This window comes from Corylus avellana, chromosome 8, assembly GCF_965113065.1.
Source record: "Corylus avellana chromosome 8, dhCorAvel1.hap1.2, whole genome shotgun sequence".
Classification (NCBI taxonomy): domain Eukaryota; kingdom Viridiplantae; phylum Streptophyta; class Magnoliopsida; order Fagales; family Betulaceae; genus Corylus; species Corylus avellana.
The window spans coordinates 12,310,523-12,382,611 of record NC_142497.1 but is presented as its reverse complement, the minus strand read 5'-3'; the positions used below and the strand labels follow the sequence as shown (position 1 = coordinate 12,382,611).

Genomic DNA, 72,089 nt, shown 5'->3' with positions numbered 1-72,089 from the left:
CTAGAACTTGAAAATCCTTACGGTCATGTAAAGAAATTCAAGGACATGTGCGCCACTTTTAAGTTTCAAAACTTTTCTGAAGAATCTGTCCACCTTAGACTATTTCCTTTCTCTCTGCACAATAAGGCATTGGACAAGTTGTCCGACAGCTCACAGCAGTGGGATTTTTTGAGTTGTTGGGATAAATCTTCCCGTATCCCCAAGAAAGGAGGCATCTACGAGGTTAAGGAGGGCACTAATTTGAGGTTAAAAATAGATGCCCTCACCAAGAAGGTTGAAGCTCACGTTGTGGGTCAGTCCATCAATGCTGCAAACACTTTCAATGTTGATAGCTGTTCCATCTGTGCTAGTCCTATGCAATTAGCACTGAATTGTACATCTATGCCAGCTTTTGCTGAGTATCCTATGGAACAAGTGCACACTTTCAACGACTATCGGAAGCAGTCAAATGAACCATACTCATAGACCTACAATCCAGGGTGGTGGAACCACCCAAATTTCTCATGGAAGCAGAACCAACTGGTAAATCAGGGAGGAGCTCCTCATCATGCTCACAATCAATACCCTCCTGGATTTCTTCCGCTTGCTCAAAATCATGCCTTCGAAGCCCCCACTCAAGTGCCAGTTCTTCTTCCCAGTCATCCTTGAAAGACAATATCAAGGATCTCCACTCTCAGACTACACAGACCCTCCTGAACTTCATGAAGATGTCTGGCCAATCCATAAGTGAAGTGAGGAGTGCGACCATGGTAAACACCCAAGCGATTGCCAAGCTGGAGAGTCAGATGGGTCAAATTGAAAATCACTTGGGTGAGAGAGAAAAGGGGAAGTCACCAAGTCAGCCCGTGCCTAATCCCAAGCTGTGTGCGATTGGAAATTCTTCAAATTCTGCGCATGGGCGTGAACAAGTGCAGTCTATTGTCACACTTGGGTTAGGAAGACAAGTGGACAATAAAGTAGATCAAGAAGATGAGGACCTTGCTAAGCCACAAGGGCAAAAGAGTGGCAAAGATGAGAGGAGAGAAGTTGAGCCGACCACAGTCTAGCCCATTGTTAATGATCCCCCTAGGAGTTTTATCCCAAAAGCTCCTTACCTAGAAAGATTGAAGGCTCCAAAGAAGAACGCGCAGTATGCCGAAATCCTGGAGGTATTCAAATCAAGTTCAGATAAACATTCCATTGGATGCCATCCAGCAAGTGCCTTCTTATGCTAAGTTCCTAAAGGATTTGGTCACTATCAAGAGAAAGACCAAATTCCTAAAAAAAACATTTTTAACCGAGCAAGTCAGCTCCATCCTTCAATGCAAGTTTCTCATAAAGTATAAGGACCTTGGGTGTCCTACCATTTCTTGCATGATTGGAGTCAGCCATATTGAAAGGGCCGTATTGGATCTTGGAGCAAGTGTGAATCTCTTGCCCTATTCAGTCTATGTACAATTGGGATTGGGAGAATTGAAGCCCACATCGATGACACTCCAATTGGCTGACAGGTCAGTGAAGAGACCGTGGGGAATAATTGAGGATGTATTGATCAAGGTGGACAAGTTTTATTTCCCTGTGGACTTTATAGTGATAGACACGGAGCCGGTGCATAATGATGGGAGCCAGATTTCGGTGATTTTAGGGCGACCTTTCTTAGCCACAGCTAACACCCTAATCAACTGCAGAACTGGGGTGATGAAAATTTCTTTTGGGAATATGACCGTGGAGCTCAACATATTTGACACCCATAAGCAGCCACTAGACTATGATGAAGTCCGCAATGTGTGCCTAATTGAAGAGATAACAGATGAGGCGGTAAGTGAGTTAGGCTTGGAGGACCCTGAGGTGGAGAGCTTTACTCAAGATGGAGATGATCTGGGCATGGGTGAGTTGGTTGAGCAGGCTAAGTCAGTTTTGGATCCCATTCCTGAGATGAGCCGGAGTGTGGGGAAACCACTAAGATATCATTCCCCACACCATATTAATCAACAGTTGAGCCGTTCGAGTTGATTTCTGAGAGCAAATGGGTTAAACCCATTCATGTGTGGCCTAAGTGGCCAAGTGTGACTGTGGGGAGGAATAAGGATAACGAGTTGTTCCCAACTTGTTTTCAGAGAAGATGGCCAGGGTGCATTGATTACAGCAAGTTGAAGGCCATCACAACGAAAGATCACTTTCCTCCCCCATTCATTGATCTGTTGATGGCATGGTCAGCTGGACATTCTTACTACTGTGTGCTTGACGGTTATTCCAGCTACAACCATGTTACTTTTGACCCCGAAAATCAAGAGAACACCACTCTCACATCTATTTTTGGTGTGGTTGCCTACGCTCGCATCCTATTTGGATCATGCAACGCACCTGCTGTAGAAAGTCTAGCTGAAGATTATAAACTTAACGCTTATGGGAGGCAACCTGTTGTTACTTTTAGTTTTTGTTGTTATTTGATGTGGTTTTGCTTGTTTTGTTTTTGTTTTTGTTGTGGTTTCTAGGAAATTTGTCTGTTATTCAAGTTTGGGGGAGCGTTCTGCTACGTTACACCAGACTTGCACCACCCATTCGGTATTGTATTTCTGGCCACATTGGGGACAATGTGTCGTTTTAGTTTGGGGGTGGGGTATATATTTCTGTCTTTTCTTTTACTTTTCATCTTTTCTTTTACTTGTTTCTTGTTATTTTTGTGTAAAAAAAAAATTGTGCTATGTTATTGATTGAGCATAATTACATCATAACTGTGATTTGCATGTCATTGGTTGATTTAACATCTTGAACACTGCACATCATTAGAAATCCGAGTCTTTGACTCATTTGTTGGATTAAAGAGACTTCACTTGTTTGAGTTATTTATCACATGCACATTAGCATAGGGTCTGTGAGGTATGAGATTTGAATTGAGGTGTCTTGAGATTTGTAGGATGATTTGTTGATGAAACCTTGGCTAAAAAAAATTTTAAAAAAAATAAAAAATTAATAATAATCATCATTAGTTTGAGTTTCTCATTGAGTAACCGGACCTCTTGCCTCACTAAGCATTGGGGCCCCTTTTGGTTTGCGGAATAGACCCTTGGATTGAACTAGCTAACATTAGGTATAGCTAGTCCTTTGTTTGATAACACTCAATTCTTGGGAATAGACTCCTGGGAATAGTCTATTTGCATGGGACTACTAATCCCATACACACAAAGTTAACTAAGCCACTCAAAAATGAGTGGCTTAGCTAATCATTTCCTGTGGGATTAAATTAATGATATAAAATGCCACAAAAAACCCCACTTGTGGGATTAAATTTCGGTCTCTCTCTCTCTCTCTCTCTCATTCTTCTATATTTCGTTCTCTCTCTCTCTTGTTAAGTGCCAAAATATTCATATTTTAACCCTTAAATCTATATGTGTTAATTCCTTAGTACTGTTAGTTTATGCCATTTTATTCATTTTCTGTATTTTCTGTGTTTTTGTAAGCTTTTGGAAGAAAAGCAAGAAAACCTGGAAGTATTGAGCTTAAAGAGAAAATTTGGGAAAAGCTGAAGGCTCTAGTAGTGTGATCGATCGCAGGAGACCTGTGATCAAGCGCACTGCAATCGAGATCACGTGGTCTGTGATCGAGACCACACAGGCTACAATCAATCGAACCCATGCGCTGGAGAACAAAGAGCTGCAGCCAGAATGTCCTTTCCTTCCATATTAGGGTTTTCCAAGTCCCACTTGTAATAGGATTAAACCCTACAAATTTTCTAGGATTACTAGTGCAACAAGGACTTCTAAAGCCCTATAAATAGACATCTAAACCTTGAGAATGAGGAGGCAGGAAGAGACACATCTTTGGGGAGAGGAATTGGAGGCTACTTCTAGGAGCGGTTTTCGGTTCTTTCTTTCCCTTTTCCTTTCTTTTATTTTAATTATGTATAACTAACTCTTAAGGAGGGCTAGATTGAAGCCCTAGTTATGTTTATTTAATATTTCAATATTGGCTTCTTTGTGATAATTATATTGTGTTGCTTAACTTGATTAATTCTTGTTTTCTTGAAGTCCTCATATGTATGTGATTGGCCATTATATGCATGTGGTATGGATTAGTTAATTAAATCAATTTGGATGATCGAGTCTTGGGTTTAATAAGAGTAACAAAAGAAATCCACATTGGGTTCTTGGGTTGATCAATATGGGGAACCGGGAGTAGAGACCCATGCCCTAAGCCTCATGTGTTTGTCGATTTTCACAGTTTTATGCTTTCTTAAAGAACAACTTAGTAGACACCCATGCTAAATCCTTTAAGAAAGAAAAGAATTAGATTAGACACCTATGCCTAATTCGTTGCTTAAGGAAATCAATAGCTTAAGGAGTAGACACCCATACCCTTAGGTTCGCAAACATTCAGTATTCATAATATGATTGGATCATTGGCATATTGTTATATTATCTAAGTATGATTAGTGGTGGATATCAAAGCCCTACTTTTTTCATTTGTCTTTATATCTTTTTATTTCTTTTTCACAATATCAATTTCGTGACAATTTGATATTTTTATCAATTCTACAACAAAATCAACAATCCTCGTGAGATCGATCTTGTACTTGCTGCACTATACTATCGTTTGATCTTGTGCACTTGCAAGTAAAACGTACTAAATATTATCTATTAATTTAGGTAGTATTTGGCACAACATCTCTCTGTTTCTCTCTCCCTTTCTCTATCTCTCTGTTTCTCTTTTCTCCGTCTCTATATTTCGTTCTCTCTCTTTCTCTATCTCTTTTTTTTTTTTTTTTTTTTTTTCTCTCTGATTCTTCTGGTACAATTTTTCTGCAACTGCAAACGATTTTTTTTTTCTCTATGCCATCTCCCTTCTCTGTACCGTTTCTCAGTTTTTTTTTTTTTTCTTTGACAGAGAAACAAAATCTGCAAGGTTTTTATAAAATACAAATATATAATCTATTTTTTGATTTCTTTTGATTCTCTATACATTCTCCAACTATACTTTTTTGATTTCCAGATTGAGTTTGATTCTATTTTCTCCAACTATATATATATATATATATATATATTATAAATTTTGTAGCATAATTGCAAAAACAAAAACAAAAAAAAAAAAAAAAAAAGACCACATACTTGACATAATTGAAAACAAGGAAAAAAAAAAATTTATAGTAAAGTTGTTTCTGTTTCAAAAAAAAAAAAAAAAAAAAAAAAAAGGAATGAAAGTCCTTAATAATATAAATTGTATTTGTATTATAAGGTTATTTTAGGAAATTTGATCAAAATATGATTCCATTCACTAACATATTGCATTGTACCAAACGAAGGAATAGGATTAGCTAGTCTATTCCATCGTTACAACCAAACAAAGGAATAGGAATAGCTAATCTATTTCACACTTTTCTATTCTCAGTAGTGGCTAATCCTTTTCCAATGGACTAGACATTCCGTAAATCAAACGAGGCCTGAGTGTTCGCATAAAAAGATGAGAAATTCGAGTTGATTGATTGTATGGCTAGTTAGGCTTCGTAGCTCTTTTTGACTTGAGTCATTAAGCCCTTAAGGATATTTTTACATCTAGTGCCCTAAAGCCATTTGGTTTGGGGGTTACTGGCCCAATACTCGTTACATAGGTCAATTAGAAGCTTAAGGGAGTCAAGCATTGCACAGCCTACACAAAAAATTGCACCTTTTGAGTCAAACCATGGTTGTTTTCATTTGATGGAATTCCTATGAATTTTGGGGTACACAAGCTTTGATAAAAATTGAAACTTCATGAGGCTATGCTAATCTCACTTTGCAGTTTTCGGAGCATGTGTTGTCTCAAATTTCTATCTATGAGTTGAGTGATTGATGAATGTCCTGATGAGGTGATTGTTGTGTTCATCTTGTTAAACCTGCTCATAATGTATGTATCATGTGTTTGAGCGAAAATCCTTTTTTGTCAATAACATAGTGCCAAATTGTTTATGGGTATCATTGCTGTTAAACCCTCACGAGACTTCACTCATCCTCTAGGGATGCTTAAAAGTTTAAAAGGCTTGTTGCATATGCTAAATGCAATCGTTTCTTCCACGACAGCGGACTTATGTTTATTGTTTTGATGTTGTTTTTCATTTAGTTTTGCTAAGGGACTAGCAAAATGTAAGTTTGGGGGTATTTGAGTTGTGCCAAATATCATATATTTGGGCCCCTTAATTTGTATTTGTTAAACCCTTAGTTTTGTTGTTTTATGATGTTTTTGGTAAGTTTTGTTGTTTTAGTGTTTTGCAGGTCATTGAGAGAAAATTGCGGTTTGAAGGTGGAATTTGCAAAGATTGAAGTCCTCTGGAAGAGCGATCGAGCGCACGAGCCCATGCAAGGCACACTTAAGCGCACACCTGCACTGCGGAAGAGCTAACACATGCCCAAGTGCGCTTGAGCGCACCTAGTGTGCGATCGAGCACACTCGCGCTAACCTGGCAGCACTGAAGCCCTAGTTTTTAGTTTAAATATCACATTTTCTTTTGAAAAGACTCGTAGGGAGGCGTCGTTTAGAGCCTATTTTCGACCTAGAGTTGTTCTTGAGCTTTCAAGACGTTTTCCTTTGTAAGTTTTATGTTTGTTATGATTTCAATTAATTTGATATTGTCTTTTGTTGTCATGAGAGGCTAAAACCTTCAACTAAGGTTGAAGATGAAACCTCATCATTGATTAGTTTCATATTCCTCATGTTTTTGTTCGTACAATTCCGACCTTAATATAAAGTATTTTCGTTTCAATCCAATTATGTGACAAAATTGTATTGATTGTTGTTTATAAAACTGTTAAAACGTTGGATATTCGATGTGTTTCGTCCAATGGATACATCGAATCTTTTGATTGAAATTTGATATCTATTGTCTTTCGTTGTTTAAATGGATACATTGAATCTTTTGATCTCAATTGGATATTCGTTGTCTTTCGTAATAGAGATGGATTCATCGAATCTTTCAATAGAATTTTATACAAACAATAGGACATGCTTAGAGTTTAATTACTTGATGAATGTATGAACAAAACATAAGAGTATAAACTTTGATTTGGTGAGGTGGATTCTGAAAACCTTAATGCCTTTTTATCATTCCATTTAATCAATTTTAATTTTAGTTTATTTTTATTTTGCATGACAAAATTACTTGAACTTCGGAACTAGGTTAAAATAGGATTAGTTTAAATAGAAATTGATTTACACAACACAATTTCTTGTGGATCGACCTCGCACTTGAACACACGCTATATTGCACACGAGTTGTGCGCTTGCGAGTACAATTAAATTTGTACAACAGATGTTTTGGCATAACAAAAAAATAAATAAAAAATAAATAAAAATTTTGATCATTGATCAGCTTTTCACTAAGTAACTGAACCTCTTGCCTCATTAAGCAATGAGTGTTCACATCGAAAAGTAAAGAATTTTGATTTGGTTATTGTCGTGGTTAGTTTGGTTTCGTAGCCTTTTTTACTCAAGTTAGTAAGTCCTTAGGGGTGCCTTTACACCTAATGCCCTAAAACCATATGGTTTGGGAGTCATTAACTTAACACTCGTGACATGTGTCAGTTAGAAAGCTTAAGGAAACCAAACATTGCACAACTTGACCAAAAAAAAAAAAAAAAGTTATGCCATAGTTATTAATTCTGATGAGTATTTCAGTGAACTTTGATATATTGAGACATTGCACATTGGAAATAATTGAAAGCTTCATATTTATATCTTGTTCACTTTACACTATTTCGAACTTCGAATGCCTTAACCTGTCTTTTGTAAGTAATTAGATTTTAAAATTTCAATTCAATGAGAAGATGGAGTTTATCTTTTTAAGCTTGCTAAAGAATGAAAATCTTGATTTTGAGTGATACTTAAATTTTTGGATAACATAAACTTTGCATAATTTTTGTGGGTAACATTTTTGAAAAACCCTCATAAGACTTCACTCGTACTCTAAAGGAATGCCTAGGGGTTTAAAAAGCTTGTTGTACACGCTAAATGCAATCGTACATCCCATGAAAGAAGGATTTATCTTTTTGTTTTCTATTTTTCATTTTGTTTTTAGTTTTGTATTCCTAAGGGACTAGCAATATGTAAGTTTGGAGCTATGATAAGTGCTAAAATATTCACCCTTAATTTACACTTGCTAATTTCTTAGTCTTGTTATTTTGTTCTATTTTATTTCCTTTTTGTGTTTTCTTTCAGTTTTGAGGATATTGAAGAAAAGGAAGCGTTTCTGGAAAGTTTCGGGCTTAAAGCACACTTTGAGAAGACCTAGAAGATATCGCTAAGCTTAACCAATCATAATAGAAGACCTATATGATATGGTTAAGTTTAATCAAATCAAGGAAAGGATTAAATTGGAATTTCTCTAATTGGAGTCAAAATCGGATTGGATTCAAATTTGGATTCTGCACATGTCTCAGTATTTTGACGATACCTTTCTGCTCAAGTATTGGATTGAGGTGATTCTAGTAGCATTGGAAACCTAACTCAAAATACTACAAATCGTTGTGAAATAGGAGTCTTAATTCGGACGTTTGCTATGCCAAAATTGTCTCGCAATACAAGAACGTAAATCTGGACGCACTACAAAAATATGCAGTATTAATGACGTGGCAACTATTCACTAATTATTGCCTCGTCACCATGTTGTGACGTGGCAGCTTTCTAAAACGTTACTAAAATTTTTAGTAACGTGTCAATTTAAACATGTCATCATTTGGTGTCATGTTAAATCTGCCACATTACCAAATGATGACATGCTTTGACACGTCATCATTTGATAATGTGTTATCATGACAAATTACAAAATGGTAATGTGTCATTTTAACATGTTACCATTTTTCTAACGTGTTATTATGACACGTTGCCATTTCGTAACACGTTACAATTTGGTAACGTGTCAAGTGAACACGTTTCCAAATCATGTTAAGATAATATATATTATAATAGATTATAATATAGTATATATATTATATTAATCTCATAATATATATTGTATAATATAATATAATATATATTATAGTATATAGTATATATAAGTAATATCATAATATATACTACAATAAACAAGGAAAAATTAGAAAGATTTCTAAATAATTTTTTATACGTATATAGTAGTTTTAAGTAGAAATTATACTTCTTAATTTCAAAAGGGCTTCTGCTTTCTCAATGAATGTCGTGGTGGAAGATATAATTTCTTCGAACTGAGTACGTACGTGGCTCACATAAAAATTTATTTACCTGTCCAATTTATAATGAATCAAGAAACCCATTCGTTCCAATTTAAATAGTCATTATCTGTTCTTTCACCGTGAGAGGATTTGCTTGATCAAATTGTTTGATCATGCACAACTTGCATAGTCATATATCGAAGATGTTAATTATGACGGTGTAGCAGATCGATTTCATTACACATTGCACATACATATAATTATAACATATATAGTAATTACATAGTAACTTAATATATATATATATAGGTTGTTAATACTAAGTTAGTAATTTAATATATATTAACTTAGTTTTTTTCATCTAAGAAAAAAAACCCACGAGTTCTCTCTCTCTAGCCCCCTCCCCTCTCCGCTAGGGTTTCATCTCTAGCAGCCGTCGGAGGGGGAGAACAAAGGTTCTCCCCCTCTGGCCCTCCTCCCTTCTCCCTCTTCAGCCTCCCCCCTCTCCTCCCATCACCCTCTTTCGCTTAACGAGCTAGCCTATTTACTTGATGCCCCTAGCTCTTTGGACGATTTTTTTCCTTTCCCTTCATCTCTGCCTCTTCCCCCTCCTTTGGTCCCTAGTTGTTTTTGTTTTCTTTCTGTATTTGCTTTTATTGTTTTTTCTGCTTGTTTAGGTACACTTTGTGGGTGATGCTCTTGGGGTTTCACTCAAACTTCCCCCACCTTTTGAGTGCGCCACCGATCTCCTCCGCATGCTCTGCCGCCCACCTTCCTCTACTGGGCCTTTTCTCGCGCCCCCACTGTGATGAGCTTCCAATGCCCCTTCCGTTTTGGTTTCCGGCGAGCGCGCAATCGGCTCTTCTTTCCGGCTGCTGTCATCCTCTTGATGTGCTTTTTTATGTTGTTTAATTCCCTGTAATTTTGTCTGGCTTTCCATTTTTTGTTCTTTCTGTCTTATTTTGTTTCCCTGTAATCGTTTTTGTTTTTGCTTGTAATAATGCTCGGTCCTCTCTCTCTCAATCTGGCCGCTTGATGCCCTTCGGGTTTGTTGCTTTGGTGGTCCAGACCTTTGGGTTGTGGATGTGAATGTTATCTTGGCTTTTAGGTTGTGGAGGATAAGCTTTGGCTTGGGGATTTCTATCCTCAGTGCCAAGGAATAAGAGCTACCTATGCATTGATTTGAGTCTGTTTGGCGCAGATATGCTGTTTAATTGGAAAATTAGTCATAAGTTAGCGAATTTTGTTTATGTCTGGAATGTAATACGTCAACTTTGACACTTGTAACCTCATAGCTTCGGCTATGGTTGCTTCTGAGCTTTTGCTCTGTGTTATTTGAGCTTTATGCTCGTTTACCAATGAATGAGACTGAACTGATTCTTTTCACAAAAAAAATATATATTAATTTAGTTAATTATTAGTTAATAAACTAATAGCATTAATTAATAGAAATTAGGTTACTATATATGCTATATATCTGCTGCAGATAGCATATATAGCATTTATTTACTAATTAATGCTATATATGATATAGCATTAATTAATAGAAATTAGGTTACTCTATATATAGAGTAACCTAATTAATTATAACATGTATATAGTAATCATATACATGATATTAAATGATTTGTTTATATATATGATATAACATGTATATAGTGATTACAAATATATATATATATATATATATATATATATGTGTGTGTGTGTGTGTGTGTGTGTGTGTGTGTGTGGCTTTCGTTTGACTACATATCAGGCAACTATGGTAGTTAGGTCTCACCCTATATATATTGTTACTTTGAAATTGCAAACATACCTTAAATAAACAATTAAAAGTATAAGTATATATAATTTGTACGTAATTTAACTTAAAAGGAAAAAATATAAAAAAGTCCTCCCAAACTACCAGTCGTTTCTAATATAGCCCTTCAATGTTCGAAAGGTACTAAAGTAGCCCCCAAACTATCATAATGTATCAAAAAGGCCACCTTTTATATATATATATTCCCATAATACCCATATTCTTTTAACAAATACAATTATTGTAAAAAAAAACCAAACAATTTTTTAAAAAAAAAAAAACAATGGGCGAATAAAAAAAAATCATTTTTTGGAATAAATAATAAATAATTAGTCATTGTAGTTAGCCTAAATTACAAATTGCTTCATATCATATTAAAGTAAAATCAAAGGTACGGCTCTTGACATATTCCCAAAAAAAAAAAGGTACTAAAGTAGTCCATCAAACTACGAAATTGATTTTACTTTAATATGACATGAAGCAATTTGTAATTTAGGCCAACTACAGTGACTAATTATTTATATATTCCAATTTTTTTTTTTTTAATATTGGTTTTTTTTGTTTACAATTATTTTATTATTTTATTTGTTAAAAGAATAGTATTATAGGAATATAAAAAATAAGGTCTTTTTAGATATATTTTGGTAGTTTGGGGGGCTTTTTTATATTTTTTCCTAACTTAAATTTGTGACATACATGTCACATGTATTGAGTACACGCCGTATTAAACGAGCTAGAGTCGCATAACTTTATAATGTACTTAATAATTTGGTATTGGTTTAACATGACTGTTAATTATTTTGACCTAGTTATTTGAATCGTACCAAATAAAAACTTGAGGACTTTATTGTCAAAATTGATACCTTACAAATTAAAATCGCATGAAAAGTGAAGAACTAAAGTTGCTTTTCCGGAAAATGAATTTAGTTTTAGTTTCTTATTAATAACAATAGTAATGTGGTTTAAAAAGGTGGAAAATCCACGTCTTTATTATAACATAATATATAAGTTAATATCTATATTAAGTTATCTATAGTAACTTAATATGTAACAGCGGATAACATATATAGTAATTAACTTAATATATTTTTTAGATGGATATAATCAAATTATACTAAGTTAGTCATTTAATTAATAAATATAATTATGTCTATATATATATATAGTCACTTCAAAAAAAAAAAAAAAAAAAAAAAATTATGTCTATATGGTAGGGGTGGGAAATATTTTACAAAATACTTTGTTTTTTATTATTTTAATTATTTATTTGTTTTTTGAATTAAACCCTTAGTGACTTGGCATCAGTGCCACATCACTAAAAGGTGACGTGCCATGTGGTAACACATCACCACTGGGAGTCTTGTGATCAGACCCCACAACGCCTGCATCTCTTCTCTCTTTTCCCTCTTTTTTTTTTTCCCCTCCCCCCGCACATTGCACCTTCTTCCCCGGCCGCTTCCTCTTTTTTCTCCCGCCAGGCAACACCTCCTCTTCCTCTCTCTTCCTATCCCACCGGCCAGCCACCTTCTCTCTTTTGGCAAACTCAACTCCGGTTTTGTAGCTGATTCGACACAACCCAGCTCATTTCTTCTTCCCCGACCGTCTTCTCTCTCCGCCGGCGAACTCAACTCCGGCCGGCCACACACCATCTCTCTAGCTTAGGCCTCTCACATTTTCCGGCCATCTAGTGGAGCCAGGTTCGAACCATTCTCAGATGCCCCCGGTAGGCATCCTTCCCTTGTTTGCTGGGTTGGTTCACACACGCACGAGCACCAGCCATAAACAGCAGAGAACTATGACCAATAGAGTAAGACACAAGTGGCTACATCATGCAAAAGGAATGTGGTTCTGGTTGAATATTTTGGGGGAAGGGGTCGCGCCTATCACCTACATAGTAGATTCATGCATATGCTTCCCTACACAAATTCTCAGATTCCATGGTCAACATACTGCTCAACCATACCATACAGTAACTAACACTTAATAAAAATAAAAAAATAAAAAAATAAAAAGCCCTCTTAGCAAGTCTAGCCTCATGAGACTATCAATAACTCAAGTCTACAGAGAACTTTAATAAAACACATGTTAAGCGCATCAGCTGCTGTGCCGCAATAAACATCCTTGGCGGCTAATTTCGTATTTGGGACTACCACGACTAATTCCATCATTACAAGGTCAAATAAACCACCCTAATTATTTCTTCTATACGCCTGTTAAGTACTGCTACTGCCCCTTCTATGAACTGGTCTGTAAACTACAACTGTAACATATTTTTGACGGAATCGATGCGTGAACCCGAGCGCCACGACAGATCGCGGGGGCTCCCTGTTCTCAATGTAAAGATGGTTGAGAATCACATTTTGTGGCAATGGAAGAGTTCCAGCAGTGTCTCTGCTTGCTGGGTAGCTAATTAAGGTGTTTTGGAGATGTGGGGGGACAAGAGGCGGATCCCGTGCCTCGTCTTCATTACCAGGGTAAATGTTGTTGTAACTTGAGTCGGGTGATTTTGGAACTTCAAACCCCACAACTGTTGCTTCGTCCTGCACAAGGATTGTTTGTTTAATATCCATATGATTTTAAGAAATCAATATAATCAACAAGGGTCCATGGCTTACATGCTCTTCACCATACTGGTTGTTCATCTTGTAAATGAGAACGCAACTGACTAATGCCACAAAATCATCAACAACAGAAGATTATTGGGACTCTGGTATCGATGAGCCTGAAAAGATGGCATTTTCATTCAGCAGCATAGTGAGATAGATATACTGGCAGGGCATTGAACAGATGCTTACATAAAAATACATATATTTTGTACCACAAGGCATTGTAGTCCATTTGATTCAGGAAACTTTCAAATGAGCTAAACATATACAATTCCATTCTTGTTAGCATTCACACTCATAAAGGTTAACACAGGGTTTTATGCTAGCTGTTCATCAACCTTTTTCTTTAGGTCTGCAGATAAAGCTTTAAAATTTTACATGTGATGTATGTGGAGTTGATGACATCCCATAAGATAAAGGGAAATGCAATTCCGTTACGCCTAATGACTGCTTCCACACCCTCCCACACAACCATTATGAGGGTGAAAATAATTCCCTAATTTTATGCTTGGATGGGGGATTTTATTTGAAGTTGTAATTTGGTAATTCTCAATGTGGACAGTTACTTCAAAATATCATAGAAATTTGAACAGATTGAACTTGAGATTTTTAAGCATCCAATTATCAACTTCACATCTCATGAGGGAAGATGTAATTGTACGAATTCTACCAACATTACCATTCTCATTCTACCACTATTATTCTTGACCCTGTCACTGCCATCATTATTGTCACCACCATCATTGTTGTCATTGATGCTAGTACCATCACCAATGCCACCAACACCTTCAGCACAACCACTCTTTCACCACCACCCACAACTAGGAACACCATGATACCATACAGTCAGCATCAATAAGTAATTGCCACTAGACCTACAATCATAACTATACCCACTACGATACTCTAATTTCTTAATTTTAGACATACTAATCCAAGCAAAGAAAATTTAAACTGATGGGATCTAAATCCCATCCTTTTGATAATTTATGGGATCTAAATCCCATCCTTTTGATAATTTATTAACATCTCAAATTCTTTATTTTAACACAAGTTTAACATGGTTCCCCATCAATTTGAATTGGCCTAAAAGCAACCCAGAAAAATTCACATCACCCACTAGAATATGTAGAAATTCAACACAAGGGCAATTAATACTGTTAAATCCCAAACACCCAGCAAATTATATGCTTCTTCCCCTTTATTGGTGATTAAATTCTTTTCAAACTTTTCTAGTTCTATAATTAAATTGCTAAATATAATAATACCAGCTTAATTCAGTAATGGGTCTGATTAGATAATCAGTATATTTTCCACCATAATTGGATTGGTTTCATTCCTATAAATGATTTGTTTACATCTTGATGATAACTGGATCATCTCATTCATATAAATGATTTGTTCGCATCCATATCTTAAGACATATGACATCGATTGACTTTATTCTCCTTTCTATATGTTTTCTATTTTGGTACTAATGAGGATGCTCCGATCTCAGATAATCACATTGATTCTGAATGGTAGCTTTAACACTCTTTTCACTCCTACATTCCAAAATTAGAGTATTTTAATTTTCAATTAAGGATGAAGTATTCCTAGAGTTCCAACATGGTTATTCCATAGTACAAAGAGACTAATTGCTAAACCCACTGAAAAACCCAGCTTATGTAGTATAACATGCCTAACTACTGTTCAGTTTCATTATGAATAAGAAACAGCAGACACTGCAGGTTCCAACAGGTGCATCTTTTGAAAACCAGGAAGAAAAGACAATTCCTTTGAGGGCACAACCACACTCGTGAATATTTAATGCCAGATATTTGGATTGGGCTTACATTTTTCAACTGCATCGAACCATAGCATGGAAGGTGTCCGTACTTGACGTTCTTGTGATCCTGTGACTGGGTGAAAGATGAGAAATGCTAATAGATGAAAGATGGCATGATGTGACATGCACTTTTTTGGTGTTGTTTTTGAGAAAAGAAATTGTAGTGGAATAAAGAAATGGAGAGGAAATTGCAGGAGAGATAGAAGGCTATGGATTGGATTGACTGAAGTAAGGAAATTACAAAGATAAATGATAATGGATAATGGCTATATTCGAGGTTAGCTAGGCCTCGCAATTTTTGCAAAGCAAAACAACTAACAAGTTTCTCATGAAAACCCAAATCCCCTCTTTCCCTTATTTAAAATCTGTAATCCCTCTCTTTTCTCTAACTTGAAATTCAAACACCTTCAAATTAAATTCCATCCCAACCAAAAAACAGGCTTCAAATTCAAGCCCAAAACAATCCAATTAGCTGGCCCATGTTACTGGGTTTCCACGCGCTTTCCCCATGTTTGCGCCACGTGGCATGTCTGGATTTTCTCCCCTCTCCAAACACACGCTTCACACGTTCCTTCACACTGCCTCCACATGCCCACCCTTCTGGCCAATTCTCATCTGTTTGATCCTTCCCCTTACATCTGAGCTGTTCATCCCTTATCCCTTGCATTAAATACAACTCAACCACCCAGGCCACTTGTTACCCGGGCAGTGATTTTACTTTCCTCTTTCAGCCCTCCGATTCATCCCCTTTGATCTCAGCCATTTATTCCTCATCTCTCTCTTTTCCCCAAGCATCTCGCGCTGGCCCCGAATCCCCATTCTTCCAAAATTCCTCTCAAACCCTAACTTCCCTTTCTCTCACCTATTTCTCCCATTTGAAACCCTCGGTCAATCATTGCTTATTTTGCCTCTTCCCTTTCCCCTTTTGCCCATGATGTGTTGCTCCCAACAGTCCCCTATGTTTTCCCCCTTTTGCCCATGATGTGTTGCTCCCAACAGTCCCCTATGTTTTCCCCCTTTTTTCCCCTTTGCCTCTTCTTCATTATTCCATTACCTGAAGTCTAATTCTTTCAATCTAAATAAAGATGAGAAGAACACGAGTAACGTGACAATAGCTTTGAGCTGCATACTGGCATTATAAATTGTACCGAGCATTCACCTAGTGAACTGCATCAAACAAAGGAACAGCTGACCAACTTTTAAGTGGGTAATGTGTCCCTGCTGCCTATCACAATCTATCAATGTAATTTACCTAAGGAATAACCCATGTATTACTGGACCTTGAAGCAAGCCTTTGAGGTTAAAAGCATGGATCCTAGTTCTCCACTCTCTTGTTTTGTTAAAGAATTCCATGACCTAACTGGATGAAATACTTGCACAATTCTTAAATCTAAGCTACATTTGGTTGATTCCAGCTCAATAAATTAAGTACTGATGAGAAACTTGATTTCTCAGATTATTTCAATAAATGGGACTAGTCCTTGTTCCAAAAGATTCACTGGGTATAGCATCCACTATTAGCTGTAGTGAAAACAGCAAAACATAGAAAAATGAAGTCAAAATTGAATGGATAATATCAGGAGGGGACATGCACATTTATGCATAAGTTTAATAGCATCAAGAGCATCACTCATCCTGAATACCACAGAGAGAGAGGGAGAGAGAGAGACAGCAAGATAAAATTTCATTTCAACAGCTCACAAATGCAAGATTCAGATTAATTATCGGGGGAAATTACATTGACCTCCTTCAAGGTTTAACAAATTACATTACACACCAGGCTTATTCCAAATTAGACACTAACCTCTCTGAAATTGAAAACTATTAGACACTACTACTAGTCACCCTTAAGGCACTAAAACCGATGTTTTCAAGTTATTCTACTAATTTACTCACAAAAATCAAGGAAAGTAATAGATATCAACTATTATTTCCGAATGTTAAAATTTATGTTCTCCCTCACATGAAGCAAAGTGCTCAGAAAATGTTGAGTCTAATTTTAATAATAAAAATAAATAAAAAAACAATAACCCAAAATTTGTACTTTGAATATTTTAAGCAATTGCTCTAATCAAAATTTTTATGTTAGCAAAAGATTTTGTTAATTTGATTAATGGGCATTTGTTCTTCCCAACGTTAAAATTTATGCTCTCCCTCACATGAAGCAAAATGCTCAGAAAATGTTGAGTCTAATTTTAATAATAAGAAAAAATAAAAAATAAACAATAACCCAAAATTTGTACTCTGAATATTTTAAGCAATTGCTCTGATCAAAATTTTTATGTTAGCAAAAGATTTTGTTAATTTGATTAATGGGCATTTGTTCTTCCCAACGTTAAAATTTATGTTCTCCCTCACATGAAGCAAAATGCTCAGAAAATGCTGAGTCTAATTTTAATAATAATAAAAAATAAAAAATAAACAATAACCCAAAATTTGTACTTTGAATATTTTAAGCAATTGCTCTAATCAAAATTTTTATGTTAGCAAAAGATTTTGTTAATTTGTTTAATGGGCATTTGTTCCATGGAGGTGATCAGCATATAATATTTTTCAATTTGAAGGACGTTAGTGTCTAATTCAAAACAAGGAAGAATGCAGTGTAATTTTGCAAAACCTCAAGATTCAATGTAATTCTCCCTATATATTACCTAAAGCATAGGGGTTGGTGATGCCTCAATCTTTTTTTATTTTTTTGATAAGTATTATTGTATATATTAAAAAAAGGCGCAAAGCGCCTCTAAGTACACAAAAAGTATACATAGGTAGCCCAACTTAAAACCCAGAGACAAAACCCAAAAGACCCAACCCAAAAAGCTCAAATAAGTAGCCACAACCAAACGGTAAAACCAAAGAAACAGACCCAAAGACTAAAGCCCACACTAGCCCAACACCAGCCCTAAAACCCAAATCCCTAATGCACCTCTGGAGGAAAAGAGAATGCATTTTTGGTCCCGACACAATCCCGCCATCGCTGGCACCTCTCTGGGGAAAGTCTCCCCCTAGCCTCATAATTGATAGAGCATTCTAAATTCTTGAGTTCCCTTGTCCCTTTTACCTTTGGGGTATAGGGCTTCCGCTCCTCTTCAATATTCAAAAAACGATTCAAAAGACTTTTCTCGTCGCCACCTTCACCACAAGACAATCCCATAATGGAGGCGAATTTCACCGCATCTTGTACCACCTCCGAATAGTTCTCCACCCCCTTCTCCACAGTTTCCACCACAACCTCGGAAAACAATTCCTTGTTCTTATGCAACTACTGAGCAATCTTCTCCTTCACTCTCCGGGTATACCCTATTTGAGACTTGGAAACAGAGGAGTAGATTGGAGCACCACCCTCCGACATGCGAGGAAAAGGTTCACTGAGTCTCAAACCCAATTCAGCCGCATGCTTCTTCGAAGAAGAACAAACCTGTGATTCTTCGACGACAAACTTAGAACCTTTAACAGACGATGAAGCCTCCTTCATCGCAGGTAGAGAAGGAGAAGCATTTCTAGATCCTAAAAACCCCCGACGAAGCAACCCTTTTTCCAATGCAGGGATACGATCATCCCTGACAGGAGCTACCTCCGAAGGGACACAGACCACTGCCAGAGACGCATGAGAGCTATCGACCTTAAGACTGCACAGCTTTGCCGCTCCTTTAGAACTATCAACCTTATAACCTTGAGAAGACGAGGACGCCTCTTTCACCACAATCGGAGAAGGAGAAACTACTCTCGGGCCTAACAACCCCCGTTTGATCAAACCATTCACCGAGGAAGAGATCCAATCAGTCTTAGCTTGAGCTTCCTCTGTTGCCGAGGAAAAGAATGACAGAGGATTCGCCACCGAGGGAGAAAAAGCCTCGGCAACCATCTCCAGGGAGGCATAAACCCTCATTGGGGAAACAGGAGTACCCACCATAGCGAGCTGCCGAACCTGAGAAGATTCCGAGAACAAAACAGTCTCCGATGGGGAACCTAGATCAACCCCAACTTTGGCACAACCTGAATAAACAAGGACGCCTCCTTCACCACACCGAGAAGGGTTTCGCACAGTCTTATCCTAAGCTTCCATGAACGCCAGAGAAAGGACAGGATCTGTCACCACAGGAAAGGCAATCTCCCTTTCCTTGCACAGAGGGCTCGCTGGACAAGTAACCACCTCAGATGAGACAAAGTTGATCGCTTGAGATGTGGGAACCTCCACCTAATAGCCCACCGGAGAAACAAGAATACTCACCGGAGAGAGTTGCCGGACCGCTGACGAAAACCCATACCCAACATCGGCAGCCCCAAAGCTAACGCCGAAACCCAGCTCAACGTCCGTGATCTTAGCCACACCTTGCCAAACCATAGACACTGGCAAAACATCACTAAGCACCAACGCAAGCTCCGGAGTCAACGAAGGAACCCACTTCGTGGTCACTTTGGATGATCCCACCGAGAGAGAAGCCATGGACGGAAGCACCTGAGCCTTATGAGAAGGCTTAAGACACCCAGTGGTTTTGGGCTTTAGGGAAGACCCAACACCGAAGCCCTTAATGCCTATCTGCCCAGACTTAAGACGCCTAACGGACTTGGGCTTTAGAGAAGGCCCAAACTAGAAACCCTTTAAACCTTCCATACTTTTTAAGGCAGGCCTAATCTGTCTTCTTAAAGGAATTCCTTTAAATCCTGCTAGAAAGCCTTCCAACAGCCCAGTAAGAACCCGGCCCATCTCATAATGAAAAAACCCTAAGAAATGTTTGACCCATCGCTTGACAGAAATGCCCCTCATCTTCTTCGAAGAGCCAGTCGCCATTGAAGAATGCTTCTCCAGATCAAAACAATCCACCGCGGGCCGCTGATCAAACCCACCATTCCCCTCCTCAGAACGTGTCGTCACCTGGAGAAGATCCATACAAAACGAAGACCGCCCATTCAACTCGAAGCAAGGCTTCGATTGTAACACCTCTGCAAAAGAACGACCCTCAGAAACTCCAGCAGTAGCATCAACCCATGCGGGGTCTTGGACTGCTTAGTCTGCATCCTCGGCAAAGGGAGGGGCTCGATCTCCACAGACCCATTCTTACCTTCAGGGGAAACCAACATAAGACGCAGCTCACCCGCAAATCGACGCCAACCCCGCCCATAACGGCCCTTTGGGAGCCGTAAGACTCCTTTATGACCACCCTCCACATAGACGGACACCTCCAGGAACCTTCCTGCTTTATTAAAACCCCCATGAACCATCAAAGCCTTATCTCCCTCACGGTAAGACTTGGCGATATCCTCCTTCACCTTACTCGCCGCTTCCACCGCGTCTACCAACCAAGAACATTGGATGCTTGCAAATATAAACCCTCCGAAACATTTTCTCCTTTCCTCCAAACGAAGGTTAGGAGACCCTTCCTTTGCCGAAAAGCAAAAGGATTTAGCTTCAATGGAGAAGCAACGTTCCATCACGAGTCGCCGGACCCTAGCACGCAGCATCTATACGCGCCACTGCTAGGGCATAGAGAGGAAAGAAAAATACGAGGACAAAAGTTTCGTTCTTAGTCTCACCATCACAGGCATCAGGACCTCTCCTCGAACCGACATTGGACAGTCACTTGGAGAAGGTAAACGTTGAAGGGTGCGGTAAAGCCGTGGTGATGCCTCAATCTATTTATCAACATTTCTAGATTAAAAAATCACAACTAGAAGCCTCTACATGATGTAGATTTTGACGTTGTCTTCAGAGAAAGAGGATATTCAATAAAGAAACCAAGAAGAGTATTCCTGAAGCCCAAGTTAATTGGAATGAAATAAAGCCCCAGTCATAGACTCACCATAGCCTTTTTCTTTTTTTCTTTTTCTGATTAAGACATAATGAACAAAAAATTCAGGATTGAATAACTTCACCATTTGGCGAGTTTGAATAATTCTCAAAATTGCCCGGGAGGGGTTTGAACTTATTGCACTAATCCCAATTAACCAAGGTGTGGTTCACATTAAAAACTCTTGCACCTTTAGGTTACCAAAAAACAAGAAATGCATAAAATTCTAATTCAAATTCTTGCCATTTCACACAAGGTCAAAGTATTTATAAGTCTTGTCTATATGATAAAATATCTTTTGTCCCTAGTAGGAAAGTCCTTGCTTGTGCATCAATGATAGCCATCCATAGTGTCTTAATGTAAAAATCAAGACAAGAAGGCTTTAGAAAGGGGAAGAAGATCTACACTTCTTACAATTAATAACTTTTTGGATGTGACACAAAGGATCATTTTCGGTGTCAGATGGCAGATCCCAAGAAGCAATCGTTTTCAAAAACTTTAATGGTAAGCACTAAAAATATATTTTGTGTTATTTGCAGTGCACTCTGTTGTTAAATGGAGATGTTGACAAGATTTTCGTTGATCTAGCAATGGGAGATACAGAAAAGGAAATTGATCACCTTAATCAAAAGACTATTGAGGTTGTCATAATTGTTAATATGATGCGAAGATTTCAAGAGAGATGTGTACAAAGTGATCACAGAGACCTATGTTTACCATTTGGCAAAGTCATGACATTTAGAAGAGTTTGTTAGAGTTTGATGTACATAGGTATTTTGGTTATTGGAATATTTCTCACACTTAATAATAAAATATGTGAGGGTAGACTACATATCATGTCCTACCTGCCCGAGTATGGTCCTCGACGATCTGCCCGATTATCACGTCCTCCTAATCGGTATGATTTTTCCCACACTTCTTTTAATACTACTTTGTCTTCTATTTCCATCCCTACATGCTTTTCTGAGGCTGTTGAATATGAATATTGGTGGAAAGTGATGGACGAAGAACTTCGGGCTCTCCAGGACAATCATACATGGGATGTGGTTCCTTGCCCCTCTAATGTTAAAGCTATCGGTTGTAAATGAGTTTACTCGATTAGGCTCCGCTCTGATGGGATTCTGGATCAGTATAAGGCAGGATTAGTTGCTCTTGGGAATAGGCAAGAATATGGGGTGGACTATAAGGAGACATTTGCTCCGGTGGCAAAGATGACCACAATGCGTACGGTTATTTCTATTGTTACCTCCCAAGGCTGGCCACTTCACCAGATGGACTTTAAAAATGCTTTTCTTCATGGTTATCTCAAAAAGGATATTTACATAACTCCTCCGGGTTTGTTTTCTTCTCCATCTGCCGCTGTGTGTAAGTTAAAGCGGTCTCTTATGGCTTAAAACAGGCTCCCCAGGCATGATTTGAAAAATTCAAGTCTACTTTGCTTCACTTCTCCTTTGGCCAAAGCCAATATGACTCATCTTTGTTCCTTTGCAAGACTCAGACTGGTCTTGTTCTTTTACTTGTGTATGTGGATGACATAGTCATTACTGGCATTGACTCCAATTTGATCGATCATCTCAAGTAGAATCTTCAGGCTTCTTTTCATATGAAAGACCCTGGTCCTCTTATGTATCTTTTTGGGGTTGGAGGTGCACACTGATTCTTCAGGTATATTCTTGAATCAACACAAATATACCCAGGACTTGATTAGCCTTGCTGGTCTTCAGGATTCTTCTTCGGTGGATACTCCTATGGAGGTTAATGTGAAATATCAAAGTGAGGAGGGTGATCTTTCTGATCCTACTGTGTTCCGACAGTTGGTAGGCAGCTTGAACTATTTGACTATTACTCGGCTTGATATTTCCTTCGCTGTCCAGTAGATTAGCCAATTTATGCAAACTCCACGCCATCTTCATTTACCTGTTGTTCGCCGTATCATTCGATATCTTCGAGGGTCACCTAGCCATGGGTTGTTCTTTCCAACCAGCTCTCCTCTTCGCCTTTTTGCTTATAGTGATGCGGATTGGGCTGGATGTCCTGATACTCGGCAGTCTGTCACAGGCTGGTGCATGTTTCTTGGTAATACTTCAATTGCTTGGAAGAGTAAGAAACAAGCTCGCGTTTCTAAATCATCTACTGAATCCGAATACCGGGCAATGTCTACTACTTGTTCTGAGATTGTCTAGCTTCGTGGGCTTCTAGCTGAGCTTGGTTTTTTTCAATCTGATTCTACTCCTCTTCATGCTAATAATACTAGTGCCATTCAAATAGCTACTAATCATGTTTACCATGAACGTATGAAGCATATTGAGATAGACTGTCATTCTATTCGGGAAGCCTTGGACACTCGTGTTTTATATCTTCCTCATGTTTCCACTAATCTCCAAATAGCTGACGTATTCACTAAGGCCATGACACGATAGCGTCATTAGTTCCTTGTGGGCAAATTGATGCTTCTTGATCGACCAGCATCAATTTGAGGGGGGATGTCAATCAGATACGACAGATATATCATGTAATTTAGCCATAATTAATCTATCTAGTTATGGCATGTTTTTGTATTATAGCTGTAGTATCTTATAATTAATAGGTAGATTTTAGTTGCTTTATTTGTACTCCTAGATTGCTGTAATCGCTGAGATACAGCCTGGTAATTAGCTATACAATTCTTATATAATACGAGGAACCCTCACATTAAGAGGTATTCCATACAATTGACACCCAACATCCTATTAGTTAGTTCGTATTCACTAATTCTTTGTCTCCTTTGCTTTATTGCTTTATTACCCATCTCTTTAGTGTTTCTATCCCAAAAACAGTGAAGCATGCTTTATATGACTCTAGTTGGAGGCGAGCTTTATCTCCCATCTCTCTAGTGTTTCTATCCCAAAAACAGTGAAGGGAAGCCATGGAAATGGAGGTCTTGCATCAAAATGGGACTTGGGAGCATGTTGCCTTACTGCCTAGTAAAAGGACTATTGGTTGCAAATGGGTATATACTGTTAAGTTTAGCCTCGATGGATCCGTTGAAAGATTGAAAGGCCATTCGGTTGCAAAGGGTTATACCCAGACATATGGTATTGATTATGATGAGATGTTTTCTCCAGTTGCCAAAATTTCTTATGTTCGGGTGCTTATTTCATAGGCTACTAATCTAGATTGGCACTTGATTCAATTGGATGTCAACAAAAATGTTTTTTTATATGGAGATTTACACAAGGAGGTTTATATGGTGCAACCACTTGGGTTTGTTGCTCAAGGGGAGTATCAAGACCTCCATTTACATGGTGAGCCATGGAAATGGAGGTCTTGCATCAAAATGGGACTTGAAAGCATGATGCCTTACTACCTGGTAAAAAGATTGTTGGTCGCAAATGGGTATATACTATTAACCTTGATGGATCCATTGAAAGATTGAAAGCCCAATTGGTTCCTAAAGGTACTAGATGTACGGTTTTGATTACAATAAGATGTTTTCTCCAGTTGCCAAAATTTATTTTGTTCGTGTGCTTATTTCATTGGCTGCTAATATAGATTGACCCTTGTTCCAATTGGATGTCAAAATGTTTTCTCACATGGGGTCTACACGATGAGGTTTATACGGAGCAACCCACCTGAGTTTGTTGCTTCTAAGAGTATCAAGTCTATGTCTGTAAGATAAAAAAGGCTATGTATGGTCTCAAGCGATCACCAAGGGCATGGTTTGGTAAATTCACTAAGGCAACATTGGTGTTTGGTATCCATAGATATTCAAACAGATTACTCAATATTTCACTCACATACTAGTGCAAGCCATATTCTCCTTGTGGTATTTGTAGGTGATCGTGATCACCAAACATGATTCAGGAGACATTGCCTGATTCAACATTTGCAGCAAATGTTTTATACAAAGGATTTGGGCAAACTTCAATATTTTATGGCTATTGAAGTTGCTAGATCTAGGTATCAATTTATTTCAGAGAGTGTATGTACTTGATTTGTTAGACAAACACGTCTTCTGGATGCTTGTCCTGTTGAGATTTCAATGGATCTGAATGAAAAGTTACTAGAGGATGAAGGGGATATATTTGAAGATCCTAGAAGGAATCACCGTCTACTTGGAAAGTTTAATTATCTTACTATCACCAAGCCAAATATTTAAGATGTAGTTAGTGTTGCTAATCAGTTCTCGGAGGCTCCTCAAGTTTCACAATAGGAAGTTGTTACTTGTATTATCTGGTATTTGAAGAGAGCTTCTGGTCTTGGGACACTATATAGACCAAATGGACATCTCTAGGTAGAAGGTTTTACACATGCAGATTGGGCAGATTCACCCTTAGATAGAGCCTACTACAAGATATTGTGCATTCTTAGGCTTTTGAAAATTTGGACAAGAAACAAAGACTAATGGCACAATCTAATGCTGAAGCAGTACAGGGCACTTAACGTGGCTATGACAATTTCATCAAGAGATTGGGTTTTCAGCTCCGACTCCTATCCCATTCTTTTGTGATAACCACTTAACACAGTTCTACATATGAATAATGTTAGAAACTACATTTTTATTCTATAACTATCCCACAATACTAACGTGGCAATCCAAACTAATCATTGGATCAGTCTTTGTTAAAGAAAAAAAAAATCAAAGTGTTGATTGGGACCTCAAGTTAGCATTGTGATATAGTTGTGAAATGATATATAGCATTCCTCTTTATATATTGTGTCTACCAAGTTTTCATGAAAGGACCAAGCATATTGAGCTTGATTGTCATTTCACAGAGGTATATCTACACCATTCCTAAAGTCAAAAGCAGTTAGCTGACATGTTCACAAAATATGTGTTCTAAAAGGTAAGAGTTTATTTGTTCCAAGCTGAGTTTATATGATATATATGCTCCAACTTGAGGGGGAGTATAAAAATAGTCTGTTAGGGTTTGATATACATGGGTATTTTGGTCATTGGAAATTTCTCAAACCTATATAATAAAACATGTGAGGTAGGTTACATAAGAACTAACGAGCCTCCTCTTTCTCTCTAAACTTTCATGCAAAATCTACAACAATGACAAACACATTTAAGGTTTTAAACAGCCTACTCCTATTTGCAATCCATATGAGCCTCTTAAGCTCTTGACCAATTTCCAATTTTATCAATAACCTAAAGGACAATATTGCCCTTTCTCTTCTTGATGATTTATCTTCATCTTTTCAAACAAACCAGATACCTGAACTTTCTAGCATCCTCCATCGCTTTTCTGGGAGCATAAGGCTCTTACGCATCCCTCTTCCCCTCCCCCCCAAACCCCCTCTATCTTTATCTTTCTCTCTGCTAAAGTTGTTCCTAATTTTATACGAATAGAAGATTGTAAAACAGCAAGTGGGTTTGGAATTAGCAGCTTTTGGAGAACAAAAAAAGAAAAAGAAAAATATAAAGAATCATTCAAGCATTGAGAGATCTGGGATTACATTTTGGGGAACAAGAGATAGACAAGTATAGAGGTTATCTCAGTTTCAAAATTTGAAGCACCACCACTTTTTTCCTTTTCCAGTTATCATAACTACATTTTTTTTTTTTGGGTAAGTAGTTATCAGAACTACATGAGCATCTGTCACACCATCGCACAACCACACCAACCAAACACCTTTCCTTCATAAACCCAAAACAGCTTTTTTTATTAACCACTTATCAAAACCCATTTCTTTTCTCAACTCAATCACTAAACCACAATCATCACATCAAAGCCCAAAGTCAAAAAGAAAAAGAAAATGAAAAATTCAAATTCAAGAAATAGTAAAGAAGAATATAACACAACAAAAGAATTACATCAAATTTCATTACACATAGTTCAGAAAATACACTTTCACCTTAAATTTTGTGATTATAGAAAAAGAATTAGTCAACTATAGCTTCAACAATGGTGATATACCTTTAGAAAAATCTTTAGATGTTTATTCTTTTATGAGAATGAGATTGTGAATCAGAAATTACTGTTTTCTTTCATAATTTTAGATACTGTTTTTCAGAGGAAAATGAGAGGTGTATGTAATAGTAAAGAAGAATATAACAACACAACAAAAGAATTACATCAAATTTCATTACACATAGTTCAGAAAATACACTTTCACCTTAAATTTTGTGATTATAGAAAAAGAATTAGTCAACTATAGCTTCAACAATGGTGATATACCTGTAGAAAAATCTTTAGATGTTTATTCTTTTATGAGAATGAGATTGTGAATCAGAAATTACTGTTTTCTTTCATAATTTTAGATACTGTTTTTCAGAGGAAAATGAGAGGTGTATGTAATATTGTCTCAGTTTCTTGAGAGAGTTGGATGATCAAGATATTGAGTATAAATGAAAAGATGAGTTCAGAACAATTTCTTTGTTAAAGAGTAAGGAAAGCAGAATAGGAACATGATGAGTACTACCCTTAAAGTATCTTGGGTGCTACCCATAAAAATAGAATAATCTCCCTTAAAAGCATAGAAAGTTCGTTACGAACAAAATAGATCAGGAAAAAAAAAAAAACCAAAAAACTACAAACTAGAAACTAAAAACTAAACACGGTTTAATGCAAACTTGTAGCTGCTTGATACCACTGACACTTATCAGACCTATTATATCAACCTAACCTCCAGTAGGACTCCATTTATAGGATAACCACCATATTCCCTTAATCAGTCAAGCTAAAAACAACTTATAAAGCAGGTAAAACATGCCATGTAGTACAGTTGGTATGCTCTCATGTTTCTCAAATTCTTGCAGGAAAATCTATCTTTTAAAGTATAATTGAGAGACAATCTGAATATCCAACATAATGTTGACATGAAGCAAATCTTCTTAAGTGTGGAAAATAGTATCTACTTTCCAGTTAGAAAAATAGTCAGTCCCTCTATAAAATGTGCACCAACAATGAGAAATCAGAAGGGAAATGCGCAGTTATCGCTCCAAATTTCCATATACTTCCCTATCAAAACTAGTTTTTAGTGCACGATGCAACTGAACAGATGAACTGAGTTCTGACAAAATCAATCACAGATCACAAACAAGGGTATCTCTAACTTGAACAAATCATTCTTCCCAACCCAGTATTTTTTTCAAAAAAATAAAAATAAAAATCTCCATAGACTTGCAATAATTAAGAGATTAAGACGATATATAAACACAGTTGCGCTAGTGGCACTCTACAATCATAAGTGAAAATAAGACATCAATACGCTAAAAGTCCACTGCCTTGTAAAAAAAAAACATCAAATATGAAAGGAAGTTTTTGAACCCAAACGAATTCAGAATCTCAACAGCTACAGCCTGTCACACACAGGCTGCCCCCATATATCAGAATTGTTAATCAAACCTAAATATTCTCAGAAAGCATATGTAATTTCTGACAGGAATATCCAAATTTGTAAGCGTAGCACTAAACCCGAAGAGAATCCAGAGTACCAACATACCAAAGTTTACAAAGATTAATCTACTCAAACCACATAATATGGTAAAACTTAAACATGCTAAAGATTAAATTTACAGAAAAAAAAAAAAAAAAAAAAAAAAAAAACACTTACCAGATATGCTTAAACCGTTCAATTACCAATAACAGCTTCGAAGTGTCACACTCCTCTTGAAACCAATATGCACAAAGCCAATTAGGTAAATAAAAAAAATTTCGCAGAACCAAAGCTTATCTGCAAAAACCAGTGAAACCAAGCTGAAATCAAACGCAACGCATCAAATAAATCAGCAAAACAAAGTACCCACAATCTTAAAACCCACCAATTGCAAGCCAAAACCTCAAATTTGTAAAAATATTAGAAGAAAGACACTCGCTCTAGGAGAAAAGCTTAGGAAATAAAAATCAGTTTAAAAGACAACTACTAGTGGATTTTGATATATTTCTTTAGAAGAAAAATAAAGAAACGGAAGAAAAAAAAAAATAGTCAATGAAAATCAGGGTAAAGAAATCTTACCTGATAAATACGTAATGTTTTTGATAATTCAGAGAAGGCCAAAAAAGAAACAAAGGACGGTAGTGGAAAAACCAATAGAAGAGACTGTTTCTCTAGGGGAATCCGCAGAGTGAATCCGACATAAAGATTGTTTTTTAAAGCGTAATAAAGTAGCGAATGATATATGCGGCAAAACAATTTCTTTAAATCATTAAATTGGTTATATTCGTGTATACTGTACACAGAAAACTTCCTGTTTACCTTTTCATGTTTTTCTTCTCTTTGATAAGTCAATAATGAAAAAATATATATGAGAAATGCTACACAAAAGGGTATTCTCTCAAATACTTACCGTTTGATTTGGAATTGAAAATGAGAGTCCTTAGTATCAGGTTTATCTTGATAACATCTTTTTTGCAGCTTTCAATTACTATGTGACGCATCATCAATTTAAAAAAAAATGCAAAAAATAAAAGTGAGAACAATCACACCAAATTAGAAAAAAAAAAAAACCTGTACGCGGCAAGACCCACGAACCACGACCAAACCCATGCATGGGTCCTGCTAGACCCACAAACCCACGCCATGGGTCTCGCCGAACCCACAGGTCTAGCCGGCAGTGAAGGCCTTAAACCCTGTCGGCCGTGACCTGCCTCAAAACTTATTTTTGGATTCAAATCTAAAATCTAGAGGTGGGAAGGTTAACCATTTAGGAATTTTATCACCCTAAAATCTAGTGTATTTTGGTCCAAGTTATTTTTGTGCATTTTTTATATTTTTACTTATATGTCAATTATTGATTGAAGGGGTGTTATCAGGATGTTCCTGATAAAAGGTTTTCTCATTGAAAATTAGTTTTTGATGCTTACAATCTAAGGTGTCATTAAAAAATCACTAAATTGAGAATTCAATTATAATTCATCCAAAATCTAATTGTGATTTTTACTGCAAAATAAGAGAGTAAGCATTTGATAAAGTAAATTTAAGAATTTGTATAGCATCTCTCTAAATATAGTAAGCAACAAGAGAAATTTTCTTTGTCATACTCTACACACCTCATTGGACTAATATGCTAGTGTTCATTTTATTTATTAATTTTTTTTTTTTTAGAGAAATCGAGCGATACTATTGTTAAAAATACATTTTGCGTACAATACTCTATATAGATAATATTTGAAATGCATTGAAAAACTTCCTCATTAAGGTCATGTTCCTCGCTAATAGATAATGTTTTCTTCACAAGACGGTGGGCTGCATCATTTAGATTTCGTCTGACATGACTAACTCATTCATACAAACACCTCAATACCCCTCTAGCTTCCTCAATTTGTCCATAATAGCTCCATTGTCTTCCATCTTGTTTGAGAATTGCACCACTTAGAGAGCGTCACTTTTCAATACCACCTTATAGATTCTCAATTCTCAACTAAAGTTTACAGCCCTTAACGCCACCATGGCTTTAGTAATATCGGGTTCAATGATGTGATCTTTTGATGCTAACAACGTTGCCACACACCTTTTCATGCTATCTATCTATCTACGGCCGCATTCCAATTGACTTTGACAAATCCATCCACAGGGGCTCGTTAGCAAAGATCCCTAGAATTGTCCGCTACTGCCACTATGTATTGCTGAGAATTAGCATTTCGATACGTCGTCAATGATTCAGACACATGACTTACCAATGTAGAAGACGAGCTAATAGGATTCCCACAGACCACAGCATTCCATCGTAACCATAGTTGCTTGGTTACGTGTAATACCCCAAAAATAACTTAGGGTTAAGTACACTCTAATTATGATGTTGGGGTTGGTTTTGATTTGGTAAAGTGTAAGACCTTGGACTTTTTAAGATTTTACTGTTGCATTGAACGTTTAACAGAGGTACTGAATGTTCGATACCTGCAGTATTGAAGAATCAACTTATACATGGAAACCAAATGTAATGATTAGGATAATGAGTATGTGATCAATTATGGTGTGAAGGTTAAGGAATAATTCCTAAAGGACAAGAAAGCATTGGAAACACCATCTTGAGAGGGAAATATTAGATTTTCAAATTCCAAGAAGACAATAAAAAATATTGGAATAGATACCATGACGTTCTTCTAGGAAAGAGCTTTCTGGAATGGGGTCACACATGCAATTTTGAGACCCATAGCAAAAGTTGCGGTTGTTTTACTAAACACTGCGTAAACGGTTAAATTGCTGAAAAAGTCAACTGTGAACATTGGCTGGGAAGTACTGAACATTCGATAGAAAGACCACCACCGAATGTTCCACAGAAAGTACACCGAACTTTCGCTGATAGTATGCTGGGAAAGTACAGACAAGGTGCTCAGGCATATGTTCAAAAGTACACCGAATGTTCGACGAGAGACCACCGAACATTCGTTTACCAAGTTTTGAACCACTAGGTAATGACCAAACATTTGAACCAATGTGTAATAGTACACCGAACACTCGACCATAAGTGCCAAACCTTCGGTGACCTACTGAACTGTCACATTAGCGCCCACAGCTTTTCCATCCATATAAATATCATTCCCCACTCAACCCTTAAGCCTCATTCCACCCTTGTTGCCCTGTACAACCTCTACCTGAGTGTGTGTGAGACTTCTTGAAGGAGAATAAGAGATTTCTTGGAGACTTTGCTTCAAGGAGGTAATCTTCTAAGCTTACAATGTGCTTTACTTAGTTGTTATGTTGTTTAAGTGCTTTCATAGTTAGCTTAGTTGGTAGCTTTGAGCTTCTAGTTATGTTATTGGCCTTAATCTTGGTTTAAGCTTGGGTTAACATTTTGATGATATTAGATGTAGTTTCTTCTACATGAAGATATTATTTTGGGTTAGGATTTTGTTAAAAATAATGATAAGGCCTTAGGACTTGCTTAGAGGTGGTTTAGTAGCTTTTCGGTTTGAAATGGGTTTTTTACCTAACACTAAATGTTCACACCTCTCTATCTGAACGTTTGATGTCGTGGCCGAATGTTCGCGCCTCTTTGACCAAACATTTGATGGTCAGGCAGAAAATCTGTTTTGGACATTTTTAGGTCTAAGGCTTATTTTAGCTTGAGTTTAGAACTAATGATAGGTATCTTCTCAGATTTTGAGGTTGTGGAGCCTCAATAGGATTTTATGAAGGAAACTTACGACACAAGTGAGTACAAACTCAGATGAATACTTGTTGTTACTTTTGCCGCATTGCATGACTATTTTATGTGTACAAAAACATGCATCTTTACAAATCTCATGAAATACATTTTGATCTACTATAAACTCTATTTTGTGAAAACGTGTTGCTTAAGCAAGAAAATGAACATGTTGAGATTTATAGGAGATGCATGTAAAGGACGGATAAAACTAATTACATCATATGACATGGGACACTGATACATGCGAGATAACAGCCATAGACTTACTATACATGTTAACTCTATGGTCAAAATGTGTGTGTTTGTTATATGAGCCTTGGATCCAATTATTGTTTTTATTGGGAATTGTGCTCTGAATCCCAATGAATTTATATATGTGTTGACATTCATTGTAATGAATCTCTCTTATATTCACGAATTAAATGATTTGAGCATATGGCATATAAAATGTCTTTTACATGCTTATTACCAAAGTTCATCATATTTGTTATGCATGTGAAAGGTCCTAGGATAATATTGAATATGGCTATGGGTGTGAGTAACTTGGTTAATCACACAAGGTCTTAGTCCATAATCCTTTTAATCCTTAAACATATAAAGTTCGCAGTCGATAAATGGAACTGGGGCATTCTATTTTGAGAAAGACTATTACACATCGAATCTTGGTAATCTACCTTGATCAAGCAAAGTGGTGACTACGCATTGATGTGTAGGTACTGAGACCCTAAGGCACTGAACCAAGCAAGGAGTTATCTATCCACAAAGATATTGTCTATAAGGAAAGACAATATCTCCTTAAAAGATTACTTACGACTTTGATTCTAAATCCTAAGGGGATTGTGGACTCAAATGTTGTATATAGGTTAGTTTGATGTATTAAAGAGTGAGACCTATCATTGGTCGAAATAACCTCGATACGTTGTGTAACAACATGTAATATTGTGGGAAAGCTTTTTTCCAATATGGAATCCAAGTCCATTGTCGAATAACAAAGAGACAAGCAATTTCCCCTTGAGATAGATTTTATGGTTATTATTCTCAGAGTTTCTAGCCTAGGCATTTTGGTTGGCACACCAAAATATATACATGTGTTTTCTACATGTATGAGAATAACATAAAATCAGTGACTCAAGGATAAAGAAGTAGAGAAGTAAGTGACAATAACATTAGCCTTAATTTTGCTACAAAATATTTCATGGAGGAATGATAAGTCAACATTAAGTAAGCCAAATGAATTAATTGTTTAATAAATATTTATTGGAGTGTAGTCACAATTATTTAGTTAATTAATATTAAAATGTCGTTGCCTAATAAATGTGAGGGAGACATGGTTACGAACATATTTAAGCTAATAATATTTTAACCTTTAGGTCCCTCACCAAGCTGATGTAATTTAACCAAAGTTAAGTTTTCTTATTTATTAGGCTAAGTGTTTTATTTATTTAAAACATGGGTGATAAGCGCAGAATGTTGCGCATTCAAACCCCTTAACTTGTCGATGTTAATTCCTTTGCATCGTTATCTATTTGATTTTGTGTTGTTTTAGTGTTTTCAAGTTTTAAATAAATATGCAAGAAATTTCATTGATTTTGAGCTTAAAACACACTTTACGGAGCTATTGAAGTTTCTGGGAACGAGCTTAGCATCCTTAGGCTTGAGCGCACCTACGCTCAAGCGCCTTCTTCCTTAGGCTTGAGCACCTCCCTCACAAGGCTCGAGCGCACATGGGCTCGAACGGCACAATCTGGGGCTCGAGCGCACCAACTGGGATCAAGCGCACTCGCACTGGCTTGCTGGACAGAAATGCATAATTGATATGGAAACAAGTTCAGATCTCTTAATTCGACTAGGGGATAGAAATACATTTCTGGGACTCCAAGGGCTCCTTGGGTTTATTTTAAACCCTAGAAATGTGTTAAAAATCTCTGAAGAGAGGGTTATGCTTAGCTCTAGAGAGATTTCACATAAATATCTTTTTTGAGACTTGTAGAGTTGAAGAGAAGATAAACATGGCAGAAAGCCATCCTAGCACTGCCATGAGCAACTAATTCCATAAAAGGGTATTGATGTAGCCCTTTCCAAGTAAGAATAGTTTGATTGTATCTTAATTTAAGATTTTTCTATATGTATGATGGTTGTTTAACTTTGAGAATTGCTCTTTAATGTTGGGAAAAAATATAATTTAGCCCCCCAAATTACCAGCTATTTTCAATTTAGCTCCCCAATGTTCAAAATATAATAAAGTAGCCCCCCCCCCCCCTCAAACTACCAACCAATTGCAATTTGGCCACTCCATTAGTCATTACCGTCAAATAGGATGGAAAATTCAATACAACATCATTTTGGCAAGGTTGAGTTAGTAAAATGCCCTTTTGGGATAAAAAAATCAAATGTAAGAAGCCCCCCAAATGATGTCGTATTGATTGGAAAAAAAATGGATGACAGGAACCAAAACGTCGCCGTTTTCGTTAGTTTTAATACCCTAGAGTAGCGGAAACATGCAGTGGGTCTTCTTCTCCATGATGGCCTTGGAATTGTTGCTAGCATTTTGCTTGTTGTACTTGTCACTGCCATAAGTGATTATAAACCATTTCTGCAGTTTAGGGATTTGGATAGGGAGAAGAAGAAAATTATAGTCCAGGTTACCAGAAATGGGTTTAGACAAAAATTATCAATATATGAGCTACTTCCTGGTGATATTGTTCATCTTGCTATTGGAGATCAGGTCCTAGCAGATGGTTTGGTTTGAAGATGAGGCAATGGAAATATTGAAATTCTTTGTTGTTGCTGTTCTTGGAAGGTTGAACTGACGAAGAAGACGAAGTGAGGAAGCTGCTGGACGGGGTTCTCTTCTTTCGTTTTAATCCCTTACCTTACCAAAACGGCGCCGTTTAGGTAGGTGCAAGGGATTTTTTTTTTTTTTTCAAGCAACACGACAACGTTTTGTGGCCTTTTTTTTAAATTGATTTTTTTTTCCTAAAGGGCATTTTAGTAACTTAACCTCAACAAAATGATGTCGTTTTGCATTTTCCATCCATTTTGACAGTGCTGACTAACGGAGTGACCAAATTGCAACTGGATCATAGTTTGGGAGGCTACTTTATTACATTTTGAACATTGGGGGCACTAAAATTGCAAATGGCTGGTAGTTTGGGGGGCCATTTTATATTTTTCTCCTAATGTTTATATTCAATCTTGATGAATTCTTATCTTTTCTCAGAAAGCTTTTTATCTTGATTAAACTCAATCATTCTTATTTTCTATGATTGTGAGAATTATGGTTATCCAATAGTTTTAACTGACTCATGAGTAAAAAATTTGATAGTCCATACTTAGGGAAGATGGACCATACCACATCTAGAGGCTATGTTGACGGTCCGTGCCAACCGAAGATGGATTATACTTATTTCTTCGGCATGATATTTCCTTGACAACCCGAGTGACATGAGTCATATCATGCATAGAGGAAATTTCCTTTATTAATTTATTATTGACCATTGTTATGCGATTAGTGGTGAAGTCAACCTCCAATTCTTTCTTTCATTACAATCTACTTTTGCCTTTACTTTTATGCACTTAGTTGTACAATAAAAAACAAATCAATCTTCTTTAAATTGAGTTAGATTTAATCTTGATAAACTTGATAACAACACTAGTGCAGTCCTTGAGGTTCGACACCCTCAATTTAGTCCTATCTTACGAGGATTCATTCTATTACGAGTGATAATTTTATTATTAATAATTTTTGACACAACGAAAAGACCACATCAATTTTTGGTGCCATTGCCGGGGATTGCTAAACAGTTGCATTGTTAAGTTTTAGGGGTTGAATTTAATTTGAATCTTCTCTTTTTTATTATTTTATTTTATTTTTATTATTCTAATTCTGTTTTGTTGTTTGTTTTTGCTTTGTTGTTGTTGTTGTTGTTGTTTTTTTTTTGTTTTTTTTTTTTTTTCTATTTCAGGTCCGGGACTGTCAAATAGACTCTGCACAGTACACTCAAGCACACCCAACCTTCCATGGTATGCTCGAGCACACCTTCACTGAGTTTGAGCGCACTTGTCAAGACAACACAACAACTACAGTTTGTCTCCAAAGTTGCACTCCTTGGGCTGTTTGTGAGCTTTTATTTTTGTTGTTTTTATTTCCTTTTGTTTATTTTTAGTTTAGTGTATGTTAGGTTGTCGTTCTTTATTATTTCCATTAATTTCTTGCGACTGCGACATTGAACGCACTCTTAGACAACTTAGACCGAAAGAAACTCTAATTTGCTAGGAGAGCGTAACACTAAAACCATGGCTGGGGAAGAACAACCTGTTGCACTGAGAGATCACTATCTCCCTACCACTTACACTTCTCCCTCATTCCTTCAGTACATTATGGCAACTTATTATGAAATTAAGCCCATTGATAAGTGTTGTGCAAATTTATTCAACTCGCAAGTGCACGAATTGTTTGTAATTTAATGGATTGCAAGTGTGAGGTCAAACCCACAAGGAATTGTGTTTTTGAAAAGCAAATTTATATCTAAACTAATTTTACCCTAACCTAGTTCCAAAAGGAGTTTGATTTTGAGGTTTTTGAAATTGAAAAGAAAACATAAACTAAATGAAATAAACTAAATCTAGGGATAAATATACTAAGGTTTGGGAATTCACATTCACCGACTCATAACCACATACTTCCATGTTTATCAATATTAATCCGAAGTTCTCACAAATTAAATCTTATGTATGCTTTACTATGCTTAAAAAAATTAATCAAAACCGTCACATGTATCCATTCATTGCACAAATCACAAAAGGAATCCAAATTTAATTGAAACACCAAATATATCCGAAGAACAAATCAGAAGGGATATCCAATTTTTATGCAAATAAAACCAAGCAATCAATTATGTAAAGTTATCTTAAATCATCAAGTGTATCCTTGAATTACAATAAAATATCCAAGGATTATTCCACATGTTGAAAAGAAGTAAAAAAAATTGAAATTAAGCTCAATAAAATTGGAATAATAAAAACTTACAGAAAAGTAACGTTATTCTTCATTGGTGAGGTTTCATCCCCAACCTTAGTTCGGAATTTAGCTCTACATAAAAATAAAACCTAAATCTAAACCTAAACTAAACTAAAGAGAAAAACTGTAGAATTTTGCTCTCTGGGATTGCATATCTTTTCTTGAATGCAAAGAGGTCTATTTATAGGCTTAGGGAAGTCCTAGAAACCCTAGTAAACCTAGATAATTCAAAGGTCTGTCTCCTAGTCCAAATAGAAGTCTGGAATAGGATTTGTCCAGATTTATATCCTTTTATTGCGGGACGATTTTGGTATAGTAACTGTCCAAATTAGGAAAATCCTATTTTACAACGAATTGTAGTATTTTGAGTTAGCTTTCTAATGCCGCTAGAATAATCACAATCCAATATTTGAACAAAAAGTTATGGTCAAAATACTGAGACAAGTACAAAATTTGATTTTGAATCCAATCCGATTTTAACTCCGATTAGAGAAATTTTCACTTAATCCTCTCCTTGATTGGGTTAAACTTAACTACATCATCTAGGTCTTCTCAAAGTGTGATTTCTTCCAAACTTTGCATTTTTCCCTTTAAAGCTGCAGTTTTTCTTTAACAGCCTACAAAACACTAAAAACACAAAACTAACACAAAACATTCAATAATGACACAGGTAAATGATTAACTAATGTAAATAAAGGGACCCAAATATACCATATTTGGCACTCATCAATAAGCATAAAATGTTGCACATTCAAGCCCCTTAACTCACACATGTTAATTCCTTAGCATTGTTATTTGCTTGGTTTTGTTTTAGTTTTAGTTTTTTTAGGTTCGAAAGGTAAAATGAAATTTATTCCATTAATTATGGGGCTTAAGACACTTCGGGGAGCATTGGCAACAAATTTAGATCGAGCGATGATTCGCACCTGACGAGTCTTACTAAAAAGGCCATATCTAGAGTTTCAAAACTCGGATTGGATCAAACTTTACAGCATTGGAAAGCTAATGTAAAGATATACAAAGTCATGTTTCAAGAGAGTTTGCTAATTTCGATGCTTACTAGGTCAAAAGAGCCTCTGTTTGCTGGCTATTTGCAAGCAGTTTGAACGAAGGAGCGCTCGAGTGCACCCCTACATGGGCTCGAGTGCACTCAGACTCCCAAGTCACGGAAGAAGCCCAATTTCACCTTGGAGAAGGTTTTCAGTCTCCTATTCCAACTGGGAGACTGACCCACAGATTTTATGGGTTTCATAGGGCTTTTAGGGCTTGTTTGGTCCCTATAAATAGACCTTTAAGCTTCAAGAGAAGGTGTGCTTAGTCTTAGACATAAAATATCTTATTGGAGGCTTGAAGAGTTGAAGAGAAGATGAATATGGCAGGAGGCCATCCTAGAACCAAGATGAGTAACTAATTCGTAATAGGGCATTGATATAGCCATTTCCACGTAACAATGATTTAATTACATTTTAATTTGGGTTTTTCTATATGCATGATGGTAGTATAACTGTGAAAATTGATCTTAATGTTTATATTCAATCATTATGAATTTCTTCTCTTGTCTTAGAAAATCTTTTATGTTGATTGAACTCAATCCTTCATATTTTCTGTGATTATATGAATGATTGTTATACAATGGTTTTAACTGACACATGATCAATAAGGTTTTTCTATATGCATGATGGGTGCATAACCATGAGAATTGATCTTAATGTTTATATTCAATCATTATGAATTTCTTCTCATCTTAGAAAATCTTTTATGTTGATTGAACTCAATCCTTCATATTTTTTGTGATTATATGAATGATTGTTATATAATGGTTTTAACTGACACATGATCAATAGGATTAGATAGGCCATGCCTAGAGAAGACAAATTGTACTATACCCTAGTTTAGTGTAATTTAGATAGACAGTTCGTGCAAACCAAAGATGAGTTATGCTTATTCATTGATTATGTGTAGCCTATTAAAGAATTAGATAATCCATACCTTGGGAAGACGGATCGTATTGTATCTTCATGGTTAGGTGGACGGTCCGTGCCAACTGAAGATGTATTATACTTATTTCTTAATGATGACAATTTCTTTACTACTCGAGTGAGATGAACCTTATATCATGCATAATATGAATTTTCCTTATTAATTTATGATTGACCATTGTTATGCAGTTAGTAGTGAAATTAACCCCCTATTCTATTTCTCATCATTATTATCTTTACTTTTATGCATTTACTTTACAAAACAAAACAAATCAATTATCTTTCAAATTGAGTTATATTTAATTTTCAAAAGCTTGATAACAACACTCATGCAGTCCTGGAGGTTCGACACCCTCAATATAGCCCTATCTAACAAGGATTCTTCCTATCACTATTCACTATTCAAAGTCTGCCATCTTTTCTTGGACTTAATAATGAGAATCCTCACAAGCTCCTCTATGAATTCTTGGAAATATGTTCTAACATTAAGCTACATGGTTTCACCAAGGACGATTTAAGGATGCGTCTTTTCCCCTTTGTTCTCAAACACAGAGCCGTGCATTGGTTTAATTCCCTAGAACCCAACTCCATCACTTCTTGGGCTCAGATGCAACAAGAGTTCTTAAAGAAGTACTTCCTGTTAGGATTATGCCCCTAACCCAAATGATTTTATATTTGTATTGACATTCAAATGTTTGTAATGAATATATATATATATATATGTGTGTGTGTGTGTGTGTGTGTGTGTTATATTCACTTATTAAAATGATTTGAGCATATAGCATATGAAATGTCTTTTACATGCTTATTACCATGTTCATCATATTTATTATGCATGTGAAAGGTCCTAGGATTACATTGAATACTGCTATGGGTGTGAGTAACATAGTTATCACACAAGGTCATAGTCCATAATCCTTGTATCCTTAAAGTATAAAGTTCGTAGTCAGTAAATGGAACTGGGCATTTCATTTTAAGTAAGACTGCTACACATCTAATCTTGGTGATCTACGTTGATCAAGCGAAGCAGTGACTTTGGGATTGATGGGTAGTGTGCTAAGAACCTAAGGCATTGAACAAACCAAAGAGATGTCTTTTCATAAAGATATTGTATGTTAAGGAAAAACAATAAATTCCTTAAAGACTATTTAGACTTTGATTCTAAATCCTAAGAAGTTCATGAACTCAAATGTGAAGTGAGGATTACTTAAATATATTTTAGGGTGAGACCTATCATTGATGACCAGAACTGAGTACGGTTGGTAATCACATCTAACATTGTAGGAACACCAACTTCAAGAGGGAATCCAAATCTTTTGTTGGTAAACAAAGAGATAAGAAATTTCCTCTTGAAATAGATTTTATGGCTAATATTCTCAGAGTCTTCGGCCATGGCATTTTGGTTGGCATACCAAAATATATATATATATATATATATACACATGTGTTTTTTAATTGTATGAGAATAATGTAAAATCAGTGACTCAAGGATAAAGAGATAGAGAATTAAGTGGCAGTATCCTAAGCCTTAATTCTGCTACGGAATATTTCAAGGAGGAATCATAAGTCAAAGTTAAAGGGATTAATTGTTTTAATAAAAAATATTTATTGGAGTTCAATCACAATCATTTAGTGGAATTAATTGTGATTAAATTATTTTTGAGTAATAAATGTCAAGGTGACATGATTACGAACATATTTTAGCTAATAATATTGATGAACGCCGAATGTTGCACATTTAAGCCCCTTAACTTGCATATGTTAATTCTTTAGCGTTGTTATTTGTTGGATTTTGTTTTGTTTTTATATTTCAGGGTTTTATTTGACAAATGCAAGAATTCTAGTGAAAATTGGGGCTTAGAAGACCATTTGAATGCATTATGGAAACCTGGGATCGAGCTCACCAGCAAAGGGCTCGAGCGCACCTACGCTAGAGCTGCCCACTAGCTAGGCTCGAGTGCACCTGCGCTCGAGCTCATCACGGCCTAAGCTCGAGCCCACATGCTCTCGAGAGCAATTCCCTTGGGATCGAGCACACTCGAGCATACAACACACAGTAGTAGTCCTTTTCCACCTTGGATTGGGTTTTCAGTCTCCCACTTGGACTGGGAGACTGACCTACGATTTTCCTAGGGCTTCTAGGGCTTCTAGGTCTTCTAGGGCTTCTAGGTTTTCCTAATCCCTATAAAATAGACCTCTAAACATTGAAGAAAGAACACTGCTACCTAAAGCAAAAATTTAGCAAATAGTTATTAGATCTTAGCAGTGTTATGAGCGGCTAAAACCCTTCGTGGGGTATTGATGTAACCCTATCCAAGCACAATGGTTTGATTGTATCTTACTTTATAGATTTTCAATTTATGCATGTTGGTTGTATAATTATGAGAATTGCTACAATTTGATTTTGTTCTTCATGTTTAAATGCAATTGTTCTTAAATTCCAAAATGAATGTTGGTGAAATTCTTATCTTGTCTTAGAAAGCTTTTTACCTTTATTGAACTCAAATCATTATTATTTTTTGTGATTATGGGGATGATGATTATACAACGGTTTTAATTGACATATGATCAATAGTATTAGATAGGCCATACCTAGGGAAGACGTATCGTACGACACCCTAGTTTAGTGTAATTTAGGTAGATGGTCCATGACAACTGAAGATGGATTATGCTATTCCATTGATTGTATGTATCCTATTAAAGAATTAGATAATCCATACTTAGGGAAGACGGGTCGTACTGCATCTTAGTGGTTAGGTGGACGGTCCGTGCCAACCGAAGATGGATTATATTGATTCTTTAATAAGGTATTTTCTTGTTTCTTTATAACATCCATAGAATGAATTTCTTGATTAAATATGATTAACCATTGATGTGCGGATAGCGGTGAAGTCAATACCCTACTTTCTCCCTCTCTCTCTCTCTCTCGATTATATTTAAAATCTCTTTTATGTTTATGCACTTTAGTTACAAAACAATTCAACAAACTCCTTTCTTAAGTTACTTTTAATCGTGAAGAACTTAATAACAATTCCTTGCATTCCTTGAGGTTTGACACCCTCAGTGGAAGCTTAGCCCTCGATTTATTAGACCTTTCGAGATCACTCAAAGAGTGGGGAGATTGGCATACAGAGTTGCCTTACCCCTAGATTTGGTTGGGACACACGATGTTTTTCATGTCTCGATGCTAAGGAAATACGTCGCTAATCCTAACGTAGTCGTGGAGTAAGAGCCAATGGGGATCCAAGAAGGATTGACATACGTCGAGGAGACTGTGAAGATCATGGATCAAAAAGAGCAATTGCTGCGTACTAAGATGATTCCTATCGTTAAGGTACTTTGGCGTAACCATGGTGTCGAGGAAGCATCATGGGAGGCAGAGCAGGACATGCGAAATCGCTACCAGGATTTGTTTAAGACTTGTTAAGTGCTAAAATATTCATATTTTTAGCCCTTAACTTGCATGTTTTAATCCTTTGATTTTAGTTAATTAGGTCATTTTAATTCCTTTTTGTGTTTTCCATACTTTTGTAGGCTTTTGGAAAAAAATGAAGTAAATCCGGAAGATTTGGGCTCAAAGTGAGAAGAAGGGAAAAATAGGAGTCCCTGACACTGCGATCGAGCGCAATACCAGAGACACAGCACGATGCAAACCAGGAGTGATCGAGCCATAACAAAAGAGGATCGATCGTAGACCTGCGATCGAGCGCACACGGGCTGCGATCGATCGCACCTGTGTGTAGGAGACATATCAAGTGGCGGCCAGAGTGTCTTTCTTTCCATATTAGGGTTTTTCAACTCCCAATTGTAATAGGTTTTGAAACCCTACAAAATCCCTAGGTTTACTAGTTTGTCAAGGACTTATAAAGCCTACAAAATAGACCCTTAAGTCTCTAGAATAAAGAAGGCTTGGAAGGAGAAGAATTGGAGCTCTTCAAGTTCAAGTCTCGGGTTTATTCTTTTCTTTTCTTTTCCTTATGTTATGAAGATGTTTAACATAAATTCTATGTTTAGCTAATTTATTTAGTAGGGCTAGATTGAAGCCCTAGTTATGTTTTGTTAATATTCAATATTGGCACCTTTGTGATGATCTTGTTATGATGTCTAACTTGATTAATACCTAGTTTCATGAATTCCTCATATGTGTGTACTTGATCAACATGTGCATGTGGTATGGACTAGTTAGCTAAATCAATTTGGATGACCGAGTCCTGGGTTTAACATAAGTAACATAAGAATCCACACTGCGATTCTTGGGTCAATCAACATGGGGAACCGGCAGTAGACACCCATGCCCTATGCCTCATGTGTTTGTCGATTTCACAGTTTTATACTTTCTTAGAGAATAACTTAGTAGACACCCATGCTAAATCTTCTAAGAAAGAAAAGAATTAGAGTAGACATCCATGCCCAATTCGTTACTTACGGAAATCAATATCTTAAGGAGTAGGCACCAATGCCCTTAGGTTGACAAACATTAGATATTCATAACAGGATCAAAACATTGGCATATTGATATATTAGCGAAATATAATTAGTGGTGGATATCAACGCCCTACCTTTTTATCATTATCAATCTAATCTAATCTTTTGTTTTATTTTACTTCGGGAATTTAATTTAGATAAATTTCAGCAGTCCTCATGGGAATGACTCCGTATTTGCACACTATGCTACTATGTTGACCTCGTGCACTTGCGGGTAAAACGTACAATTATTTACCTATTAATTTAGGTAGATATTTGAAACAAAACCACCACACTTGAGAGTGAGAAAATTGTTGATAACATTGAGGAGGAAGAAAAAGAAGAAGAAGTTGAGCACCATGAGAATAGTGAGCCCCCAACAAATCCTGATCTGCCTAGTGACATGGAAGTGAGTACTGAAGCTCATGCCTGCATCACTGTCCCTCTTCAGACACATCAAGAATCTGAAGCTTCATCGCCTGAGTGTCTCAAAGAGCCATTTTATGTCAAGATACTCAAGGACTTGTGCACACAAGCACACAAATTTGGGAACCACTTTCCTAAAAAGATCCTTTGAAGCAAGCAATTCTATATAAGATGGAAAAATATCCTTCCAAAGGGATATGAATTTTTGAAGAAGAATGGGTGGAAGGGATTGGTTGGACATCCGCATCCGCATGATAGGGGAAGCGCTGTAAAGTTTCTCCTCTAGTTTATTTTCTGCACTTCACTCCACAAATTATTTCTTTCCTTTCTCGATTGCCTAGTGTGCGCTCGATCGCAAGTCTGCGATCGATCCTCTTTTGTTATGCGCTCGATCTCTCCCAGCCTACTTCAGGCTGTGTCTACAACATGTAATGAAAAAGAAAAGAAAGAATTTGTGGAGTGAAGTGCAGAAAATAAACTGAAGGAGAAACTTTACAGTGCATCCCCCTATCATGGGGAAGTCCAACCAATCCCTTCCACCTTTTCTTCTTCAAAAATTCATACCCCTCTGGAAGGATATTTCGCCATCTTATATAGAATTGCTTGCTTCAAAGGATCTTTTTAGGAAAGTGGTTCCTAGATTTGTGTGCTTGTGTGCACAAGTCCTTGAGTATCTTGACATAAGATGGCTCTTTGAGACATTCAGGCGATGAAGCTTTGGATTCTTGATGTGTCTCAAGAGGGACAGTGATGTAGGCATGAACTTCAGTACTCACTTCCATGTCACTAGGCAGATCAGGATTTGTTGGGGGCTCACTATTCTCATGGTGCTCAACTTCTTCTTCTTTTTCTTCCTCCTCAATGTTATCAACAAGTTTCTCACTCTCAAGTATGGTGGTTGTTGTTCCAAATATCTACCTAAATTAATAGGTAAATAATTGTACGTTTTACCCACAAGTGCATGAGGTTAACATAGTAGCATAGTGTGCAAATACGGAGTCATTCCCACGAGGACTGCTGAATTTTATCTAAGTTAAATTCCCAAAGTACAATAAAACAAAAGATTGGATTAGATTGATAATAATAAAAAGGTAGGGCTTTGATATCCACCACAATTTATACTTCGCTAATATATCAATATGCCAATGTTTTGATCATGTTATGACTATCTAATGTTTGTCAACCTAAGGGTATTGGTGCCTATGCCTTAAGCTATTGATTTCCCTAAGCAATGAATTGGGCACGGATGTCTACTCTAATTCTTTTCTTTCTTAGAGGATTTAGCATGGGTGTCTACTAAGTTGTTCTCTAAGAAAGCATAAAACTGTGGAAATTGACAAACACATGAGGCCTAGGACATGGGTGTCTACTCCTGGTTCCCTATGTTGATTAACCTAAGAATCGCGGAGTGGATTCTTTTGTTACTCATGTTAAACCCAGGACTCGGTCATCCAAATTGATTTAACTAACTAGTCCATACCACATGCACATGTTGATTAGGCACACATATATGAGGAATTCATGAAACTAGGTATTAATCAAGTTAGACATCATAACAAGATCATCACAAAGGCGCTAATATTGAATATTAACAAAACATAACTAGGGCTTCAATCTAGCACTACTAAATAAATTAGCTAAACATAGAATTTATGTTAAACATCTTCATAACATAAGGAAAAGAAAAGAAAAGAATAAACCCGAGACTTGAACTTGAAGAGCTCCAATTCTTCTCCTTCCAAGCCTTCTTTATTCTAGAGACTTAAAGGTTTATTTATAGGCTTTAGAAGTCCATGACAAACTCGTAAACTTAGGGATTTCGTAGGGTTTCAAAACCTATTACAATTGGGAGTTGGAAAACCCTAATATGGAAAGAAAGACACTCTGGCTGCCACTTGATATGTCTCCTACGCACAGGTGCAATTGATCGCAGCCCGTGTGCGCTCGATCGCAGGTCTGCGATCGATCCTCTTTTGTTATGTGCTCGATCGCTCCTAGCTTGCTTCGTGCTGTGTCTTCTCTAGTACTGCGCTCGATCGTAGGTTCCCTGCGATCGATCGCAGTGTTAGGGACTCCCATTAATAGGTAAATAATTGTACGTTTTACCCACAAGTGCACGAGGTCAACATAGTAGCATAGTGTGCAAATATGGAGCCATTCCCATGAGGATTGCTGAATTTTTTCTAAATTAAATTCCCAAAGTAAAATAAAACAAAAGATTGGATTAGATTGATAATAATAAAAAGATAGGGCTTTGATATCCACCACTAATTATACTTCGCTAATATTTCAATATGCCAATGTTTTGATCATGTTATGAATATCTAATGTTTGTCAACCTAAGGGCATTGGTGTCTACTCCTTAAGCTATTGATTTCCCTAAGCAATGAATTAGGCATGGATGTTTATTCTAATTCTTTTCTTTCTTAGAGGATTTAGCATGGGTGTCTACTAAGTTGTTCTCTAAGAAAGCATAAAAATTGTGGAAATCGACAAACACATGAGGCCTAGGGAATGGGTGTCTACTCCCGGTTCCCCATGTTGATTAACCCAAGAATCGCGGCGTGGATTCTTTTGTTACTCATGTTAAAGCTAGGACTCGGTCATCCAAATTGATTTAACTAACTAGTCCATAACACATGCACATGTTGATCAGGCACACACATATGAGGAATTCATGAAACTAGGTATTAATCAAGTTAGACATCATAACAAGATCGTCACAATGGCACCAATATTGAATATTAACTAAACATAACTAGGGCTTCAATCTTGCCCTACTAAATAAATTAGCTAAACATAGAATGTATGTTAAACATCTTCAAAACATAAGGAAAAGAAAAGAAAAGAATGAACCCGAGACTTGAACTTGAAGAGCTCCAATTGTTCTCCTTCCAAGCTTTCTTTATTCTAGAGACTTAGGGGTCTATTTATAGGCTTTAGAAGTCCTTGACAAACTAGTAAACCTAGGGATTTCTTAGGGTTTCAAAACCTATTACAAGTGGGAGTTGAAAAACCCTAATATGGAAAGAAAGACACTCTGGCCACCACTTGATACGTCTCTTGTGCACAGGTGCGATCGATCGCAGCCCATGTGTGCTCGATCGCAAGTTTGCGATCGATCCTCTTTTGTTATGCACTTGATCACTCCTAGCCTGCTCCGTGTTGTGTCTTCTCTAGTATTACGCTTGATTGCAGGGAAGGTACGATTGATCGCAGTGTCAGGGACTCCCATTTTTCCCTTCTTCTCACTTTGAGCCCAAATCTTCCAGATTTACTTCATTTTCTTCCAAAAGCCTACAAAAGTATGGAAAACACAAAAAGGAATTAAAATGACCTAATTAACTAAAACCAAAGGATTAAAACATGCAAGTTAAGGGCTGAAAATATGAATATTTTAGTACTTAACACACCCCCAAACTTACATATTACTAGTCCCTTAGCAATACAAAACTAAAAACAAACTAGAAAAACAGAAAACAAAAGATAAATCTATCTTTCGTGGGATGTACGATTGCATTTAGCATATGCAATAAGCCTTTTAAACCTCTAGGAATTCCCTAGAGGACGAATGTAGTCTCGTGAGGGTTTTCCCGAAATGTTACCCACAAACATCATGCACAGTTCATATTATTTCAAAAAGTAAAGCATCACTTCAATATCATGATTTTCATTCATTAGGAAGCTTAAAAAGATGAACTCCATCTTTACAATGAATTGGAATCTCAAAGTGCAATTACTTACAAGGACATGCTAAATCATCACAAGTTTGAAAATTGTCTACAGTGAATTAGTACAAAATTATGAGGTTTGCAAATCTTTCCAATATGTAATGTCTTCATATCTCAAAATTCACTAGAATCCCTATTAGAATGACACAATGGCATATTTCTTTTTCTCTTTTTTTTTTTTTTTTTTTTGGTCAGGTTGTGCAATGTTGGTTCCCTTAAGCTTTCTAATTAACCCTTGTAATGAGTGTTAAGTCAATGATTCCCAAACCAGGTGCTTTTAGGGCATTAGGTGAAGAGACACCCCTAAGGACCTACTAACTCGAGTCAAAAAGACTACAAAACCAACTAACCATGACATTGATCAAATCAACATTTTTCACCTTTCGACGTGAACACTCAATGCCTTGAGGCAAGAGGTCCAGTTACTCAGTGAAAAGCCCATCAATGATAATTTATTTCATATCTTTTTTTTTTGTTTTTTTTTGTTATCACTATATATGCCATAGTGTCATCTAATAAGTCATCCAATTTCATCCAAGTTGCAGAAACACACATATCAGACCTCATGTCATACCTCACAGATTATGTGCTAATGTGTTTTGTGTGATCAGATCAAACATGTAATTTTTCAACTGTCCTAAACAAGTAATCAAACTAACAGATTCACTCATCAGATCATGTGTTCAAAATGTTAAGCTCACTGATGAATTCAAACCAAAATTATTTTAGATCAACTTAAAATTTTAGAACAAACATGAACATGCATAATTTTTTTTTTCCCAATAAACAAACGACGCACGAAACAAACAAATAACATGAAATTGGGACAAAGTGTGTGTAAACAATCATGTGTGCCCATACCCCCAAACTTAAATGACACATTGTCCCCAATGTGTCTAAGTAAAGGAAAGCATGTACCAGGGAGATGGACGAAATAATCTTGGAAAGCATGGCTCATAGCAGACCCCCAAACTTGAAGTGAAGCACACTTGTCCCTGCAAAATAAGAAAACACACAAACAAGTAACAAGGAACAAAACTAAAGATAAATAAAGGATTAACTTAAAACACACTTGAGCAAAACAAAATAAAAGGATAAACTATGGGGTGCCTCCCATAAGCGCTAAGTTTTACGTCTTCAGCCAGACTGTGGTCACATCTCAGTGTTGTCCAGAAGTAGATGTTCCAGATGGTGGTGGCAAACGGCTAAGGATGGACCGCATCAATTCTTCTAAGGTAGCTAATCGTTGATCCATCAGTGCTTTATCTTCCCGAGCTTCCCTTCTTTGATCAGCCAATTCCCTTCAAAGGCCTGCCATCTCTTCACTAATGGAGCGGTATTCTGCGGCTTAAAAAATGATTGGAGCCTCCTCCTTTTCCGCTGCTACCAGCTCAGCTGCCGGTTCATCTTCGGCCATTGGCTTAGCCTCACTCTCTCTTTCACCAGCTACTGGTGCTAGGAGTATCCAGAGCATATGGGAGCAGCTCTTATTCCATTGGCGAATGCCAAATATTGGAGTAGTAGTGACTGGCTCATCAGTTGCAGTGCCCTTGATGCCCTTTTTTCAAAGAATATATGTTATGAGGTATGGAAAAGGCAACCCCCATGAATGAGTGGACTCTGCTCCTCCAATGTGCGCTCCATTCCAAAATTTATGTATTTGGTTTCAAATGATGTCTGGAATGGAGTACCAAGCATTTTTGTGGAAGGCGTAGAGGGTTTGGAGAAATTGATCACGCCTTTGAGTTTTGTGTTCCAAGGGGAAGGCATTGCAGTGTAGTATTGAGTCCACAAACCAAAGCCTTTGAGGTAGATTGGACCGGCTGCCGGCATTATGGTGGGCATCAGCATAGTGCCCTTGGCACATATCCTTAATGATCTCTGCCACATAGTATCAGGGCAGTTGCTCGGCAAGATGTGCAGCTTCTGGAGGGTGCTCATCATTGCATTGAAGTGCTACTGCAATGTCGGCCTTAGTCACATCAATAGCTTGGCCTTGCACCTTTGAAGAGAGAGTGGCCAAATTGTCCCAGTCATGGGACAGTTTGGCATAGAATTCGATCACCAGCTTTCGGTAGGCCGTGGTGGTGACCGGCTTGAAAAGCTTTTTGAGCCCCTGACGCTTGAACTCGGCGACCGCCCATTGAGTTGCTTCAAGATTTTGAAAATCCTCTCTTATGGTAAACGTTGTCTCAAACAGCAGCTCCCACTCCTCAAAAGTGGGCGGAGGAGAAATAGCTTGGGTATCAGACCCCCAGGAGGATGAGGCACGGTTTCTAAGCATGTTGAGCTTGACTGGGGACGTTTTTCGAATAGTTGGTGTGCACTTCTGATGACCATAGTAGCAAAATACAACAAAAGGTGCCCAAAACCCCCTGCAAAGAAAAGAAATGCCCAACACAGAGGCAATGTGGGTGGATGAATACCCACAATTGCAAAAAGAAAAAGAAAAAATTGGAGGTTGGGGGAGTGTTCGGAGATGGGGTGTTGATAGGACGGGATGGATTATATGTGATGAGGGTGATGGTCGTGGGGTAGAAAGGGGCTGTGCAGTGATGGTGCGGTGGTGTGGAGGTGGTTGGAGTGGTGGAAAATGGTGTAGGTGTGTTTGTAGAGGAGGTGGCCAGAGTTGGGTGGTTTGGGGACTTGTACGGCGCCGGGAAATTGTGAGGGGAATTAGGGGGAAACTGACCTAAAATAGGTCATGTGCTATTCTATCCGAGTGCGCTTGATCGCACACTTGGTGCGCTCGATCGCATTCGGCCAGGGTGTGCGTATGTGGGTGATGTGCACTCGATCGCACTAACAGAATGTGTAGAGCCAACATTCGGTTACTGTGCTCAATCACATACTTGTTGCGATCGATCATAGTAACATAATTTTTTTTTTTTAAAAAAAAAAACAAAATAAAAATAAAATAATGGTCAATAATGAAAACGAAACACAAAGGATAATTGAGACATATGTAAAGTAAAGAAATTGATATGATGAAAAGCAAGAGAAAAAAAATTGTACCGCCTTCAATGGCCTCAGTACCACTATTTTGAGTAGATGCGTTCGAGCTCTTGGATTGCTCAAACACTTCTACTTGTGACTGTAATGTCTTCTAGTGTGAAGAGCTACACTTGAGCTTTTCAGAATTTGGCTCAAGTGCCCTTGATGGTGCAGGAACAGGACCTCTGAGGACTATGGTTGCTTTCAGCTACTGGTGACTCCCTGGGTCAGGTATAGTTTGAGCTGGAAATTCTCCCTACTTCCTCTCACTCAGCTCCTTTGCCATCTGGCCCATTTGCACTTCTAGTCTTTGAATGGCTTGATCTGTCTTTGTATTGAATTGTTTTTTTTATCAACTGTGAATTGCTGTTGTGAAGTCACTAGGTTGTGTATCATATTCTCCAATTGGTTCATCTTTGACTCTTGAGTTGGTTGGCTTGCTTGTTGGTGCCCTTTCTGCTGTCCTTGATTATTACTCCAAGAGAAATTTGGATGGTTGGGCCATCCTGGATTGTAAGTATTGGAGTATGGATTGTTTTTGTGGGGGTAATTGTTTTGTCCCACATAATTAACCTCTTCTTGCTTTGCAAATGAAGATACGGGACATGTCTCAGTAGTGTGATCTAGATGAGAACAAATAGCACATACTTGGATTGATGTGTCCTATTGTAGAGGTGCTATTTTCTAAGCAGTCATGGCCTTGACAATCATGTCCAACTTCTTTTCTACAGTAGCCATCTGATTGGGAGATCTTCCACTAAGGTTTACTTCATACATGCCTTTGCTTTTGACTCCTCTCCTTCCTCTTGAGTAGAATTGCTGGGAATGCTCACTTAATGTCTCAAAAAGTTCCATTGCTTCCTCACTACTCTTCTCCATAAGTGTTCCTCCACAAGCTGAATCAACCATCCCTTTGTTAGTATCATCTAATCCTTCTTAGAAATTTGTATTTGCTCATCTTGAGGGATGTTGTGATGTGGGCACTTTAGAAGCAAGGAATTGAAGTGATCCCAGGCCTCAAAGAACAAATCTCCGTCTCGTTGTTGGAACATTTAAAGTTCCCTTTTAAGTTATTTTGTCTTCTGGGCTGGGAAAAACTTCTTCAGAAACTTGGTGGTTAATTCTTCCCAAGTATGGATAGAATCTGCAGGCAAGGAATTGTACCACAGTTTAGCATTATCTTTCAAAGAGAAGGGGAAGATGACTAACCTGAGTCTCTCTGGAGTTAGGCCTTGGACATATTGCAACTTGCATAAATCAAAGAATTCTTTAAGATGCAAGTTGGGATCCTCAGTAGCTGTGCCTCTGAAGTGAGTCGATGCATTAAGGATTTGAGGAGAAACATAATCGCTACTTTCCACCTCCTGTTGATATCCTATGCATGAGGGTTGATGGAGGTTTGCTGGAACGAATGCCTGCTTCATCGACCTCCTCACCCGTGGTGGATTTGCCTCTAATGGTCTTGGTCCAATTGGATTCTCTTGCAAATCTTACATCTCAATTTCTTCCTCCTCTTCTTTGTCTCTAGGTCATTGTTGAATTGTCCGCTCAATTTCAGGATCGAGTGGAATAACGGTTGAGGCTTGAGATCGACGACCTTGCATCAACTGCATTGCTTCTTCAGTCGGGCAGCTTCAGTATTACTGGTCTGGATGCTCTCTAGAACTGCGCTCGATCACAGGTTGGTGCGTTCGATTGCAATGCGCTCGATCGCACTTGGCTGACGATTGATCACAATCACAGAATGCCAATCCGCAACCTAAAACAGAAAACAGAAAAGTTAGGGAAAACAATTTTTTTTTTTTTGATTTTTGATAACAATTAAATTTAAAATTGAAAAATTAAAATAACACAACTAAAGGAAAATAAATTTAAACAAAATTCACCGCAGTCCTCGGCAATGGTGCCAAAAAATAGGTAAATAATTGTACATTTTACCCGCAAGTGCACGAGGTCAACATAGTAGCATAGTGTGCAAATATGGAGTCATTCCCACGAGGACTGCTGAATTTTATCTAAATTAAATTCCCAAAGTAAAATAAAACAAAAGATTGGATTAGATTGATACTAATAAAAAGGTAGGGCTTTGATATCTACCACTAATATCAATATGCCAATATATCAATATGCCAATGTTTTGATCATGTTATGAATACCTAATGTTTGTCAACCTAAGGGCATTGGTGTCTACTCCTTAAGCTATTGATTTCCCTAAGCAACGAATTAGGCATGGGTGTCTACTCTAATTTTTTTTCTTTCTTAGAGAATTTAGCATGGGTGTCTACTAAGTTATTCTCTAAGAAAGCATAAAACTATGGATCTCGACAAACACATGAGGCCTAGAGCATGGGTGTCTACTGCCGATTCCCCATGTTGGTTAACCCAAGAATCGCGATGTGGATTCTTATGTTACTTATGTTAAAGCCAGGACTTGGTCATCCAAATTGATTTAACTAACTAGTCCATACCACATGCACATGCTGATCAGGCCCACATATATGAGGAATTCATGAAACTAGGTATTAATCAAGTTAGACATCATAACAAGATCATCACAAAGGCGCTAATATTGAATATTAACAAAACTTAACTAGGGCTTCAATCTAGCCCTACTATATAAATTAGCTAAACATAGAATTTATGTTAAACATCTTCATAACATAAGGAAAAGAAAAGAAAAGAATGAACCCGAGACTTGAACTTGAAGAGCTCCAATTCTTCTCCTTCCAAGCCTTCTTTATTCTAGAGACTTAAGGGTCTATTTATAGGCTTTAGAAGTCCTTGACAAACTAGTAAACCTAGGGATTTCGTAGGGTTTCAAAACCTATTACAATTAGGAGTTGGAAAACCCTAATATGGAAAGAAAGACACTCTGGCCGCCACTTGATATGTCTCATGCGCATAGGTACGATCGATCGCAGCCCGTGTGCGGTCGATCGCTGGTCTACGATCGATCCTCTTTTGTTATGCGCTGAATCGCTCCTGGCCTACTTCGTGCTATGTCTTCTCTGGTACTGTGCTCGATCGCAGGGAACTTGCGATTGATCGCAGTGTCAGGGACTCCTATTTTTCCCTTCTTCTCACTTTGAGCCCAAATCTTCTAGATTTACTTCATTTTCTTCCAAAAGCCTACAAAAGTATGGAAAACATAAAAAGGAATTAAAATGACCTAATTAACTAAAACCAAAGGATTAAAACTTGCAAGTTAAGGGCTGAAAATTTGAATATTTTAGTACTTAACAGTGGCGACTTGAGCATGCTCAAGTTGCTCTGCGTACTCCTCTTTGTTATCCACAATTTCCTTCTCATCAACCATGTAGTGTAAAATGAATGGACATTTGCTTTGGTGGTGAGTAGGATTATAACAATATTCACAAAACAGAGATAGTCCCCACTTATTTATAGTTTTGATTTAGGCCAACCTAACTGCCTTGAGTTCCGCTATTCTCCTTTTTAAGTCACCAATGTGAGCAGTTAGAGAAAATTGCAATACCTCATCTTTAGGAAGATAATTTCTTATAGCACTTTCCTTTCTTTCAAAGTTGGAGGTGGCTTGGACATGCTCATGATAAGAATTTCCGGACTCATCCTCATCAATCATGTAGTGTCCTTGAGCCATCAGCTGACCTTGAAGCTATTCTTCCTCATTGTTATCCTCTATGCTCTCACTGTCCCAATATTAAGACATTGGGTCAAGTTGATGTTCAGATGGATGTTCATTCTCACTCTCGCCAATCCATTCTTCCATCCCTGCAGTAGCATGAGTATTGGCTTCTTTGAGCTCTTGATTGAATTGACGCAGTTTTTGTTTCATCTCTTGCATGTTCTTTTCAATTGATTGCATGAATGTTTTCATCATGTCTTCCAATGATGATTGTGGTGCAGGCTGTGGCATTTCAGTAATGGCTTGATCCACAAGTGGTTGAGCTTGGTGATCGAACTGCGGATATTTTGAATGGTGCAATTCATCAAATTGGTGAGCATAATTTCATGTAGCCTGAGCTGACCATGAGAAATTAGATTGGTTGCTCCAGTCCAGGTTGAAATAATTGAAATTTGAATCAAACCCTAGACTGGAGAAACTGATGTTCATTTGCTCATATGGAAAATTAGAAGCCTGTCCCATGATGGACAATCACTATAATGATGATAAGGATTGGAGCAGAGAGCAGTATGAACATGGCTTTTGTGGGTAAAAAATTTGAGGGTAGTTGGTAGGAGCTGGTGTCCTATAATTGGGAGAGGCATTAAAATCATTAAAATGAAAATTCATGATTCCCCCACACTTTTTAGCATGCAGATATCCCACATAAAACATTAACCATTTTTAATTTTTAATTTTTTTTTTGTATTTTTATATTTTTAAATAAAATAAACTAATGAAAAAAAATGACTAACTACCTAAACAAATAAAACTAAAATTTAAAAACTCACAAAAAGGATCAAAAATAAATTTTTGGCAAAAATCTACGGAACTGCTACAGTTGCTGCTTTCGCTGTGAGTGTGCTCGATCGCGCTGATGTGTGCTTGATCGCACTTGAGTGAAGATGCGGCAGTTAACGAGCGTAGGTGCGCTTGAGCTTGCTATCTTGGCCCCGAGTGCGCTCGATCGTAGCAAGGTTGCGATTGATTGCACTAGCAGGGGTGTGTGGAAGGTGCTGCGGCAGAACTGTAAAACAAGCCAAAAAAATTAAAACAAAAAACAACAAGAAAAATCTTTTTATTTTTTATTTTTTTATTAGTAACACGAATAAAACAAAACAAATTGCAGAAAAAAAAAATCCTAATTATAACTAGTAGAAGAATAAAACTAATTTTGAAATAAATTGGTTTAAAAAATTGAATAATTCCCTGGCAACGGTGCCAAAAACTTGTTGTGTAAATTTATTTAACTCGCAAGTGTACGAATCGATTGTAGTTAGTGGATTCAAGTACGAGGTCGAACCCACAGAGAATTGTATTTTTGAAAGAGCAACTTATATCTAAACTAATTTGATCCTAACTTAGTTCCAAAAGGTTTTTGATTTTGGTTTTGAAAATTAAAAGACAACATAAACTAAATAAGATGAGATTTAGCATCTTTTTTGGAAAAAAGATACTTCAATGCTGCGTGATCCAAATAAATGATGATTTTAAATCCTAACAAATAGGATCTAAACTTGTCCAGCGCAAAAACAACTACCAACAACTCATTCTTAGTGGTAGAGTAATAGAGATGTGCATCGTTCAAAGTCTTGCTCGCATAGTAAATAACATGGGGGAGTCTATCATCACGCTGCCCCAAAATAGCTTTGACTGCATAATCCTATGTGTCACACATGATCTCAAATGGTACACCCCAGTTGGGTGGCTGAATAATGGGTGTGGACGTTAGAATTCTCTTCAAATTCCTAAATGCTATCTTGCAGTCCTCATCAAATACAAATTGGGCATCCTTCACCAATAGTTTGCACAAGGGCCTGGCGATCTTGCTAAAGTCTTGGATGAATCACCTATAAAATCCTGCATGGCCCAAAAAAGAACGAACCTCCTTCACCGTACGTGGGGGTGGAAGGTTGAAAATCAGATCTACCTTTGCTTTGTCAAACACAATTCCCCGATGAGATATGACGTGCCCTAGTGCAATGTCGTGCTTCACCATGAAATGGAATTTCTCCCAATTGAGCACCGGGTTCTTCTCCTTGCATCTCATTAAGACCAAGGTGAGGTGGTGCAGACACTCCTCAAACGATGAACCGAAGACAGAGAAGTCATCCATGAAAACCTCAAGGAAACATTCTACCATGTTAGAAAAAATACTGATCATGCACCGCTGAAAAGTAGCAGGTGCATTGCATAACCCAAAGGGCATGCGACGGTAGGCAAACGTCCTAAGAGGGCAAGTAAACGTCATCTTCTCCTAGTCTTCGTGGTCCACAGGGACCTGGTTATATCCAGAATAACTACCCAAGAAGCAATAGTATGCGTGCCCAGCCAAGCGTTCCACCATCTGATCAATGAATGGGAGTGGAAAATGATCCTTCCTGGTGGCGGCATTTAGCTTGTGGTAGTCTATGCAAACTCTCCATCTTGACGGAATATGATTTGGGACCAACTCGTCATCCTTGTTCTTTACTACCATCAATCCCGCTCGCTTTGGCACGACATGAATTGGGCTTACCCACTTTCTATCCGAGATTGGATAAATGATTCCTGCATGCAACAACTTAATCACCTCAGCCCTCACAACCTCTTGCATAGCTGGGTTTAGCCTTCGCTGTGGCTCCATTGATGGCTTGGCATTCTCCTCTAAATGTATCTTGTGCATCACCACCGAGGGACTGATCCCCTTGAGATATCCTCAATGGTCTAGCTGATAGCTTCCTTGTGCTCTCTTAAAACCTCCAACAATTTTTCCTCTTGAGCATCAACCAAATCCGAATCTATAATCATAGGCAAAGAATCTGCTGGACCTAGGAACTTATACTTAAGGTTATCCGATAGAGGCTTAAGTTCCTTCTTGGGGGGATCAGGTACTGCTATCTCCTCCTTCTCATTGCTCGCCAAAGGAACAATCTCCAAAATCGCATTTGCTTGCTCAAGCAACTTATCCAAGTCTAAATCGTCTCTAAAATGAGCAAAGCATGCCTCTAGGGGGTCCTCAATGCTTGATTCATCCACCGTCTCCTCCATAATCTCCTCTATCAAGCATACATTTCTCACTTCATCATATTCCAGTGGTTGGTTGCTGATATCAAAGATATTCAGCTCCACTGTCATATTTCCGAAGGAAATCTTCATCACCCTTGTCCTACAGTTAATCAGGGCGTTAGCCATAGCTATGAATGGTCGTCCTAGAATCACCGGTATCTTAATCCCAACATTCTAGGCGGGCTTTGTGTCTAGCACAATGAAGTCCACGGGGAAGTAAAACTTATCCACCTTGATCAAAACATCCTCAATGATTCCCCATGGTATCTTAACTGACCTGTCAGCCAATTGAAGTGTCATGGATGTGGGCTTCATTGCTCCTAACCCCAATTGTAGGTAAACTAAATAGGGTGGGAGATTCGCACTCACCCCAAGATCTAAAAGAGCCTTCTCAATTCGGCTGACTCTTATCATGTAATAGATGGTAGGACACCCAGGGTCCTTATGCTTAATGGGCAACTTGCACTAAAGGATAGAGCTAACTTGCTCGGTTAGAAATGCTTTCTTCGGGACACTCGTTCTTCTCTTAACTATGATAAGTCCTTCAAGAACTTGGCATATGAAGGCACTTGTTGGATGGCGTCCAAAAATGGGATATTGATTTGGACCTACTTGAACACCTCAAGAATGTCCTCAAACTTCCCTCCTTTATTGGGTGCTTGCAACCTTTCAGGGTAAGGTGCTTTAGGCACAAATGACCTAGGAGGGTCCTCAACAATGGCCGTGGTTGTAGATGGCTCAACATCTCTCTTCTCCTTGTTGCCACTCTCTTGCCCTTGTTACACAGCAGGGTTCTCTTTAGTAAGGACCACTTGATTGTCCACTTGTCTCCTTGACCTCAGTGTGACAATCGACTGCACATGTTCTTGCTCGTGTGCAAGACTTGAGGAATTTTCAACCATATATTATCCTTTTGGGATGGGCACGGGTTGACTGGGAAACTTTCCCTTTTCTCTCTCACCCAAGTGATTGGCTATCGGTCCAATCTGACTCTCCATCTTCACAATTGCTTGCGTGTTAACCATGGTGGCATTCTTCACTTCATCTATCGCTTGGGTGTTTTTGATCAGTGCTAAAATATTCATATTTTTAGCCCTTATCTTTCATGTTTTAATCCTTTGGTTGTAGTTAATTAGGCCATTTTAATTCCTTTTTGTGTTTTTGATGTTTTTACAGGCTTTTGGAAGAAAGTGAAGTAAAACTAGGTGATTTAGGCTCAAAAAGAGAAGATGGAAAAATTGGAGCTCCCTGGTACTGCGATCAATCGCAGGGTACCTTGGATCGAGCGCAATACCAGAGAAGATGCTGCACGAGCCAGGCCAGGAGCGATCAAGCGCAAGGCAAAAGAAGGATCGATCGCAGACCTGTGATCGAGCGTACCCGTGCGCATGAGGCATTCCAAGTGGAGGCTATGATGTCCCTATTTCCATATTAGGGTTTTTCAAACTCCAAATTGTAATAGGATTGAAACCCTACGAAAACCCTAGGGTTTACTACTTTTCCAAGGACTTCTAAAGCCTATAAATAGACTCCTAAGCCTTTAGAATAGGTAGGCTTGGAGAAGGGAGAAGAATAGGAGCTCTCAAGTCAAGTCTCAGGTTTATTCTTTCCTTTCTTTTCTTTTCTTTTATGAAGATGTTTAACATCAACTCTATGTGTAGCTAATTTACTTAGTAGGGCTAGATTGAAGCCCTAGTTATGTTAAATTAATATTTCAATATTGGCGCCTTGTGATGATCATGTTGTGCTATTTAACTTGATTAATACCTGCTTGCATGAATTCTTCATATGTGTATGCCTGATCAACATGTGCATGTGGTATGGACTTGTTAGTTAGATCAATTTGGATGATCGAGTCCTGGGTTTAACTTAAGTAACAAAAGAATCCACACCACAATTCTTGGGTTAATCAACATGGGGAACTAGGAGTATACACCCATGCCCTAGGCCCTGTGTGTTTGTCGATTTTCAAAGAACATATGCTTTTCTAAAGAACAACTTAGTATACACCATGCTAAATCCTTTAGGGAAGAAAAGAGTTAGAGTATACACCCATGCCTAACTCGTTGCTTAGGGAAATCAATAGCTTAGGAGTATACACCTATGCCCTTAGGTTGGCAAACATTAAATATGCATAACTTGATCAAAGCATTGGCATATTGATATACTAGTTTAATATAATTAGTGGTGGATATCAAAGCCCTACCCTTTGTTATCATCACATCAACAATCAATTTTTATTTTGCTTTTGCTTAAGGAATCTATTTTTAAACATAAATTCAGCAATCCTCGTGGAAATGATCATGTACTTGCACCTTATACTACCATGTTGACCTTGTGCACTTGCAGGTAAAACGTACAATTATTTACCTATTAATTTAGGTAGATTTTTGCACAACAGTTTTCCAAAGAAGAGTTTTTGAGCTCTTGTATCGTTTGGCTATTCGATTGTATGAATGCCTTCATTGTTTCATCCAGCGATGATTGTGACAAAGATGCAGGTGTGAACAAATCAAAATGGGTAGCATTGGTTTGTGGCAACACTATACATGAATGGGAGTTAGTCGCAACAGGTGCAAACAAATCCCTAAGTGATGTAGTGAAGTCCACATTCCAAGCTCTAGCTTGCTCGGGATTCCCAACTCTAGCATCCTCATGCTCAACCCTAGGTTGCTCCACATTCTGGGGTATGTTATCTCATTGGTCTCCCATTTCACCTCTATTCTCACTCTCAATAGGTGCTCTCCGAGTTCTCCTAAGAGTTCTATCAATGTTGGGATCTAAAGGTGTCAAATCTAAATTTAGGGATCTCCGACCAAGCATACACCAATCACAAGTGCTCAAACAAACTAACTAAACAACAATGAAATATTCACAAAAAGAAAACAAGCAACCAAACAAAAGATAAATAAAAATAGAAACAAACTATCAACAAAAATATACAAAAGAAATTTCAAAACAAAAAAAATTTGTGCTTAGCTGCTTTTGGTAGTGCACTTGAGCGCAGGGACTATGCGATGGAGTGTAGATGTATGTTTGCTGTGCGCTTGTGCACACTTGCGGAGTGGATTGAGCGCAGGCATGCGACCTGCTTGCTGGAAAATGCTTGAGTGTGCTCGATCGCAGCTGAGGTGAGATGAGCGTACTGGCAGGGACTGAAATTCTCCGAAAGTGCAGAAAAAACATAAACAACAAACTCTTTTTTTTTTTTAAGATCAAAATGGTAGAAACAACCAAAAAACAAATGAAAAAAAAAAATTAAAATTGCAGAAAAATAAAACAAAAATCTAAATAGCTAGTAGAAAAACAAAATTAATTTAAACAAAAATTAATTTTCACAAATCAACAAATCCCCAACAATGGCGCCAGAATTTGTTGTGCAAATTTCATTGTACTCGCAAGTGCACGAGTCGTGTGCAATATAGTGTGTGTGCAAGTGCGAGGTCTATCCACTAGGATTTGTGTTGTGTAAATCAATTTCTATTTAAACTAACCCTATTTTAACCTAGTTCCAAAGTTCGTGATTTGTTCATGCAACATAAAATATAAACTAAAGAAAATGATGAAATCAAATGGTAGAAAACACGAAAGTTTCATAATTCACTTCGCCAAATCTTAACTCTATATTCTCGTATTTGCTCATACAATCGACAAACTATTATGCTCAAAATGTTGTTCAATGTTTTACAAAAATATAGTTTAAATCATTCAATGAATCCACCCATTTTTACAAATCACAACAAATATCTAATTGAAATTAAATCATCCTATGTATCGGTTTGATTAACGAGTCACAACGGATATCCGATTTCAATCAAATGATTTGATGTATCCGAAGGATGAAACACATCAAATATCCAACTCCAACACATAATAGTTCATAACATTCAGTTAAAAGAGATGAATCAACCAATTGAATGGAAAACTACAACATTCTTATTCAAAGTCAGAATTGTAAGAACAAAATACGAGAATATATGAGTTTGTCAATGATGAAGCTTCATCTTCAACCTTAGTTGAAGGATTTAGCCTCTCATGACTAAATGCAACATCATGAATTCAATTGAAAGCATAAAATTAATCACACTTACAAAAGAATGCAAAATAGGAGCTCGAAAACTGTGAAAATTCGACAATAGTAAGAGAACGGCGCCTCCAATACCCTTTTACAAGAGAAAAATGTGTTATTTATAACCTAAACTAGGGTTTCGGCGCTGCCAGGTTAGTGCGGGTGCACTCGGGATTTCATTAGATCTTCCGCGGTGCAAGCGTGCGCTCGATCGCTCTTCTAGAGGACTTCAACTTCTTTGCAATTTCCACCTTCAAACCCCAGTTTTCTCTCAATGACCTGCAAAACACTAAAACACCAAAACTACCAAAAAAATATCAGAAAATAACAGAGCTAAGAGCTTAACAAATACAAGTTAAGGGGCCCAAATATATAATATTTGGCACTCATCAACTGATACATTAGATGATTTCATTTAAATTGAACATTGATTTGTGCATAAATGGATACATTGAATTGTTCTAATTAATTCTTTAAAGCGAAGTAAAACAAACATATGACTTCGGATATATTATTGACAATGAGAATATGTTGCTATGATTTTGTGAGTGTCGATTCTAAAACGTTAGTGCTTCGTTATTTCATAATTTTCACTTTATGCTTTTGATTTTCTATTCAAAAATCTCTCACCTTTTGGAACTAGGTTAAGATTTAATTGGTTTAGATATAATTGTTTTCATAAACACAATTCCCTATGGGTTCGACCTCGCACTTGCAGCATTATATTGCAAACCGATTCGTGTACCTGCGAGTACAAAAAACTTTCACAACACACTCTGTGAAGATGGTCAGGATGGAGACAAGCTAGGAAGCTTGTTGTTCTTACTAAGTCTTGAGATCATCCAGGTTGTGAGTATCGTCTAGTCTGTAACTCTGAATCTTCATTTAGTGATTTCTCGGGTTTGGTTGCCCCAGAGTGGTGGAGACAAGCTAGGAAGCTTGTTATTCTTACTAAGTCTAGAGATCCTCCAGGTTGTGAGTATCATCTAGTCTATAACTCTAAATCTTCATCTAGTGATTTCTTGGGTTTGGATGCCCCAGAGTGGTTTTTACCTTTGATTGGTTCATAGGGTTTTCCACTTCGTAAACAAATTTTGTGTTGTGTTTGTGATGTTGTTTAATTTTGTTGTGCATGTTTTATTTTATTAAATCACTTAGTTCCATGTTTTGATTATTTGGTGATTAGAGGGAGAACACGATCCTAGTACGTTTTCAAAAAACTAATGAAAACAATGAGTGTTTCTAAAATATTTGTGATAAAACAACAAGGATAGTGTTCTACCCCCAAATCAAATGCATAAGTGAAGGATCGTGTTCTAGCCTCAAATCAAACGCATAAGCGATTTATATAACCAAAACAAATGCATAAGCAGTTTATACAAGGAAAATAAATAGCTATGCTTAATAATAAACCAACACAACAATAAAGAACATTCACAGAACCACAACACAAGATTTGTCGACAAAGTGGAAAACCTGCACCTCAATTGGAAAAACCACTCTGAGGCAGCCAAACCCCAAAAACTACTATATGAAGATTCAGAGTTACAGACTACAGAATACTCACTCCCTAGAGGACCTCTAGACTTAGTAAGAACAACAAGCTTCCCAGCTTGTCTCTATCCTGACCATCTTTATGCAGTGCATCTCCTTACCGACCTTTTGGTAGATTTCTTTGCGGTTGAGTGATGTGTATGGCATGGTTTGAAATCAACACAAAAAACTCCAAGTAAGCGAGAAGGCACAAACAAAGCCTTTTAGGCAACCTTACTTGGTACAACCAACGGTGAAAGGTATCACTTCCATGAGTGATAGTAGCAACAATTTCTTTACCGGGAACCTCCAAACTCAGAAGAGAATAAATGGAAATAGAGAGGTTCAAAGAGTTCTGAAAATAAGATAGGTATTTATAGATCTAAATTTTACTTCTTTCCATCTTAATGGGGATTATCTTTCGTGAGGACGGGAAGGCCAAAATTTGATATTGTAAGCCATCCTCATCATAACGGGACTTAATCCTCGTTAAGACATAAAGCGTAAAAAGTAGATCTAAATACCTGTCATGAGCCCGTCCTAAAGAGACTTCTGACGAGAAAACAGTAGCTTCAGCTTTGGTCCCGTTACGAGCCCGTCCTAATGGGGTTCCTGACGAGGAAACAGTAGCTTCAGCTTCAATCTCGTTACATCCTCATCCTGATGCAACTCCTGACAAGAAAACAGTAACTCTCTGTTACATGTCTCGTCCTAACAGTACTTCTGACAAGAAAATAGTAACTTCCCATCACTTGTCCCATTCACTCCTGACGGTAAACCAGAGAGCTATCCTTCAGACCCGTCACATGCCCATTCTGACACCATATCCAACGGGGAAGGCAAAGAACTCTTACAAACATCCAATCTTCACCCCAACACTTGGGGAAGAATGGTAAATTACAAACAAATGTTTTGATCATTAAATAAGGCCAAACTAAACCTAAGAATCTCCTCATTTGGCCATTTAATGACAAAAGCCAAACACCTCCAATCTTTACCCTGACACAAGGGAAAGAAATGGGAAAATACAAACACATGTTTTGATCATTGAATAAGGCCAAATACAACCTAACAATCTCCCCTTTTGGCCATTCAGTGACAAAACCCAAAAACATCAGAGATAACAACAATTACAATTAAATAACAATTTACAACCCTAACCCTAGCCTAACAAACCACTACTAGACTTTGGTTGATGGAATATGTTAATGTACCTATTCTCTGAAAACAATAACAAACTCATTACAAGCATAGCATTAAAACATAAAGTGGGAGACACCTCCAACACTATTATCTAATAACCTACTCACATGAGTTTGTATCAAGAAAAACATATAACACATGTTATATGTACACCAAAATGTCACAATAGAAGAAGCATATAACACATATAACCCATATTATATGTACCTCATACAATAGTACATGAACATTATAAAAAGGCATACAATCCATATTATATGCAAGTCATAAATTCAAGACAACATAATCAAAGAGAAGCACATATAAACCATATTATATGCACATAACATAAGAGTTCATGAACAATTTATATGCAAGTCATAAAGTCAAGAGAACTTATACAGAGTAAATCCTATGGGTGTTTCACCTTTTTCAGCAATGATTATGACATCGGTTCTTTCTATAACGATTTCAAAAGCAAATTTCTAAGAATATGTTTAGTCACAATATTGATAAACATTTGATCTTTTTATCATATTTTGCTTCTCATTGAAAGAGGTGACGCCATGAATGTTGTGCCAAATACCTACCTAAATTAATAGGCAAATACTTGGTAGGTTTTACTCGTAAGTGCACAAAATCAAACGATAGTATAACAGGCAAATACAAGATCATTCCCACGAGGATCGGCAAAATGTTTAGTAGTAATTTCCTATTTAATCAAACAGATAAAATTCAATTGTCACGATTGAATTAAAATAAAGAAATAAAATAAAAGATAAATTAAAACTAAAAAAGGATAGGAGTTTGATATCCACCACTAATCAGACTAATTAAATAAAATAAAAGATAAATTAAAACTAAAAAAGGATAGGAGTTTGATATCCACCACTAATCAGACTAATTAAGATAACAATATCCCAATGCGCCAATCATACCAGTATATTTAATGTTTGACAACCTAAGGGCATGGGTGTATACTCCTTAAGCTATAGATTTTCCTAAGCAATGAATTAGGCATGGGTATATACTCTAATTTTTTTCTTTCTTAAAGGACTTAGCATGAGTGTATACTAAGTTGTTCTTTAAGAAAGCATAAATTTATGGAAATCAACAAACACATGAGACTTAGGGCATGGGTCTATGCTCCCGGTTCCCCATGTTGATTAACCCAAGAACCCTGTGTGGACTTCTTTTGTTACTCTTATTAAACCCAGGACTCGGTCATCCAAATTGATTTAATTAACTAGTCCATACTACATGCATATGTTGATAAGACAAATACATATGAGGAATTCACGATAACAGGAATTAATCAAGTTAAGTACACCAAAATATAATTGTAGCAAAGGCGCTGATGTGGTATTTTTGTGACCAAAAATATCAATTATAAAAATAACCACTCGCAATAGGACGAATCTTTGTAGGATACGGCTATAGAGAGGGTGTCGAACCTCAAGGACTGCAAGGGTTTAATTATCAAAATTAAAAGATCAAAGTTAACTTAATTAAAAGGGGTTTTGATTTGATTTGCTTAAAAACTAAAGTGCATGAAAATAAAAGAGATTTAAAATAAGAAAGAGAGAGTAGGGTATTGACTTCACCTCTATCCGCACAACAATGGTCAATCATAATTAATCCCATAAATTCATTCTATGCATGTTATAAATAGACAAGAAACTACCTTATTAAAGAATAAGCATAATCTATCTTCGGTTGGCACGGATCGTCCACCTAACCACTAAGACGCGGTATGACCCGTCTTCCCTAGGTATAAATTATCAAATTCTATAACAGGATACATACAATCAATGAATAAGTGTAACCCATCTTCGGTTGGCACGGACTGTCTACCTAAATTGCACTAAACTAGGGTGTAGTACAATCCGTCTTCCCTAGGCATGGCCTATCAAATCCTATTGATCATATGTCAATTAAACCCATTGTATAACCATCATCCTCATAATCACAGAAAACAAGAATGATTTGAGATCAATAAAAGTAAAATACTTTCTAAGACAAGAGAAGAATTTCACAAATATTGATTTTGGAATTTAAGAGCAATTGCATTTAATAATTAAGAACATAAATCAATTGTAGCAATCCTCATAATTATACAATCAACATGCATAAATTGAAAATTTAGAAATTAAATACAATCAAACCATTGTGCTTGGAAAGGGCTACATCAATACCCCACGAAGGGGTTTAGCCGCTCATGATCTCCTAAGCTCCAAAGACAATTTACTGAATTTTGCTCTAAGAGGCAGTGTGTTTTTTCTCAATGCTTAGAGGCCTATTTATAGGGCTTAGGAGAGTCCTAGAAGCCCTAGGAATCCTATAAATTTCGGAGATTTAAGTCCAAGTCCAATTATGATAAAGAAAACCTAAGTCCAAATCGGAATAGGATTCGCCCAGAATTGCGTTCCTATCTTGCGGGGCAATTTTGGCAATGCGACACTCTGAATTAGGAAAATACTATTTCACAATTATTTGTAGAAATTTGAGTTAGCTTTCCAGTGCCGCTTGAATCACCTCAATCGGATATTTGAGCTGAAAGTTATAGCCAAAATACCGAGACGTATGCAGAATCCAAAATTGAATCCAATCCGATTTTGACTCCAATTTGAGAAATTCCGAATTAATCCTTTTCTTTATTTGATTTAAACTTAACCATGATTGGTTAAGTTTAACCATATCTTCTAGGTCTTCTCAAAGTGTGCTTTTAAGCCCAAAATCAATGGAATTAATTGCATCTTGATTTATATCCTGAAAACACAAAAACAAAACAAAATCAAACAAATAACAATGCTAAGGAATTAACATATGTAAATTAAGGGGCTTGAATGTGCAACATTCGACGCTTATCACACCCCCAAACTTACATATTGCTAGTCCCTTAGCAATACAAAACAGAAAATAAACTGAAAAACAAAAAGATAAGTCCATCTTTCGTGAGATGTACGATTGCATTTAGCATATGCAACAAGCCTTTTAAACCCCTAGGCATTCCCTAGAGGACGAGTGAAGTCTCGTGAGGGTTTTCCAGGAATGATACCCACAAACATTGTCATCAGTATGTCATTCAAGAGAATAAAGTATCACAAAAATAATGGTTCTCATTCATTAGCAAGCTTAAAATTATAAACTTCATCTTCAAAATTCCAAGGAATTTACAAGTCAAATCACTTACAAATAGCAGATTGTGATACATAAATTTCAATTAATGCAAAGTGAACTAACACATAATCATGAGGCTTCAAAATAATTCCAGTATGAATGAATCAACATCTCAGAATTTATTGGACTTCACATCAAATGAAACAACCAAGGCATACATTTTTTTTTTTTTTTTTTCTTGTTGTAGGCTTTGCAATGCTTAGCTCCCTTAAGCTTTCTAGTTGACCCATGTATCGAGTGTTAGGCCAATGTCACCCAAACCAAATGGCTTTAGGGCACTAGGTGTAAAGACACCCCTAAGGACTTACTAACTCGAGTCAAAAGGCTACGAAGCTAAGCTAGCCATTTTATTAATCAACCCAAAAAATTTCACTTTTTGACGCGAACACTCACTGCTTAATGAGGCAAGAGGTCCGGTTACTCAGTGAAAAATTCAAACTTGATTGATTTTTTTTTTTCATTTATTTATTTATTTATTTTTTTTATAGTATGCCAAAGTTATTCACCCAATATATCACCCAACAAAATTCAAGATATTGAAAACAAACATAATTGGTCTCAAAATTCATACCTCACAAACATGTGCTAGTGTGCTCAATATAGATTTAAATTGAAATAAGTATCTCATGTTGCCAAAAGTAAGTAACAAGACTTAAAATCCCTAAGTCATATGATCATGTGTTCATAACTTTAAGCCTATCAATGAATTTCAAACCAAAATCAAAGCTCAACCATATGCTTAAGAATGACATAATAATAATAATGGATTGTGTTTTGTTTTTCCATACCCCTCAACTTAAATCATACATTGTCCTCAATGGATGTATAGAACTAAAGAATAAGATCAAGAGTATAGGAATACCTGAATGAGCAGATGTGGGCATATTATACCCCCAAACTTGAATGCAAAAACACATGTCCTAAAAATAAAGTGATACTCCATCCAAATACCAATCAAGTGCACACATTGTTGTAAAAAGATAAACAAAGAATGAAACAACAATGGATAAAATAAACCTGGATGGAGATCATTTGCCCTGGTGGAGTGGAGGGTCAAGCGCACAGGGCCTGCACTTGATCCTAGGAGGTATTTCTCAATGTAAGTCCGAGTCCTGAAGGATCTTACCTCGATCCTTCAGAAGTCCAATCAAGCTCTTCCATCCCTTCTTCTTTATGATCATGTAGCATTCCACAAGGAAGAGGATTCTTCTTAACATCCCGAAACTGCCTCTCCCAGCGAATAGGTCTTGATGCTCCCCATGATAATGTTCAGGGTGTTTGTCCCGAACTGATTTCATGATCAACCTCTTGTCTCTATGGGAGTTCTCAAAAACTGGGGTAGCCAGGGAATTTGCAAAAAAATTTTCCACCCCAATGAAATTAACTTCAGCAACTTTTGAATGAAATATGTCCCCTGTGGGGTTGTCATCAGGTGGTGGAGTACTTGAAGTGAGAGGCATTGGCTCCGGTGGGTTGCTCCATGATGGGGCTCTAGATGGAGGATCAGGAAGTGGGTCTTCAACAGTTTCTCCAATGTCATCCAAGAGGTAACATGCATTCTGATCAGGAGCATTCTGGAAGGCATTGAAGATGTTCAATCTGATCTTCATATTTCCAAAGGAGATCTTCATTACTCCGGTTTGGCAATTTATGCATGCATTGGCTGTGGCAAGGAAAGGTCGCCCAAGGATGACAGGAATTTGCTTCTCTGGATTTGGGACAGGTTCTGTGTCCAAAACTATAAAGTCAACTGGATAGTAGAACTTGTCCACCTTGATAATGACATCCTCCACAATCCCGCGGGGTTTCTTGATCGAGCGGTCAGCCAATTGCAAGACAGTACTTGTCGGTTTCAATTCCCCTAGGCCCAGTTTTTGATATACCGAGTATGGAAGCAAATTAACACCAGCTCCTAAGTCGAGGAGAGCTCTCTCAATCTCGGTGTTTCCGATGACGCATGAAATTGTAGGCGCTCCAGGGTCTTTGAACTTTGGAGGAGTGTTATGCTGAATCAGAGAGCTTACTTGCTCGGTGAGAATGACCTTCTTGGGAATGTGCTTCTGATTCTTCCTCTTTTGAGTGCATAGGTCTTTGAGAAACTTTGCATAGGCTGGAATTTGCTTGATGGCCTCAAGGAGTGGGATGTTGATTTGAACCTGCTTGAAGGTTTCCATCATGTCTTGTATCTTCTCTCCTTGTTTCCCGAAGTGGGAAGGTGCCTTGAGATGTTCTGGGAAAGGGGCCTTAGGCTCATATGGTACCTCAGGAGTGGGGGTAGATGATGAAGATGCCTCGATGCTTACTTGTTTACCCTTGTCCTGATGCAGATTCTGTGGGGCCTCGATTTGCTAATCCTTCTTTTCTTCCACATGATTGTCAACCAGTCTTCCACTTCGCAATGTGGTGACGGCTTGAACTTGCTCCAGCTGAGATGTGCTTCCTTCTACCACGTATAGTCCCCTAGGGTTGGTCACTGGCTGACTTGGAAGCTTTCCTTCTTCCCTCCTGTTGAGGGTATTGGCAAGTTGTCCAACTTGAGCTTCTAGTTTGGCAATGGAGTGGGTATGTGAGTTTACTCTTTCCTCTTGAGATTTGATTGACTGCTTTATCTCGCTGGTTAGCTCATTCACTGCTTTTAGAATCTGATCCTCAAAATTAGACTCTGATGGAGACTGGTAGTGCTGTTGTGGAGGCCGGTAAGTGGACTGAGGTTGGTAAGGCTGCCTGTTGGATTGAGCTTGATTGTATGGCCCTGGGGCTGAGTTGCCCGAATTTGAGTTCTTCCATGAGAAATTGGGATGATTTCTCCACCCGGGGTTGTAGGAAATGGAGTACAGATCATTACCTGGTTTGGAGAAAGCTGCATTAACCTGCTCATTAGCAACATCAATATAATTTCCAGCAAGAGGGCAATTATTTTCATGATGCATAGGACTTGAACAAAATGAGCAAGATTTATGTGGTGTGTGCCTGTGAGCAGTATTAGGAGTAAAACCAGCAGTCATCAAAACTTGATCTAGCTTCTTGGTGATAGCCTCAACTACTTGGTTGGCTATGTTTGGGGAATGGCCTGCTTCATACAAACTCTCCGTCTTGGGTGTTTTAGGTGCTGGTGCCCTTCGTCTGGCGGAAACCTGCTGAAGAGAATTGTTACTTAAGTTTTCAAACATAGACCATGCTTCATTTTCACTTTTCAACATGAATGTCCCCCCACATGATGCATCTACCATTTTTCTATTGGACTCGGTCAGGCCATCATAAAAACACTGCACTAGCTGCCATTTTGGGACAGCGTGGTGTGGACATGATCTAAGCAAGGTCTGCAACCTATCCCAAGTCTCATGGAAATCCTCTCCCTCGTACTGGGAGAATGTAGTAATGGCTCTCCTAGTATCATTGGTCATGCCTATGGGAAAGTACTTCTTAAGAAATTCTTGTTGCAATTGAGCCCAAGAAGTGATAGAATTGGGTGTTACGGACTAGAACCAATGTTTGGCTTTTTCCTTGAGGGAGAAAGGAAAAAGACGCATCCTTAGGGCATCCTCAGTGAATCCATTCATTTTAGTGGTCTCACAGATTGATTCGAAATCATTGAGGAATTCATAAGGATTTTCAGTGCTAAGCCCTAAGAAGGAAGGTAAACTTCGTATAGTGCTAGGCTTAATTTCATAATGGGTTGCCGTAATTTCAGGCAACCGAAGACATGTGGGAGTAGTGTAAGTGGTAGGAAGATAGTGATCTTGCAATGCTACGTGGTTACCGTCCCCCATGGTCTCAGTGGAACGCTCTTCTAGCAAATTAAAGTTCTTTTGGGATCTAATTCGTCTAAGAGTGCGTTCAATTTCAAGGTCGCAAGAAATTAATGGAAAAGATAAAGAACGACGACCTAGCATAAACTAAACAGAAATTTAAAAGAAAACAAAAAAAATTAAGCTAAAACAGAAAACAAACAAGCTCACAAACGGCCTTAGTGTGCACTTAGGGTCTGGATGCAGGATGCCGCAAGTGCACTCAATCGCACGGTAGGGTGCGTTCGATCGCAGTCACAGAGAAGGCAGCTTACAGACCTGTTTGCAGTTTCTGAAAAAGAATAAAATCAACGCAAAACAGAATTAAAATTTAGCAACTTAAAACAGGAAAATAATTTATTAAGCTAAAGTTAATCTCTAAAATTTGACAATAAAACCGTTAAGCAGTCCCCGGCAACGGCGCCAAAAATTGATGTGGTATTTTTGTGACCAAAAATATCAATTATAAAAATAACCACTCGCAATAGGACGAATCTTTGTAGGATACGGCTATAGAGAGGGTGTCGAACCTCAAGGACTGCAAGGGTTTAATTATCAAAATTAAAAGATCAAAGTTAACTTAATTAAAAGGGGTTTTGATTTGATTTGCTTAAAAACTAAAGTGCATGAAAATAAAAGAGATTTAAAATAAGAAAGAGAGAGTAGGGTATTGACTTCACCTCTATCCGCACAACAATGGTCAATCATAATTAATCCCATAAATTCATTCTATGCATGTTATAAATAGACAAGAAACTACCTTATTAAAGAATAAGCATAATCTATCTTCGGTTGGCACG

General features: G+C 37.4%; 1 protein-coding gene and 1 pseudogene across 2 annotated transcripts; both read right to left on the bottom strand.

Annotated features, from left to right (window-relative positions):
• Positions 1 to 12,953: 12,953 nt before the first annotated feature.
• Positions 12,954 to 29,257, bottom strand: LOC132164072 (5'-AMP-activated protein kinase beta-2 subunit protein). Of its 2 annotated transcripts, none has more exons than XM_059574485.2 (4): positions 29,100 to 29,257; positions 28,698 to 28,817; positions 13,551 to 13,657; positions 12,954 to 13,475 (listed from the first exon to the last, which is right to left on the bottom strand). In XM_059574485.2, exons 3-4 carry the CDS (start codon positions 13,575 to 13,577, stop codon positions 13,149 to 13,151), a joined length of 354 nt encoding a protein of 117 aa, XP_059430468.1. In that variant the 5' UTR covers positions 13,578 to 13,657; positions 28,698 to 28,817; positions 29,100 to 29,257; the 3' UTR covers positions 12,954 to 13,148. The 2 variants fall into 2 exon arrangements, with proteins under 2 accessions (XP_059430468.1, XP_059430469.1); XM_059574486.2 differs by lacking the exon at positions 29,100 to 29,257 and adding an exon at positions 28,906 to 29,012.
• A 27,938-nt stretch (positions 29,258 to 57,195) lies between these two features.
• On the bottom strand, positions 57,196 to 71,271 carry LOC148584137 (uncharacterized; annotated as a pseudogene).
• Positions 71,272 to 72,089: the final 818 nt, after the last annotated feature.

Bases quoted from the DNA above. Each gene is read 5' to 3' on its own strand.
- LOC132164072 (XM_059574485.2), bottom strand. From the start codon at position 13,577: ATGAACAACCAGTATGGTGAAGAGCAT. The intron at 13,476-13,550 runs GTAAGCCATGGA...ATCCTTGTGCAG, and splicing joins ACCAGTATGGTGAAGAGCAT to GACGAAGCAACAGTTGTGGG.